The following is a 72,089-nucleotide window of genomic DNA, read 5'->3' as shown; positions in this document are numbered from 1 at the left end:
ATAAATATTATATTTACATTATCTTTTATATTGGAAAATCAACTGGTGAGTCCTTTAATTTTATTAATTTTCTTTAAAATATGATGGCTTAATCCAACTTGTAGCTCATCCCAAGTTTCAATGCAATCTTAAAACATCTCAACCCAATCCATATTTTGTCGATTAAAGATTGTATTTTTCAACCTAATATTAAAAGAGTATAACCCAACTCATATTTGGTGGTTAAAGATAGGCAATTGCATTCTACACCCCTATAATTTGAAACCCACCCTCATATCAATTAAAATTCCAATTTTACCCTTTAAAATTTGTATTTCGAATTATACAATTAAAATAAAATAAAAAAGTATTCTAGAATGTACGTATTCCAAAATAATACATTCTAGTAATCTATTTTTTGGATTTCAAAGTACATTTCAAATTCAGAAATATATTCTAGATTTCACAATCTAGAATTAATTTCACAATGTACAAAAACCATCAAATACGTCTCGATTGTACAATTCAAACACTTTTTGGATCAACCATTCCAGAATGATACAGCAGCAGTGAAAACAAAGAAAAATACACAAACAAACTTGTTCAACGGTAACGGCACTGCAACGAAGTAGACAATGATTCTTAGGAAGGCAATGATGGTCGGACAGGGATTGTCACACACAGCCACAATAAGCAAGGGGGTATTTTTCACAAACAACACCCCCACGATAACGTTGTTGTTGTTACCACCGCTGCTATACTATCCCCATTGCGCGAAAGAAGAGAGGAAAAACACTACAAAGGAAGAAAGAGAAAGATAACTCGTTGTGAAAAAAAAGTTTATTTTGGAAAGCTTGTTCTGGAAAAATTATTCCATACAGTATTACATACGTTCAAAAAGCTTCTTCCAAAAAGTTTGTTCTAAATGTATTTCATGCATTCCAGAAAATTTGTACTGAAAATCCCGTTTTGAAAACCTATTATTCAAATTCTGTTACGGAAACTCCAAAAACCATGTTCCTGAAATTCTGGAAAAACTTCCAAAACAGGCAATCTCCGAAACAAGTAATCTGGAAGTAGCTTTAAACTAAGGTAAAGTGGTTATTTTGAAAATTGTGGGGTGTGTAAAAAATTTATGGGAGTGTAGGTAGAAGAATCCCAAATCAAGTTGTAATAATGTTTGGACCGATTGTTTAGCTTTTAAGCACTTTGTATAACATTCAATTAATTAATCTGAATAAACTTTGATACAACATATTTAAATTGGTGTAAATATTTGAAAAAAACTATTAAAATAAATTATAGTGTTTATAACTTAATGACAACCTATTTTAATAAGCTCTCTATAATAGTTTATGAGAACAATTTACAGCTTATACAAAAATAGTTTAACTACATTTTCTCTTTAATTAATATAAAACAACTTATATATAAATATTTATATGATAAGCAGTACATAATACAAGGGATTGTGATGCCAATCATTTGGCTTTTATTATGATAGGTTTAGAGTAAATCTTTTAAACTGGTAATGTATCAAAAACTCATGCCTTGACTTACTTGGTGAAAGCCTGAATAAGAGTCCAATTACTAGAAATTTAAATTTTAACATAAATTTTTATATGATAAATATTCAAAATTCCAACACATCTACATATCCATAAACAAGAATCTTCGCTAAGCAACGCCTCCAACTTATTTGGTCGTGCTCCCTTTATTCCAGATTTTAGTTTTAATACAAAAAATATATTCAGAAAACTAATTTTCAGAATAAAAAAAAAGTCCTAGGAATGAAAAGAGAAGAAAGATTGCAAACAGAAAGCCCCCATAACAATACTGGGGTAATGACACATGTAGGAAACTAAATCATGGTTCCAAGACCCAAATCAAAATCTTCTGTAGGCACCCTAAATAATCTATCTTTCATATCTAGTTACTAGCTCTCGTGTATTGTCTTGAATAAAGGGCTAACAAGGAATTCTGTATCTGAAAACATAGTAATCTCTCTTGACAAATGATGTTTAAACTATTCATAATATATGCAATTTTTTTTTAAACTGATGCTAAATGAAGAAATATTAAATTATACCAGCTTTAATGATATAGATAATAGCTTCTAACATGCCAAACCAACCAACTGAACCTAAAAAGCTGAGCAATCACTCATAAATACTCATTAGCAGGTAGAGGAGGTAGACAAGTAGAAATAGGAAAAGACTTCGACAATTGGACCTGAATTTGAAATTCAAACAAATTATCAACTAAACAGGCCCTAAATTAAAAGATATATTTGTAATTAATGATCAAAAGTCATAATCTCAATGGGAAGACAGTGCCCAATAAGAACTAAAAATAAATAAAAGGTAGAACAAAAGAGAACAAAAAACAGAGATGAAAGGATAAAACAAATCAACGACATAACACTCAAGTTAGTTTAGTGATATGCAGGCTAGAAAATGACCAGAACGAATGATGGCCAGACAATGTTGGTGCGGACAAATAGTGTTTTTGCACCCAGCGTTGTGACAGCACCCACTACAGCCCCAGAATGTTGCAGTTTTCTGTGCTATCATGACAAGAACAGGCTGCTATTTAAAACTAAAATGCTATTCCGTATTGGTAGGGCCTTAGTGCTTCTCCAGATCACTATCCTTCTAAAGCATCACTATTTTGTGCAATGGACTACTAATACTATGCTTAAAAGATGTCTTGGCTCTATACAATTGCTTTATATTTACTATAGCTTTACACATAGATAAATAGGAAGATAGGCTGTATTGAATTTGATTCCTATTCAAAATATCAGGGTTGTTGCCTAAACGGATGAGGCAACTTTATGAGAAAAAAGATAGAAGATATTTCGGGTATATATGTACTCATTGGTGTAAAATATGGGTATATCATTCATGTTCAAAACATTACCATTCTTGGGAGTAATGACTTTGTATGGGAAGAAAATGATGGATAAAATCAAGGATTGGTAAGGGAGTTAGTAGCAACTTCTGGTCCAAGCTCAACATTACATAGTACCAGTGTCTTTCTCTATTTAACCACTATGCAATGACTAACTTTTGAGCACTTTGCACAATGATCTACAATGTCACCCTCTTAATTATGAATTTATTTATTACTACATTAATTAAATGAGACTTAAGAAGAAGACAGTGCATTCATCTACTAATAGGATATACAATCAAGGTCAATTTCCATCCAGCTAGCCAATAATATCAATTGCAGCTTACTAAACTTTCATTATAACCAATTGGATAAAAATCATGCATGTCAGATTGAAGAGTTAATGAAAACGAGAAAACTTAGATGAATTTATTTAGGTAATTTTAGTGTTTTTCTCCAATTAAGACTGAAGTTTCACCTCAGTAACCTAGACAGATCTTTAATACAAACCTTTATTTTGGATTTTACAAGGCCAATCTCCAATTCTGATAGGACAACAGTATAAACACCTAAGAAATTGCATTTAAGTTTTTTCCTTAATGAAACCCGTAAAAAATAACATTGTTCTTCCAGTAATATATGTAGTTGATCTTACACATTCTTCAGGTGCTGGTATAACATTCCTAGATTACACCTGAAAGGGAACATGTATTTTCAAAAGTAACAACTGCTGCATTAAAATCCAAAATCCAACTACTTCTTTCAATTAGCTTAAAGAACACTATATTAGTCCAGATTTGGCTGAGATCCTCCCATATCATAATATTCAGAGACTTAAAATTCCTTGCAGATACAAAAGTACTTTAACTGTAAAAGCACTTGCACAGCACTAACATTAGGTTCCTGTGTCATAGTTTCACACTGTCCTGAATCTACTTAACATTCAAAGTTCAAACCTTTAAAGCAAAACTACTTCCAATATTTCACCAAAAGGATTATAAATAGCACATTCATCAATTATTGAACTTTAAGCAACAAACTATCTATCTAATTAACGGAAAATGGCTACCTTGAGGATGGCTCCCCGTGGTTGAGGGCCTTTGGTATCTGACCCCAATGCCACTTCATTCGTACTCTTAAATAATATAATCAAACGTTTATGTCAAGATTTATAGCATGTTTGTTTCAACAAAAATTTGTAGAAGTAATTACTTCAATTTAAGCTAAACAAAATATATATTAGCCAACACATGAGTGTCTCCAAACTATTTGCAATGTAATCTTCCAAAATTAATTTGAAATGAAAATTTTATGTTAAGAATCTATCTGGATGTTTCTCTTAACCGCACTTAGGATTTCAATCTACTCTCAAATGTGTGTGTGGGTGTATTGCACTGTTTTTCTCTCGCAAGTCGCAGCTATGATGTCCATACGGTTAGAGTTAATTCGTTTTCCTCACAAGACTGCATAGGGCTAACTATTGTCCCTCTCCCCATTTCATAGGTCTCCACACACTTGCTTGATCAACCACACTCACAATCCATTGCGAACAGACAAAACCCTGAAACCATAATTCTTTCAAGAAAGGAAAATTCTAATTACGCATCTGCAAACTCCACATTTTCCATTTTCATTTTTCTCCGGAATCGGGAAGTTCAGGAGAGGAAGAGAATCAAGCAAAACCACAAAACAACGTCACAAGGGAAAGCAAGACCTTAATGTAATAACAATGCTACTAATCATGGTGATCACAAAACACACGATCACAAACAGTTATTAATAACATGCCAATCACTGGCACTCTAAAACACCCAAAGTACCCAAAATATAAAAACAATAATTGGTTCAACGAGATCTGTTATGCTCTGTTCTCACATTATTGAGAAGGACGGAGAAAACAAAAGGGGGCGAGGTTGGGGAGGGAGGCTTAGGAAGTGTCCCAGGGCCTAGGTTCGGCGAGGGCAACGACCATACCTTGGAGGTCGTGGTCGAGGAGGACCTGGCATCCGAGCCTGGAGTGCTTGTTGAGGATCCTGGCTCGGGAATTCCGAACGAGGACGTATTCCTCGTCGTAGGAGCGAGGGGGAAGCTTGTCGAGCCACTCTTGGGCGATGTTTACCTCGCAGTGGGCGGAGCAGGCGTCGATCTCTTCAAGGCGGTGGGAGTCCGGGTCGATCAGGCCCGTGTTGATTAGGGCCTTCAGGAGGGTATGCCCCGCCAGACCCACCACCTCGTGCTTCTTGCCCTCGAAGTCGATCGCCGAGAACCGCACGATGCGGTCCGAGACCTTCTTCGTGGAGGAGGAGGTGATGGCGGTGGTGGTGGTGGCGGTGGAGCGCGATATTAGAGATTTCGAGAAGAAGGAGAGGGAGGGGAGGCGGTGCACTTGAGAGGACAGCCTCTGCAGATTCGCCACTGCCATCGTTGTTTGTTGGATCGAAGAGTGGAACAAAGGAGCCGAGGGAGGAAGAAAGGAAATGGGGATGTTTCTTCTTCTGGGCCTCTCAATGTAGCTGATTAGGAAAGGGCTTTTACTTACTGCACCTCCCAAATTTATAATTGCACTCACATAATTTTTTAAATGTAAAAGTGACATTTGAAATTACCTATTGTTTTTGCAAGTTGACTTGCTCCCCGGTTGACTCTGATGACAAGTTCTAGCTCCGTCTGTTTGTTCATGAGTCTGTCTTATCTCTTGCTGCTTTGGAATGTAGCTCCGTTGAAATAGAGGGGACCCTACCTGTTGATTGCACTCCAACGATCAAGTCAATACAGGACTTATAAGAATCAAGAAGTAACAAGTTTCCGTCTTAGAAACAACGTACCTTTACCTGGGAGCTCAAGTCCCTTTTATAACCTACCTCTTATGGTAGCTTTCCATCCCGAGAGTCTCTCTCAACGAAAGCCTGCGTAATTAGAGATATTTTGTTTTAGGGCACATTCTCTTAGCGTTGCAACTGAAATAATCTCTCTTTTTTGGAGTGCATTAAATCTTAACAGAATAACCATCAGAGTAGCAACTCATGTATCAGCATCAGAGTCCAATGTTTCACATAGACACCTTCAACGAGGCGCTACATACCACACATGCAACCTACCCCCTCGTGCCCAAGCACACATGGGCTTAAGTTTGGAGAAAGCGTCTTGCTTGAGCTAAACTCATACGCACTAAGCACACCCCTAGGTCCACTACTACCCTTTATTGCCCGCCTAGGCCTTGTGCAAAAGGGTTGTGTTAAGTGTATATAGAAAGGAGTTAATCCATGTCTTGAACCCAACCCCTAGACCATCAACTTGTCTTAGAAGTCGAGCCGAGCTAATTGAGCCTGACTTCCGACCAGCAAGCTCTCTGAGCGATCTGGGCAGTACACCTATGAAAATATTTGGGAAGAAGCTTTCTGAAATATTGAGAACAAAATTTTGAAACAAAATTTTCATAGAATCATTTCTGTATTAGAATTTCCAAATTAAGATGGACCAACTTTTCATAACCGAATTTCTGAAACAAGTTTTTTAGAACATAACTGATGATGATTTTCAGAGCAAGTTTTCAAGAATTTTTAATTTTTTTTTTATCTCAATACAGTGGAGAACGGTGTAATGGACAATGGAGGTGCAACGACGATGACACAGTGACGGTGATGACGGCAGCAGTGTGGTGCAGTGAGGAATGGTATTTCATCCTTATTCTCTTAGTATGGAGATATAGTTAGTAATAATGGGAGTACAGAAAGAAAACGATTTTGGAAGGAATTTATGTTGGGATGCCCTTTGCCTTATGGACCCAATGCAACAGATTTAAGGGTAACAGAAGAAATTTACTTCTTAGTCCTTTCCCAAGTTATTTACATATTTTTTCAATATATTCTAAATTGTCCTTAGAACATTTGCTTTGCTTGTTGAATTTTTAAGCGTGCTCTTCTTTTCGACTACCAAAATATGGCATTTTAAACATTTTTTTCTTAGTACATGGTTTGCTCATTTTATGTTACTGTTTTGCTTTTAATCATCCTTTATTTAATTCAACTAATAAGTTTTCAAAAATATCTCTCTAATTCCTCAACTAAAAATAATTACATCATTTTTCAACTTTTATTTTATAAAATTAATTAGTTGTCCTTATAATTATTCTTGTTTTAACTAAACATTTTAATCTTTTAATAATAAAAGTAAATTTTATTTGAAAAAATAAAATTATACAATTACTCTTCCCAAATATCATAGATATTTATAAAAAAGTAATCATTCTTTTAAAATTAATTTTTTTAAATTGTATTACTTAAATGACGATATACAGGTATGATACATCTGTTTTTTACTAGTATTTACAATTATTAGTATTACTATTATCATAAATTATTATTAAAAATATATTATCATTTATATTATTATTATATTTATTATCATAATTATATTTTCATTTTTATTATTATTATCATAATTATTATTATTATTATTATTGAAAATCCTTAAATTAATATTTCAATTTTAATATGTATTAATATAAAATAAAATTATTAGTATTAGTATTAGTATTATCACAAATTATTAATAATAAAAAAATTATCAATATTTTTATTATAATTATTTTACTATTATTATTATAACTATTATTGTTATTATTATTACATGAAATACTTAAATTAATATTTTTATTTTATTATATATCAATATAAAATAAAATTATTAGTATTATTGTTATCAAATTTTTTTATTAAAATTTAGAAAATTATTAGTATTATTGTTATCAATTTTTTTTATTAAAATTTAGAAAATTATTATGATTATTATTATTGTGATAATTTTTTATTATTATTAATATTATTATGATTAGTCATATTATTATTAATATTTTTATTACTTTAATTAATATCATTTGTAAAAAAAAAGTTTTTACAAATGTCATAGGTAAGTTTCACGAGTTCAGTAAATTTCACAAACAATATTCTAAATCCGTCTTAACTATTTTCATTTTATATATATTAATATAAAATAAAATTATTAGTATTGCTATTCTTATAAATTATTGTTAACAATAAGAAAATTACTAATATTATTAAAATAGTTATTATCATAATTATTTTTAATATTATTATTATTATTATCATCGTAATTATTATTAATGTGATTATTATAATAATAATAATAATTTTTGTTAGTTTTATTATTTCATCAAATTATTAAATTATATTTTTATTTTTATATATATATATATATATTAATATAAAATAAAATTATCAGTATTACTATTATCTATGTGTAATATTAAAAATTCAAATAAATAATGTTATTATTTACACACTTATATTAACAATATAAATTTATAGTATATTATGAATAAAAAATATCATTATCATCATCATTATGTAAAATCATTATACTTTGGTGTCAATTGGCTTAATCAATGCGAGTGTTCGATTTTTTACAAATTTTATTCCTACTAAAGAATGTCAATTATGAATAAATTGCAAAATACACACAGACACACACATATATATATATATGCAATATACATATATTAATAAATATAATGTGTAAATGCTTTGTGTTGATATCTCCATTCAACTGCAACGCCTGTATTCTTCTCATATCCTCTCTTGTATTTTCAATCTTTGGAAAATTCAAGAATGGACATTGCACCCATATGCATAAATAAATTTAAAAAAAAAGAGAGTAAATTCACACATTGCATATCCATCTTCTATTTTATAATTGAAAAACAATACTTACTGGTTGATTTCGTGGTTTTAGAATGATAACATAACTTCTGAAAACGAAAAAGACGTTTGATGGGGATAAAAATGAAGATGAACGGAGAAAAGATGCAATTGTGCAATGCTCCTGAGGAAATCTCACTTTGCAATGTTTAATTTTGAATTTAAAATAGTTTTATCTATTATGTTAGTCTCACTTTAAGATATAAAATTAAAACTACTCACGACAATATTTTCGGTCATATATTTGTAAAATAATAAAATAAAATAAAAATATAAAAATAAAATTGAAATAAAATAAAATATCAGTTAAGTGAGGAATCCCTTTATATATAGGTATAGATAGGTATAGAAGTATAAATAACATATATTAAAGTTACATATACTTTAATATAATAAAAATGTGAGAACATTATTATTAAAGTTATATGTACTTTAATATAATAAAAATACGAAAACATAAAATAATTAAATTTTAAAAATAACATAAGTTATATATTTTTTAATATAATAAAGATATGAAAAGATATGCGAAACATTCCTTAAGCAGATTGGATTTACTTGAAATTTTAATAAAAAAAATTGTATTTACAATTATTTGTTTAAAAAAACAAAATTTTATTTAAATAGTATCATATTTATAAAAAAAATCTTTATTTAAATAAAATTTAATTTATTTATTTAATTTAAAATAAATAATCAAATAATTTTTCATTATTTTAAAATAAATAAATAATTTATTTTGTAAATAAGGTTATATAATATTTTAATACTATTTTTTAATAAAATTACAGTAAAAAAAACGAAGTTAGTTAATAATAAGATAAACTATATTTCTATATTAATTTCAACTGGCAATCTGTTAAAATATAAATAACACTAAAATTAAAATATATTAAAATTAAATAATAAATTGTTATAAATTAAAAGTGCTTAATTTTATAATAATTTTTAAAAAAATATATATTAAAATTGTAAAACTATTAGCTAATTTTAGGATTTTTTTTTTCTTATATATTTTTCATCTTCCATTGTTAAGATTTTGAATGTTTATACCACAATAATCTTTTGAAAATTAAAAATAATTGAATGTAAAATAAATTAATTAGGATTAGTTATATAATATTGCTTTAAATTATTATATATGTGACAATTGTTATCATTCAATTTTTTTCACATTTTTCTATCATAAACTCTTTAATAATTAAATAAATATTAGTCTTTACATAACTAAAGGAGATATAATCTCTTTATATTTTATTGTTATAAAATTAATATAAACAAAAACTGAAAATTGTAGTCGAGAATAAAATAAAATAAAATAAAATATAAAATCCGATGAGACAGAGTTAACCAACAATATTTTTTGCAAACTTTAGAATAACATGGGAATTCAACTTTTTTCCAATATTAACAAAAAAGTATGAGATTCAAAATCATGAGAATTAAAAGAAAAGAATACTATTATTGTGAAATACTTTTATTTCCAAACATTCCACGAATATGAAAATACATTAATCAACAGTGGTTGGTGGTGCCTAATTGTTAACACTACTTTGTGAGGGTCTCAACATTGTTAGAATTTTTTTTTCTCAACATTGTTAGAATGGTCAATCACCGGTTCTTCAGATGCTTCATCATTAGTAGCCAGTGTTTTAGAAGCAGGAAGTTTCCTTGTGAGGCTTTGTTTCCAAATTGTACATCGAATATATAGAAATATCAACCATCATGCCTAACACCTGGAAGACAAAAGATACTAATTAATGGTGAATTACAATCAAATATAATTTTCCAGATATACAATTACCTTACTATAAAAGAAAAAACACTTATGCAAACATTATTAAAAAAACAAATATATGAATAAGTGAAACCCCATGATTGATCTAATACTAAATATAAAATAAGATAATAATGATGATTTAATATGACAACAAAAGTGATTACAGTTTTAATGGAGACATTCTCTCTAAACTCATCCAAAAAATGGCTAAATATCGAAATGTTGCGTACACCGAAAAAAAAAAAATTCTTGCTAAAACTCAAACAAAACACATGAATAAGCAAACAAACAAATCAGTGTTACGTTAATAATCATTTTTCCCCAATTAAAGGGAGTGAAGATGAAGGAATATAGTAGAATGAGTAAAAGAAGAATAAAAGTGAAACCTGCTCCTGGAGGGTTCAAGCCAGTGAGATCAGAATCAACCTGGTTGAGATTAGTGAAAGGGGTCGCAAAAGATTGGGAAGAAGAGTTGATTCTCCTTCACCTAGATTAGCTTCTCCATTTTCTATTTCTTCCATCTCCACTTGCTCTTCCAACAATTAAATAATCAAAATTATATAGACTTCTTTTGTGCTTCTTTTATACTCCCGCGAGAGAGCATTGAGAAAGAGTGGAGGCCGATGAAAAGGCGGAATGGATGTAGTGGACGTAGACGGGTGAGAGTAGGAGAAGAACACGGAGCGTGAAGGAAGAGGGTTCAAGATGTGTCAAAATTTATGAGCATTTTTTTTTGGAGTCAAAATATAAAAGAAAAAATGAAGTGGATGTAACCAGTGAAAACTACTCCTTCCGAAGTGGATGTAACTGGTCCTTTTCAACTACTCCTCTTTCAATTCAAAAGAGTTGCTCGATTTATTTCAAATATTTTTTAAATTTATTTCTCTCTCATAATTTTAATAGACACTCCCCTTCTTAGCAATTCATTTTCAAAAATAAACCATCTCTTTTAATTCAAAACCGCTCCTCCATTTATTTTAAATATTTTTAAAAAGAAGGAAATGACGTAATACCCAAAATAATAAAATAAAACAAAACTAAATATTAATTTAGGATAAAATAGGAAGAAATTTGAGAGCAGTTAAAGAGGGAATCCCTTTATATATAGGTATAGAGGTATAGATTATTATTAATAATAAAAATATTAATATTACTATTATATTTATCATCATAATTATTTTTTTCATTTATTATGATCATAATTATTATTATTATTATTATTATTATTATTATTTCAAATTATTAAATTAATATTTCCATTTATATATATATATATATATTAATATAAAATAAAATTATTAGTATTACTATTATCATAAATTTTTAATACTAGAAAATTATTAATATTGTTATTATAATTATTTTAATATTATTATTATTATGATGATAATTAATATTTTTATTTTATTTTTATTATAATTATTTTAATATTATTATTATTATGATAATTAATATTTTTATTACATAAAAAATTAAATTAATATTTTATTTTATTATAATATAAAATAAAATTATTACTATTATTTTTATAATTCTTTTATTAAAATTAATGAAATTATTATTATTATCATAATTATTTTTTATTATTAACATTAATATTATTAACCTTATTAATATTAATATTATTATTAATACTATCATTATTACCTTAATTAATATTGTTATTACTAAAATACCTATTGTGGAGAGTTACTCACGAATATTGATGACGCCAAATTGATATTGATTGACGAATGTTTAGGTAATTTTTGTAATATAATAATAAATAAATTATATAATAATAATAATTATTATAAATATAATAATATTATATACATTTAATATAAAATTATTTTTTAATTATAATTTTTAAATTTATAAATATTTAAATTATTTATTTCTTTTACAAATTTTAGATATATTCATAATTTTAGATGTAAATTATTTTTCGTGAAGTAACTCGTTTTTCTTTTTCAAAATTAATTATTCAATAATATTATAAATAATTTACATAATTTTAATTCATCAAAATCTTCACAAATATACTTAATAATTGATTATTCTATTTTTTAAAAGATAATGGTAAATTTTAAACTTATATTTTACACATTTAAAAAAAAAACCAAAACACTCTGACCGTCCCATCACTCACAAACTTCAATAATTTTTTTTACAAATTCTACGATACCCGAATTCAAAAATACTCCCTTTATTCACACTTTCCTTTCAAATCTTAATACATTTACTTCTTTAAATCCTCACACAAATCTAAATACACAGGGAAAAAAAAAATCTTGTTTTGACTTTAGATTCATTGGTTTCTTGGTCATCCAAAATTCAGAACAAGCCAACACCGCAATGTTAAGCATTTTAATCTAAGGTGTTAAGAAGCACGTGGATAACTGTCCTCAAGAAAATGTGTGGACTGATAATGATTTTCACCTTCTCTTGACATAAATTTCTATGAAGATCCTAGAAAAAGAAGCTGTAGTCTACAGTGAAACGAGATTGAGAGTGAGTTGATACTTTTGTCCTGTAAAACCTATAGGTGCAAGATATCATTTTAGGCTGTAATTTCAGTTGAAGCTATGAGTCTCCAAATTGTACAGGCCTCTTCTTTATACCTCTTTACTGTAAATAGTAAAACTTAGAAGATTGTTCAAATTTCTGATAATCAGTACACAAAATTAAGATGTAAGAAGAAAAAAATTCAGAACCATCATTTCCTAAGAAAATAGTAGCATTTGAAGAAACTTAATGAGTGTTGGTTTATTGAGAATTGAGCATTGATTTTTAATGTTTAAAACATGACAACATCAAGTTACACTACACACCCGTATCGACCACATTAAATGAGACTCTGAAGTTTGAAAGAATTGTCGTCCATATGATTTTGTACATTTATTGAAGATCTTTTTATTGGAATCTGAAGGCGCATCCAAAAGAGAGAACCCTGGATGCACGTTGGGTAGTTGACATGTTTTTACATTGCTATGGCCATTCCAAATGATTCTTTGCATGGAAACACCAGTTTTGCCTCGGCATAAGGTCAAACCAATCACTATCTTCACTATGGCCAGGTTAACTAGGATATGGGCACTCTTGTAATTCTGGTTGGGTCTAGAATTCCACCATGAGTTAGCCACTGTGGGTAGCATTCTGTACCTCTTGATCATGCTCCTCTGTCTCACTGCACAATTTGGCAGTCTATCTCTTATGGTCATTAATTCACCACAAACACCGTTATCTCTCTCCTTCCCCTCCATCTTTATCTTTACACAAACTCATATTCATTTATCCCTTCATATATATTCACCATCACCACTCATATCCCCTTCATACTTATTACAACACCAAAACTCCACAATGGGAGACACCAAACTACCTCAAGTACTCTTGCTACTCCTCACCTTAATTCTTGCAGCTAAATTTACGCAAGGTCATAGTCATGTCACTCTCTTCTACATCAGTTTTTCATTCCTTATCAGTGTCATAACTGGTTTTTACTTTCCACCATGCTTTCTACTATATTCTCTATAGTTTTATTCTGCTTCTTCTAATTATACTTAAAATTCCCCACTTCGATTCTATTTCATTGTGGAGCATCTTCTACCAATAGTTTTCTTCAGTTGCTAGGTGCTGGCTAGGCTACCATTCTTTTGTGTTTTGTATTCAACTTCGAAGAGTACTAAGCAATCCAGGGTGGCTCAGTTTGTTTATGTCGATGAACTTTATTGCCACTAGTTTCTAGAGAATGTACCTTTTGTGTATCCTAAATTTGTCACTTTTGATGCAGGAATTAAAACAGAAGAATTGTTATCTCAATCCTCTCTACCCCAAAGAGAGCCAAGTTTGGAGGTGAGGCAAACATGGATTACCATTTTGAATTTCTTGTTGATTTCCCATTTGCACCTAAATTTATGCATTGAATATGAGGAATCTTAGGATGGCAATGGGGCATGGAAAATGAGGAATTCAAGGAGACTGATGATTGGATCCACAGCACCAACTTGTACGTATAATGAGTGTAGAGGTTGTAAGTATAAATGCAGAGCTGAGCAAGTGCCTGTAGAGGGAAATGACCCAATTAATAGCCCATACCACTACAGATGTGTTTGCCATAGATGATATATATGATGGTCAATAATGAACACGATGTTACTTGTAGTGGACATGAGTTTTTCTCCTGTAAGTCATTGCTAAGAGAACTTTCCTTATTACTTCCACAATCCTCCTTCCAATGCTAAGACTTGTGAGTGCCTGTGCTGAAAGGTGCAAAAATTTTGCATTTGCTATCTTGTCATTCAATTACTAATGAGAAGCTTATTTGCTTTCACTCTGCTATTTTTACTATTCCCTGAGTTATGGCTTGTGAGTGATTCTCTATATTAACCTGCCATTTTTGTTCCAACTACTGTTTAATTGATTTTTCAGCCAAAGTCATCGTACCAGTATTAGAATCGTTGACGTGTCTCAATTGCCTTATTGTGCATTTAATGAATCACATTTAATTTCACGCGTGCACATCCTTTCTTGCCCCCAGAATTTGTGTTTTGGAGGGAAAGGAGAAAAACTTTTAAGTGTTCGGTGCAGTCCACCTAATTGAGAATCATGTTACAATCTATGTTGTGTGTTTGGACAAGTGTTAATATAATTATTTTTGTTAAAATTAATTTCGGGATGATTTGGTTTATCTTTAATATTTGTATTTTAAAAACAAAAGCAGGTTAAAAGTGAAATTTGGTAAATCAGGACAAAAAAAAGTTACCTAAAATTGTTTCAATTCAAAATTAGTTTTCTACCTACAATCTTTAATCCGAAACTAAATATGTGATTTGTGTTTAAATATTTTTACTTTAGAAGCAAGTTAACAGTAAAACTTGGTGTAAGACTTTTTATCAACCTCAAGCTACCCAATTTTTTTCAACTCAAAATCAATTTTGGTTCAAATCAAATTTTTAAAGTGAAACTAAAACTTAAGGTAAAACATTTTATCTAATGCAAAAAGGTACCTACATTGTTTCAATTCAAAATCAGTTCTGGATTACTTTAACATGATTACGAGAAATTCAACGAGAAACCAAACATCCACGGAAAAGTAAATAATTGTAACTGATAAAAAAAACTAAATGTTTTCTGATTCTGACATGTAACTACTCAAAATTAAAATGTTCATGGACATGACATGTAACAAGCACTAGCATGGTTAAGTATTTGTTATGGGAGAACCATGTTTCCTAGCTTATTTATGGCATGCCATTTAGTTTCCTGTGTAATCTTCTCACAGCTAGCATTTGTAAAGCACTTAAAATGCTCAAGGAAATGCCTATGTAACAAGAACAAGAACAAACATATATAGTTTAGTATTTGGTATGTTAAGAAGCATTGAAGCCAAAATTTGTTGACCACAAGTGACAATTAGAAAACCGTATGTGTAGCCAATTTCAGATTCTAAAGATAGAAAAGGGAGTGAGGCATCGCTGCAAGTTGGCACATGAAAGTGGTCCCAAATATTAAGCATAAGCGACCAAGAACTCACATGGGTAATTTGTTTGAACTCAATTCAATTTCACAAAGTGGCAAAACTAAATTTGAAAAGAGATGAACATGCATATACGCAGGGAGGTCCCATATACTGCGTAAAGCAAGCTAGCCCCTGCACACGTAATATGTTGTCATGTGCTTGGCTTCATCTTAGCAGTTAGTTATACAGAATCACAGGTACTTTGACAATCTTCATAATCAGTGTATTCAATCTAATCATTTCACTGCACATTCCAGACATAGATGCACACGCCTTTTAGTCATTGCAGATATGCTTAAACAAATTGTGCAAATAAAATTGCTACGGCTTTTCCTTTCTCATTATGGTAATAATCAATATTTCTCAGTGTCAGCATTTGACTATATAGCAGGTAATTTGAAGAACTTAGGTACAATTGTTAAGTATGTAGAATAGGATGGAATGTAATAAATGAATTTTTGTTACATGTTTGGTGTATTCTAAAAAAGGAAAATAAAACATAAGACTACAATGATCATACATTTTTATTTCACTGACTAGATAAACTAAAGAAAACACAACATAAGACAAATTTACTCTTTAAGAAAAAAAGCAAAATGGATTAATCTTTTACTAGGAAGTTTAAGTGCAAATTCGGATGCTCTGGGTAAACAATGTGAATGCTAACTGAGAGAAGGAAAAGAACAGTGAATTAGGTGATAGAATTGGATAAGGGATCCTTATCAGCATCTGAAATATGGAAACCATAGCCACGTAAGTTCTACTCATCAGCAAAGTGTGAATCGGTGCAGAATGAAGATGTATGCAAGACAATAATAAAATTTCCATGTACATGTTTGGTGAAATGTTATGCCAGCTACAGTTATAAAACCTCAAATGGTGTCTTGTCACCTAGAAGTAGAATATGCTGAGATTGCCATGTCATTGGAAGACACAAGGACAAGATCCCTCCTATTATTTACACCTGATAGAAGAAGGGTGTTAGCATTTTGGCTCTATATTATTTGTCTCTAGCTACTTCCATCACGAGGACGAGAATGGTGGTTATGTGCAAGGGACAATCCAAAAGGAATGGAATTACTGACTCGGCATGCTGATTAATCTATATGTCAATGAATGGCTTAGTAGCTTAAGTTTCTTATGGACCAAGTAAGGTTTCAAATTGTTTTTCACGTTGGAATTGCAATTGCTGTACGTAGCAATACTCTGTGTTTTTATTTGTAATGATCACATATATATACAAAGTGAGTTCATCCATAACTTTTCAGTATCTTAAATTTTGGAAAGTAACTATTTCATGATATTCATATCAATGTTTCATAACTAATCTTATTCAAGTGTAGTGACTCAGTATTAGAAAACTGCTCAATTAGTTTGGTAAGGTGATAGGTTGAAACCAATGCAATTGAATTTAAATTAACAATGATAGTAAAACTAAGGTTGAAATATTTTTTATATCAACAAGAAAAGAATATATAAATGGAATATATTTAAGGGATATTTCAACCCTTATATAAGAGAACATACACCTTACTAAAAAAACATCTAATTATGAGCAAACCTGCTCTTTCCTAGCTTACCTCATTTCTTTTGAACTCGTCCAAAAGTTTTTGTCCTCGCACTTTTAACTACTTTTGTTTTTAATATATCTCATACACATCAATGGTTTAAGACACCAATCAGAGTAAGAAAAACATGTTATGCATATCTTTGATATGACCCATGACCAAACTTTCAACCGCTCCATCATGAAGATTTCTATGTGGTCTATGCATTCGTTTTTAAAGATCTTCTTGTTCATTTGTTTCCACATTTCGCCTATTACTACTATACACACCTCCAAATCTGATTGACGGTTTCGCTTTCCTTAATCAATATGAAACATACAATTGTAAATCTACTCCACAATTGCTAAAGCATCCTACAAATTACTAAATGTACTCTTCAGTTCCACAATGGGAAGCCTTACACCATTTTATTCACCACCATATATGCAATCTTTCTAGGCGCCTCAAGGATTAATTACACTTAGTAGAAGAAGCTAATAATAGCCAAGCAAAATTACTAACTTTATACAAATTTAGGGACTTTTGTTGAATATGATCTTCAGGATCTTACGTAGTGATGCACGTGGCAATGAGGTCCGGATTTGTGCCATCCTCAGACGGAAACAAAAACATGATGCATGTTGGTGCATAATGGTGGTGAAGCACATACGTGTCGTGGTTGAAGTGGACAAGTTCAACCTTGTTGGTTTAACCTTTCAATAAACTACGAACCAACGGGAAAGCAGGGCCTTCTGTCATAGTGCATGGACCATGCCAAGGAGAAAATAGTCCAGAAAAGCAATGTAGACACCTTGTTTGTCTTTGTATGGCTTTGCATATGATGAAGTTGACTTCAATGGAATCCATAGGAAAACCTTTAAAACATTGAATATCCATAGGAGATCCAACAAAATTTTACATGGAGTAGATTGGCATGTGGAGGTCAGAATTTTTTTTTATTTTTTTTTATGAATTGCTAGCAGGGGTTCTTCCCCTAAAAAATTAGCAAATTTTCCTTTTATCTTCTTTAATTTTTCTCAATACTCAATGAAAACATGTTTCTGTGGTATACATTGTACAACTTGAATGTGTTTCCATCAAGTGTATTTTTGAGAAGGAAAAAGGTAACAAACAAAATAAGGAGTGAAAAAAGTTAGTATTTGGTGGGAATAATGAACTCAAAGATTAGTAAGCACTTGAGAAAAGATGAGGTCCAAACCATGTCCTAATCCTTCATAAGGCTATAGACCTAATTAATACGAGGGTAAGAAACATTAAAAGTGTAGCATACGAAGATTTGAAGGATTGATCTACAAAAGAAAATGCATGTTTAGAAGAATGAGAAGTGAACATTCTTTTTACAAGGTTAACATGCAAGTACGTGTCACTCTTTACATCGCGTAGAAAAAAGTGTCTTGTGTGCAAGAGACAAATTTTAATGGAAGGCACGTCATTATGCAAGAGCAATGATTGGGGAAAACTAGTCTAACCAAGGTGACATGGCTAAAAACTTAGGAAAAGAGGTGCGAATGTAATCATTATAGAAAAAGGTAACTAAATTCAATGGGTAAGATGGATTTTAATTTAGTAGACTTACTGGTTGGCTTCGAATTAAGATTCTCTCTACAAATACCATGCAGAATTCATTTCTTACAGATTGGACAGCTTAATTTAGACCATCTTTTTACATTAATCCAAAAAATAAAAGAGAGTTTAGGGCAAGAAATATGTTCTTTAATGTTTTTACCTAAATTTGAAATGACCGTAGAATGCATGTTAATATATTAGATTATCGTTTTAATCGATTAGAATCATTTAGAACCATGAGTAGTTATGATATTTCTACTTTAATATGTTAAAACGAGATTATTTTAAACTCTGGTGAAGCTTTTAACTTTTCTGTTTTAATACGTTATAATAGTGAATTAATCGATTAATTTCATGAGTAAATAAAATTAATAAATTAAGATGTAATTTAAAACTTATATAACTCTCTTTTTATTCTTCATTTTACAAGAAATTAAAAACTCCTGAGTTTCAGAAAACGTTTTTATTATTGAGATAATTATATTGAACCTAAAAAACATTTCTTCGAGCTTTCTTTTTGTGATTACAAGATCAAAACCATTTGTGATTACAAGATAAAACCATGTTCTGAAGAGAAACATTATTCTTCACCTGGTTAAATCTTTTCCTGTTGTGCTTAATCTGTTCCTAGTGACATTATTTTACTTTTCCGTATCTGTTTTTGTGTTTTGTGGCTATTTCTAGATAGGTTTTCCATATTCAGTGTAGTAATATGGTGTTAATAGGTAAGAGAACCAATCTTGTAGGGTTTAAGATTTGATTTCTTATGTAGTTTTACTTTCATTGTATTTTTTATGTGTTTGTAAAACTATTTTTATTGTTCTAGTTATTGGATGTATCTTTTAGATGGTGAACCAATATAAAATTGAGTATGTCCCTCTCTTTTTGTCCTCTTCTTTCTATCAATCATGAAAATTGTTCTTATTCTTATATTTTGTAAAATCTTTACCAACAACTCAAATATGGAAATTAATTCATCTAATAAAGGTTTCATTCTAGTTTTTAGAAAATTTGAGATAGTTAAATTCATCGCACCCTCTTGAACTCAGCTCTTTTAATCCAACAATCTCATATTTATCCAATCTTGAGATAAAACCCTCACTCATAACTTCTTCAAAACACACATGGAAAATATTTTCCAAAAGAATGAGGAAACCTTCTAGCATACAATAGCTAGCTTACAATAATGATAGTTGGAGGTGAATCAGTGAATCCAAAAGCAATTGCAGGAGTGACCATAGGCTAAGTTTGATATAAACTTGGAGTTCATGGAAGAACAACGTCAAACAGAGTTACAAGCTCATTAATCATAGTTACAAGTTTTGCACAATCAAATTGATATACTTGCTTGGGACTAAGAGATACATAAGACCAAGGACAACTCACGAAGATACAATGCGTAAAGAGGGTTGCTAAGTCTCAACCCCGTTAGGATTGTCCAATGATAAAATCATATCAAGGGTGTAGGGAAACAAATAAATAAAGTCTGATCTTGGAAGAAAATAATCAAGGCACGAACACTCCAACATCACACCAACAGCTATACACAAAGGAACAACATCGAGATTTAAACTCTCAATCATGGTGATGGCTCCTTGTCATAAACGAGGAAACACAATATGAGCAGCAATAACCTTTCAAAGTTGTTCCAAGATCCCGTTGCATGATTTTGATTGAAAAAAGTCTTAATGGTTTCAATCTTTTCACCTTGGAAATCATGAACGTCATGCTTCCCCATAGATAGAAGTATGATTGTTCCTCTAACATAGGTTTACATTTAAAGGCATACATGACTATAGAAAAATTATCCTCCAATGGCCTGTCAGTGCATTTAAAAATTTCGAAACTACCCCCAAAGGACCAACTTTGCAATGGTATTACTCCTTGTTGAGAAATTTGATAGACTATTTTCGGACATTCTGTGCAAGATTCTCAACTCGATTTATGGACAATAAACCAATGGTGGAAAACTCGATTGCCTTCAATGGTGTCACACAAGGAGAGGCTGAACCACTTTGACAATATATGGCTCCCTTTGCAAAAACATCTCTAAATATTCCCAACCTCCACTAGGTAGTGTCACTACATGTGATCCTAATCAGACTTTGACTAGGTTTGTTCCTTGATAGTCTCTTTTCCAACCCATTAGGAAACATGGACAAGCTACGCAGCCGGATAACAAAATACAAAAGCATACAAGAGAACACATAGATAAGGAAGAGATTGATGAAGAGTACTTTATTAAGTCAATAGACAATCTAATACCCATCAGGCAATCTCATGATATGAGTGTCTATGTGTTTTGATGCTAACAAACACTATAAGATGTATTGTGGTAAAACAAAGCTCTCTCATTAGAGAAGATAATCAAGACTAACTGTCTTTAAACGCATCAAACGATACAATAGAAAAGACTATTATGCTCACAATAGAAGACCATCAAACGATTTTGTCATGGTCTTAACATATGAGAAAATGACTAAGAGCTTAAAAATATAACATCTAAAGAAAAGCCGCATCAAACGGTATCAAAAAATGCATCAAACGATATTGAGGAAATATGTCAAACGATACCAATGGAGTGGATCAGACGAAGCAGTATAGAAGATCTTATTAGACAATCCTAGTACTCACGAACTTATTTGAAGATCACGTTAGATTAACTCCTTTGATAACACAAGGCAGATGATATCGAAACACTTGTTTACAAGTCATCAGACGAACCTGAAGATTGCACATTCAGATGATACAAGCATTTTCAACTCATCAAACAAACCACTACGTTAGGGAAGTGTCAATACTTAAATATTTACATTATTGGAATGTTTTATGAAACTGCATTTATGTTTCCACATCTTATTTGACATTTCTAAATCATAGAAAACATTATTTTCAAATATGATTTTAGAAAATTTTCATATTTGAGAACGTAACATAAAGAACTTGAAAAATCTCAAATACATTGTGCTTAAATATTTTGTGAATGAAAACGTTTTCCATATTGGTTTTAAATGTTTTCAAATGCAGTTGTGCAAATATAATTACATTTAAGATTGTATTGGAAAGTTTTTGTATGAACAATATTCTACTGTACAGATTTCAAAAAATAGAGCATGAATTATTTCCATATCAAAAGATTTTTCAAAATATGATTAATAGATTAATATCCATGTTAAAATTAATTGCGTTTCAATGTTCTTAATCAATGTTAACTTGGAAAGTTTTTGAACACAAAATTAACTGTGAAATAACTTAGAATAGAAAGTTTATATACTCAACATATATTCAAGGATATTTTTTCAGGGATACCCAAGATTTAAATTATAAATTATATTGTCTTGAAATAGGAGGAAAATAAGTTCAAGAGGGAGTGAATTAACTTAAAATATTTTCACAACAACTTTTTTAATTCAAATTCAATGACCAATTTTTAACAAATTATTTTGGAAAATAACAGATTAAATTTTAAGCAAGATACACAATTAGAAAGATTTAAATTTGTTTAATAAAAAATCCATTTACCAAAATTAATTTCAACAAATTATTTTGCAGATTAACTAATTAATTTTGTAATTGTTCCTACCAGTTGACCTGAAACGCCTTCGTGCGCCTACGTCACTCTCACGTCCAAAATCTCTGCGTTTGCACGCGCCTTCCCTGTGATGAATGCCTGAAAACACAAAGACAAAGGGCGCCCTAGAGGCCGTTTGCACTCCGACGCTCAAGTCAGTCTTAGGGCTAGAAAACACCAAAATTGTATAACTGTCACTGTGTGTGTGTTAAGCGACGCAAGTGAATAGCGTACCTTGCTATGTTTGTTGCTTTCTTTTTTATAGACTGAAACCAGACTTTCCTCTTTACCCAAAATGGGCTTTCTGATGGGGTGGACCCAACACTGTTGTTACCCTACTCTTAGGATAACCTAGCGCATGGGTTCCCTAACTGGAGTGCAACCTCTGACGGGTGACCACCTGGGTGCCTCCTCGTGCACTTGATCTCTGGGATCACCCGCCTTTGGGAGTGCCCTAGCTGTTCACGTGCCATGCATGCAGCTCATCCCTGGAATGCGACCCTCAAAGGTCATATCTTTCTAGTGGCTTTATACTTGTGTTACGCCTAAACGCGTCATCCACTCTACATGCATGGACTCTCATGACCTAGACTTCTCCCTTACTGATAACTGGTGTGTGGTCTGGGATCCACCTCTCGTGGCCCAGCTGTGCTGTTCGGGTCCTGACGTCCGACCTCTCCACACTGTCTAGTGGCACGTCGGTACGTCCTGGTGACCGATGACTGACCACTTTTTGGTTCCTTGGCGCCATGCCTCGCGGGATACTGGCCCACACCACTCGTGGGACCCTCATTCTGTGGCACCAATATTACCCGTGGTCAACGACGCCCGAGGACTAGTCGGTACAGTAATAAAGAAATATTATTAAAAAAATTTAAACCTATTAAACTAGAAACAACTAATTGAAAAATTTAAAACCTTTTTCAATATACAAAATAACAAGCTCAATCAAATATAACAACAATACAGGAAAATAATTTTACAATTTTTATGGAAAATACAAATTTCAAAAAAATAATCAAGGCTTTAACACTTGTTTATGTTAAATGAGCGGTTATTGACCTGGATGCATCCAACTTTAATATTGGTGTTCCGTCCGGCTGACCGGGATCGTCTTTGTGCGTGGCCTGTCCTCGCGAGCTAGGGCACCTTCGTCTTGCTCCGTCTGTGAATACCTGAAAGAAGTGAACAAAGGGGCGCCCTCGCGGCCGTTTGCACTCCGACGATCAAGTCAGCTAGCGAGAAACATCAAAGTGACACACCCTTGGGAGGTGGTCGAAGAAACTGTGCTAAGTCACTAAAATCTGAGAGCTAGAATGGTGTTGCCCTAATTGCCTTGTGCCCACAGTGAGTGCGCCGCAAAGACAACTAGGGTTTTTCTCCTCTGTGTAACTGTGTTAATCTAGGTTAAAAACTCGGTCCCTTTTCAAATGCCCCAAGGTCCCTTTTTATACACCTCTAATCTTTAAAGCGCGTTAAAGCGCATTGAAAGCGTATAAAAACATTCCTTGGAACATTCGAATCTTAACTGAATTAACGCGTACCTTGGCAAACTTTCACCAAAACCTTTAATGAGCACGTGTGCCTTGCCACGCGTCCCTTTGACTTGATCATTTATTCAATGTGGAGGGTCCCACAGCGCCGTCACCCAACTTAGGGTTATTCTATCGTGTGGGCCCTCTGGCTCGTGGGTTGATGTTCTGGGTGCCAACTCATGTGCCTCAATCACTGGTTACTTGCCCTGGGGTATATCTACCCTTCTCTCGTACCATGCACGTGGTTCTCCCCTGGTTGTGGCCCTCTCACGGGTCGTATCTGTTCCAGGGTCTCCCAGTAGTGGCATGGATACTTCATGACTTAGGGCATCCCCTTCTGGTGCTAGACTTGCGGCCTTGAAGCCGCCTTTCTCTTCTCCTTACTACTGTTCTGGACAGTCGAGGCCCGAAGCCTCTCCGGCGACGCCTCTCTCCCTCGGGCGATGCTTCTCTTTGGGCGACGCCTCACTTTGGGCGACGCCTTACTTGGGCGACGCCTCCTATTGGCGATGACTCGAGCGGTCGACCTGCTAACTTCTCTTCCTTGGGTCCCTCGAAGGGCCCCCATCATGCGTTGACTCTGACCTTCGGTCAACGCCCGATGACGGGACGGTACACAAGCTCCCCAGTCTTGAGCTGAAACTAGTTTCAGCGAAAAGACTAAGGCTAAGGCCTCGCCCCGTTGTCCATGCGATATCTTGACGACGTGTCACTCCCTGATTGGTTGACGTGACATTTTCTGCACCGTCGGCACTACGTACCCTCGAGGACTCTGACGATGTGATATTCTCTGAGCAAGAAAAGTGACTCTCCAGGTCATGCCTTGATCTTATGACATGTGGCTCAATCGCACGGCCCCCGTTTGGCGTCTTTTGGCACCTCAACTGTAATGTTTGGGTCTTTGAAATCCCGTACTTGCACTCATCGTTCCCATATCAGTTCATATTTCCTTATAAAGAGTTCTTCTTGGAAAGAGTTCTTCTTGCGTTCTTTTATCGTCGACTTCTCCCTTCTGTGTTACTGTCGAATCCTTCTTCTTTGATCATTTAGGTCCTTTATTGACATCTTGTCTCAACATGTCTTCTAACCCTTCTTCCGCCAGAGTTAGCCCTAAGGATCTCTACGCGTGGGCTTCGCGCGAACTCCTTGATGAGTGCTCGAGCACCTATGATCACCGCGCCTTCGCGAAGAGGCACGACAATGATATCACCGTGCTTCCCTGCACCCTAGGGGAGCCGGTATGCGGAGACGAGCGGGCCAACGATGGGGTCCCCTTTTTCTACTTTTACAAGGTGGTCTTTAAGCGCGTCGGCGTGCGCCTTCCTTTTTCTAGGTTCGAGAGTGAGCTGCTAACAGAGATGAACGCTGCCCCAGCCCAACTGTATCCTAACAGTTGGGCCTTCGTTAAAGCCTTTGACATTCTGTTTGGTTTCCTAGGATGTGCACCTTCTGTAGACATCTTCCTTCACTTCTTTGAGGTGAAGAGGTAGAGAAATAACCTCTGGGTGACTCTCAACAACGTTCCCGGTAGGATTCTTTTGACCCCTTTCCAGCAAACCTTCTCAGGGTGGAAAGGCAGGTTCTTCAAGGTGTGCTGTTCCGACCTTGTGCCCTCTGCTCTGGACGGCTTTCCATTGTATTGGACGAAGGACGCCAGGGCCTTGAAATCTGAGCCTCTTAAGAAGTTGTTCCCGAGGGATCAGGAGGCTTGCCAGATCCTGGCGGGTGCTGGAGGCTTTGACGCGGCTGCCTTGATAAGCCTAGAATATAATGCCGAGCTTCTGGGAAACTACATATGTGCGGGAGACTTCCCTTATGACCTTCCTATTCCTCGCTTTCGTTGGATTCTTGTATGATTTTGTTTTGAAGTGCTTTGTTTTGTGCCCGTCTTTTACTGTGCTTGTCCCTTTTTTGCATAGGTTCGAAGATAAACGATCAACAAAGGTCGCTGCTGGCCCAGGCGTTGAGATTCGGGGACGGAGCTTCTTCGTCGCACTGCTCAAACTCCGGGGGCCACTGAAGAGTGACCTGTTTTTGCTTCTCGTGCGAACATTAGAAAGTGTACAGGATTATCTTTTCACCTAACTTGCAACTGTTATGAACTCTGTCTGTAACCATAACTCTGGATTTACGCTTTTCTTTATGTTAAACGCTACTCGATTTATTTCTTCTTGCTCGCATCCGCTTTTGTTTTCTTTGTTATACTGCGTTCGTCGCCTTCAACACTCGCCTCTCGTGTATTCGACCTTAACTCTTTAAGTAGCACGTGCCCTTTCTCCTTTGTTCTCTGTTCTTTCCCTTTGAGTCGTGACACATATTCTCTTCCTGATTCCCTTTCTCACGGCCTCGTTTGCTCTTAGTACCTGTGAGGGATGTCCACGCGCTTGAACTTCCTCGCCCGAACCCCCAACAGCTTCAACTGAGTTTACTGGGGAATAGGCGGTGTGCATTTTTGGGCGATGCCTTACGTAGGCGATGCCTGTACGAGGCGATGACCCGAGCTGTCTTCTTGGGCGACGCCTTACTCAGGCGATGGCTGTACGAGGCGATGACCCAAGCTGTCTTCTTGGGCGACGCCTTACTTAGGCGATGCCTGCACGAGGCGATGACTCGAGCAGTCAACCTGTTGACCCTAATCTTTGGTCAACGAAAAGAGGAATGCCTCGCCCCCACTATCTAAGTGGCATTCCCTGCTGACGTGACATTCCTTTGTTCAGTTTGATTTGACACTCTCGGGACATCTGACGCGACGTTCTCCGTGTTCGACGTTTAAGTTATGTTTTAATCTCTTGACACGTGATGCGATCCAACAACTGAGGACGAGCGTCGCTTGCGCTTCCAAGTTAACGTTACATCTTTCGAAAGTGCGCGCTCCAATCCACTGTTTCATTCACCTCTTGCATTTTCTCTACTGTTCATCTTCCCCAAACTCTCTCTGCAATCTTCGTTTTCTCTCTCGCGTTTTCGATCCCGAAACTCCAGATATTAAAAAAGGTATGATCTTTCTCCATCACTGGCTCTCCTTTTAACTTTCGTATTGATACAACTGCCTGGGACTGCTTATTTTCCTCGTATCTCTTGTATTCTCTTTCGTTTTTGTCTGTTCCTTTTCCTCTTCCCCTTTTCTGAGCTTCTTCGTGCGAGTAGGGATTCTCGTAAGGTTTTTGTTTCTTCCCCCTTTCCTATCCTTTTTTGCTAAAACTTTTTCTCATCTTTATTCTTCAGTCTCTTCGCCAATGGATCGTACTAAAACAACAGCCAATCCTCCACCCCTCAACGTTAACTATAGAGGCCTTTACTCGTGGGCTCCAGTCGAACTGCTCGACGAGTGTTCAAGCTTAGTGTCCACTAAAGCCTGGAGGGACCACGTAGGGGAACCATGTACCTACGACCATCGTGCCTTTGGGAAGAGGCATGGTGATGACATTGCAGTGCTCCCTTGCACTCTAGGAGAGCCTGTTTGTGGGGATGAGCGGGCCAATAACGGGGACCCTTTCTTTTATTTCTACCAAGTTGTTTTTAAGCGTATCGGGATGCGTCTGCCCTTCTCTCGATTTGAGAGGGAGCTGTTGACGGAGATTAACATCGCCCCAGCCTAACTGCACCCCAATGGCTGGGCCTTCGTCAAGGCCTTTGGCGTTTTGTGCGGCTTCTTCGGGTGCGCTCCTTCCGTTGACATCTTCCTGCATTTCTTTGAAGTGAAGAAACGGGGGAAAAACCTCTGGGTGAGCCTCAGCAATATCCCTGGAAGGGTTCTCCTATCTCTCTTCCAACAATCCTTCAAGGGGTGGAAGGGGAAGTTTTTCAAGGTCTGCTGCTCTGACTACGACCCTTCTGCCCTTGACGGTTTTCCCCTATATTGGGTGAATGAGGTCAAAACCATGAAGTCCAAGTCTCTGGATGAATTGCCCTCGAACGATCGAGAGGCTTGCAAGATATTGACCAGTGTGGGAGGCTTCGATACCGCCACCCTGATAAGCCTGGAGTTCAACGCCGATGCTTTAGAAAAATACATAAGTATGAACATCTTTTCCTACGACTTTCTGGGCTTTGCTCTTGCTGGATCTTTGCTTAATGCGTGATTTTCCTGCTTCTTTGTGTTTTACTTTCGCCCGATGCCTAACTTATGCTATGTTTGCTTTATTGGTGTAGGTTCAAAAATGGATAGGCAACGCCGGTTGCGTTTAGCCCAGTTACTGAGGCCCAAAGATGGAGCTTTGGCGTCTCCTCCCTCGGCCTCTTCCGCACCTCCATCTTCTCCTATCCCCCAACCTCAACCTGCAACAACACCAACGAACCCAACAACTCCAGCTTCTCCTCGTCCACTTCCAAGCTCTCCACCTCCCATCGCCGCCGTGCCTCTCGCGCTGGTTGAGGCGGGCGCTTCCTCAGCCCCCCTTGACAAGGGCAAGCAGGTGGTGGAGGTTGTTTCTGATGATGAGGACTCTGCTGAGGGGCAAGTCTTCAAACGACAAAGGACCCAACATGCCCCTCAGATGGTCGCCTCCGCCACTTCCTCTTCTCATGGGGCGGAGTCCTTAAGGGAGGATCCACCGAGCGCCACCTCCCCTCCCCAATCAGTGCATCAGGAGAGGGGGTTCGAAACTGAACCCGTGGTCGTTCTTCCCCCTGCCCCAGAAATTCCTCTTCCCATGCAGGAGTCATTGAGGGGGTTCCTGAGCCTGGGATCTGCTAGTAGCCAAGATGAAGAGCCTCAGAGGAAGAGCATGTACTATTACATGGGCCTCTTCATGTCTTGTGCCTACACTTGGCACAAACAGTCCAGGGCCAGGACCGCCCAAGCTTCTACCTTCCAAGCTCTGGAGAAGGAAGTTGCTTCTCTGAAAGAGGGGAAGGAGAAGCTCAAAGAGGAGAAAGAGAGGCAGGCCGCCCACTGGGGGCGTCAAGAGGGTGCCTACAAAGAGTCTCTGAGGATGGCACAAAAGGCCAGGGAAGAGGCCAACAAACGGCTGCACGAGGTGGCCCAGTCCCAAGCAGAGCTTCTGAATGAAGTGGTCCCTCTTCGCACTAAAATTGCTGATCTTGAAGCGGTGGTAGAAACTTCGAAAGCCTACCAGAAGAAACTCGAGGATCAATGCGTGGATCGGGAGCAAAAGCTGGGGAAAACTGAGGCTGCGCTCGAGTCCAAAACTGATGAATGCGCCCGGTTAACCACTGCAAATGCCACTCTCCAGGCCAAGGTTCAGGAGTTGACTTCTGCCTTGGCCTCCAAGGACCAAGAAATGGTAGCTCAAGCCGCTAATTTCAAAGTTGTTGAAGATAAGCTGGTAGGGGAGTCTGCTTCCAGTTTCGCTGAGGGGTTCGCAGAGGCCCTTGTTCAGGCTGCTTGTGTGAACCCAGGAATCGACGTTTCTGGGTGCAGCCCTTTGAACGAGGTAGTCGACGGCAAGCTGGTGCCTTTGGAGGCTTATGAAGAATAGCCCATGTCCCCATGCCTATACAGAATTATCTGATAGTTACCTTTTGCTCAATTTATAATTACCGCGAACCTTGTCTGTAATTATGACTCTGGATTTATTTTAATGCATATTTGAACTTCATCTTTACATTCTTGTCCGCTTCTAGCTTCTTTTGCACTCTTATCCGTTTCTGCTTCCTTTTCTATATCAAAGGCTCAACTGGTACTTGCCTTCGATGCATTTCTCGGTTGTTTCGCCTTTACGCTGTTGTGTAATCATCTGTTATAGCTGACTAACTCTTGCCTCAAAGAAATCAACTTAGCACCCATTGATGCTTAATCTGGGCAGCGGCTTGGGTCAATCTTAATATCTGAAATGTCGTTCGCCTGAACTGCTAAGTGTCATGCACATTTCTATGTTAACGCCTAAAACTTTGCTGGCCTGGTTCTGCACTGAGGACCTTCAATCTTGCCTCCATTTGCTTAAGCAAAGAGGTCTTTTAATCTGTTCTCGCCTGAACTCACTCGAGGGTGAGGAGGGCTTTCTCTAGTGCCTCCACATTGCCCAGGGGTACTCCCCTTTCCCCGGATGCACTGTAGACTTTAAACTGTTCTGAACATCGGACGCTGGAGCTAGCTGTTCCTACTTGAGGAAGGGGCGTCCCGAAGGAATTCCTTCATCCCTGATCAAGGACTAGGCACCCAGATTTAACTTGTATTTATCATCTGACACCGGGGCTAGCTATTCCTACTTGAGGAGGGGGCGTCCCGAAGGAATCCCTTAACCCCTATTCAAGGACTAGGCGCCCGGATTTTAACTCATCTGGTACCGGGGCTAGCTATTCCTTTTTGAGGAGGGGGCGTCCCGAAGGAATCCCTTAACCCCTATTCAAGGACTAGGCGCCCGGATTTTAACTCATCTGGTACCGGGGCTAGCTATTCCTATTTGAGGAGGGGGCGTCCCGAAGGAATCCCTTAACCCCTGTTCAAGGACTAGGCGACCGGATTTTAACTCATCTGGTACCGGGGCTAGCTATTCCTACTTGAGGAGGGGGCGTCCCTAAGGAGTCCCTTAACCCCTACTCAAGGACTAGGCGCCCAGATTTTAACTTATACTGGCATACCTGTTATCTTACCCTGGACTTGACTTCTGCTTGACTGTTTGGTGGCGACGCCTGTTTCTGGCGATGCCTTGTTCCGACGACGCCTCACCTTGGCGACGCTTCATCTTGGCGACACCTTATCTTGGCGACGCCTTCCCTTGGCGACGCCTAAAGAAAAAGCTAGAATAGGAATATCTTTAAACTTTTCTTTTCTTTATTTGGGTGACCTCGTTAAAAAACCCCCGGGAGGGAAAAAGAGTGTCCCCTTTACAAAATTTCAACTAAAATAAAACTTTAAATTCGCCGCATTCCAACTGCGTGGGATGGGGCCCCCTTCTAGGGTTTCTAACTTATACGACCCATTCCCTTTGGCTTTGGTTACTCTGAACGGTCCCGTCCACTTAGGAGACAACTTGTTCTCTAATTCGTAGGGGTGAGCCTTCCTCATGACCAGATCGCCAATCTGGAATTGTCGCAACTTCACTTTGGAGCTGTACTGACGCTCCACTCTTCTCTTCACAGCCTCGACCTTAATTTTCGCTTCTTCCCTAGCCTCGTCTATCAAGTCCAGGTTCACCCTCCTTTCTTCGTTGGATTCTTCCGCCACGAAACCTAGGAAACGGGGCGAGCTCTCGTGTATCTCCACAGGGATCATGGCGTCCGATCCGTACACTAGGCTGAAAGGTGTCTCCATAGTGGAGGATTGAGGCGTGGTGTGGTAAGCCCATATAATCCTTGGCACTTCTTCTGCCCATGCCCCTTTAGCCTTCTCTAGTCTGCGCTTCAATCCTCTCAAAAAAACTCTGTTTGCTGATTCGACCTGCCCGTTTGTCTGGGGGTGTTCGACTGACGCGAACACCTGCTTGATTCCTACTTCTGTACACAACTTTCCCAACTGCTGGCTCGTGAACTGGGTGCCATTGTCTGAAATGAGACGCCTTGGCACCCCAAACCGACACACAATATTCTTCCAAACAAAGTGTTGTACCTTGTGCGCGGTGATCTGTGGTACTGGCTTGGCCTCTATCCACTTGGTGAAGTACTCGATGACAACGATCAAATACTTCATCTGCCTTATCGCTAATGGGAATGGACCTAGGATGTCAATCCCCAATGTATGGAAAGGCCACGGGCTGTATATGGATCTCAGCTCCTCAGGCGGCGCCTTGTGCCAATCAGCGTGCATCTGACACTGCTTGCAATGCTGGGTGTATCGCACGCAATCCTCTCTTACTGTTGGTCAGAAAAACCCTGCGCGTATCACCTTGGATGCCAAGGATCTTCCTCCCACGTGGGTCCCACAAATGCCTTCGTGGAGCTTAGCCATTATCCTGGTGCACTCATCGCCGCTTACACACGTCAAGATAGGGTGCGTAAACCCATGTCTGAACAATATCCCATCTACTAGGGTGTACCTGGTGGCGTTCCTCTTAATCTTCTTGCCCTCTTCTGGCTCCGTTGGGAGGATTCCATCCGCTAGGTATTGCCTGTAAGGGGTCATCCACGTGTCGCCCTCTTCCACAGCACACACCTGTATACCTCTTTCTTCATCTGGCGAGGCTGCGTAAGTACGGATGCAGGGTGCCCTCACCGTATCTTGAATTAACGAGCGATGACTCCTTAGTTTTCCTTTTGTTGTACTAACATGAAGGACGTCCACCCTATTATCTGCAACGAATTTTCGCGGCGTTTTGAGAGTCTCCTGTATTACGGTCCTCTGCCTTCCCCCCTTGCCTGAGCTGGCCAGCTTGGCGAGCAGGTCAGCTCTGGCATTTTGCTCCCTGGGGACATGCACCAGCTCAAACGCAGCGAAGACTCTTTTCAACACCTCGACGTACCTCAGATACACTGCCATCTGGGGGTCCTTTGCTTGGTATCCCCCTGTTACTTGTCCTGTGACCAATTGTGAGTCACTCTTTGCCAAGAGGCTCTGAGCACCCATTTCTTTAGCCAAAAGCATCCCCGCAGTCAACGCCTCGTACTCCGCCTGATTGTTGCTTGCCTTGAAGGCGAAGCGTAAAGCTTGCTCGATTAAGACCCCATTAGGCCCCTCGAGAATTATTCCAGCGCCACTCCCTTGCTGGTTGGAGGATCCATCCACTGAGAGCACCCACTGTGCCCCTAATTCTAACTCTTGAGGATCTCCTCCCGGTGAAAGTTCCGCTACAAAGTCAGCATAGACCTGGCCTTTGATGGATCCCCGGGGCTCATACTGAATGTCAAATTCTGACAACTCCACTGCCCAACGTACCATCCTTCCGGCCACGTCTGACTTTTGGAGTACCTTCTGGATGGGAAGGTTCGTCATTACTACCACCGTAAAACTGTGGAAATAGTGGCGAAGCCTTCGTGCTGAGAATACCACCGCTAGTGCTGCCTTCTCTAGCGATTGGTACCTTGACTCTGGGCCTTGCAAGACCTTGCTTACGATGTATATGGGCTTCTGTACCTGGTCTTGTTCCTGGACCAGTACAGAGCTAATGGCCCACTCTGTTACTGCAAAGTATAGGCGGAGGGGGACGCCTACCCGTGGCTTGCAGAGCACGGGTGTTGTCGCCAAGTACTCCTTCAGTTTGATAAACGCTGTCTCGCACTCATCTGTCCACGTAAAACGACTATTCCTCTTGAGGCATTGGAAGTAGTGGTGGCCCTTTTCCCCACCAGCTGATACGAATCTCGATAATGCTGCCATTCGCCCTGTCAGTTGTTGAACTTCCTTCACTGAGGTTGGGCTCCTCATGGCGATGATGGCTGCACATTTGTCAGGATTCGCTTCTATCCCTCTTTCTGTGAGCATGAATCCTAGGAACTTTCCCGCCTCTACTCCGAAGACGCACTTCTTTGGGTTTAACTTCAGGTGGTATTTTGATATGGTGGCAAACAATTCTTCCAGATCAGCAGCGTGTCTCCCTCTCTCGCTCAAGGTTACCACCATGTCATCTACGTAGGCCTGCACGTTTCTTCCTAGCATTGGTGCAAGGATTTTGTCCATCAATCTCTGGTAGGTGGCGCCTGCATTTTTCAAACCAAACGGCATTACCTTGTAACAGTAGCTACATGTGTCTGTCATAAATGCCATTTTGCTCTCGTCCCGGGGATGCATCTTGATCTGATTGTAGCCTGAGAACGCATCCAGGAAACTCATCATCTTACAGCCCAAGGCACTGTCTACTAATGTGTCAATGTTGGGGAGTGGGTACGAATCCTTCGGGCATGCCTTGTTTAGATTCGTGAAGTCTACGCACATTCTCCACTTCCCATTTGCTTTCTTGACTAGGACTACGTTGGCTAGCCACTCAGGGTATTGTATCTCCCTGATGTGCCCCGCGTTCAATATCTTCTGAGTTTCTTGCTTCACGACGAGGCATCGCTTCTCATTGAACTTCCTCCGTCTCTGTCGCACAGGGCGGACCTTAGTGTCCATGGTAAGGCGATGGCACAAGAAATCTGGGTCGATGCCAGGCATGTCTGCCGCGGTCCATGCAAACGCGTCGAGGTGTCGTGAGATCACTGCCGTTACCTCTCTTCATTCTTCCCGGTTCAAGTGGCGTCCTAATTTGAACGCCTTTCCTCCTATTTGGTTTTCCACCACGTTGTCCTCTGGTTGGGGCTGTTCACGTTGCGCGTTTACCGGGCGAGACTCGTTCATGGGGTCCTCTTCCATAGGCGTCGCATCGTCGGGCATCGCCTCCTCCGACTCTTCTTCCATAGACGAGGCGTCAAGGCGTCTTCCCTTTGTGCCTGCGTCATCCCCAGGCATCCTTTTTTCCATGGATTCTGGTTCTGCTGATGAACATGAGGCGGGTGGTCGTTCAATTACCATGACCACGCCTCTCTTTGTTTTTAAGCTGTTCTCATAGCACTTCCGGGCTTCTTCCTGGTCCGATTTGATGACTTTCACTTTGCCGCTAAGGGCTGACAGCTTCATCTTCATGTGGCGAGTGGAAGGTACTGCCCTCAACCTGTTTAGGGCGGGCCTGCCCAACAAAATGTTATAGGCCGAGTTAGCGTTAACCACCAGGTATCAGATGCTTTCGGTACGCGACGCCGTTCCATCAGTGAACGTCGTCCTCAGCTCTAAGTACCCACGTACCTCCACTGGGTTATCTGCAAATCCATACAAGCATCCGGTGTAGGGTCTCAAGAGGTCCGGGGACAACTGTAGCTTGTTAAAGGTCGTCCAGAACATGACATCAACGGAACTGCCCTGGTCGACGAGAACCCTATGGACCTCCTTCCTGCTGTAACTACTAAGATGACCACGGGGTCATTGTCGTGCGGGACGACATCCCGTAGGTCAGCCCTTGTGAACACGAGGTCTGATTCCCAAGGATCGTCCGAGAATTCTTCTGCAACTGAACTTACTGACCTCACATACTTTTTACGTTGAGAGGTCGTGGGCCCCCCTCCAGAAAATCCACCAGAAATGGTGTGAACCTCCCCATGGACTGGCATCTCGTGTGCCTGGCCCTCCTCTTGTACTACCGTGGCTGCCGTTGTAGGGGATCCTACGAGGTAATCCTTTAGGAAGCCACTCTTCACAAGTTCATCCAGCTGATAGCCCAGCGCCAAACAGTTGTTAATATAATGTCCAAATGCTTCGTGGAATTCGCACCACGACTCCTTGTGGGGCCCCAGAATTTTGTCAGACTTCGCTGGTGGCCTCAACCTGTCTGCTATGTTGGGCACAACAATGAGATCTTTGAGCTCCACCACAAAGTTGTGCCTCAGCGGTCTACCCCCCTCTCTCCTTCCTTCAGTTCGGGTCCTTGGCGGGGCCCTCCTCGCCTCGTAGGTGCGCTTTCTGTCTGGGTTCCGTCTCTCGGTGGCAGCTTCGTGGACCCTAGCGGGTTGCGTGCGTATCTGCACCCTCGGTCGTGCAGGTGCAGCAGGTATGCACTTCTCGTATGTCTCGCCCTCTGAGGTAATGTGCTCCAACGCTCGTCGCCTTACTTCAGCAAAAGTCTTGGGAAGCCTGCAGTTAAGCGACTTACCAAAAGACCTAGGTCGCACTCCCTTCCTGAATGCGTATACAATCATGGGTTCATCGGTAGTACCCACCTTCACCACTTGTGCTCCAAAGCGGCTTATGTACTCCTTCAGGGTCTCCCCTTGGAATTGTTTCACGTCGAAAAGGTCGTACGAGACCGGGGCTGGGGCCCTATTGGCTAAGTACTGCTCTCTAAATAGTCGTGAGAGTTGAGCAAAGGACGTGATGTGACCCTCTAGAAGGCTGACGAACCAATCCAGGGCCATTTCGGTTAAAGTGCTCATAAAGAGCTTGCATTTTACGGCGTCAGAGCCTCCGACCAACATCATCTGTGTGTGGAACGCCGCGAGGTGTGCCTCAGAATCCTCCTTTCCTGTAAAGGTCACCTTGGGCCCTGTGAACGTGTTGGGGATTGCTGCTCCTAAGATCGCTTGTGAGAACGGTGTGGTGAATTCCCTAAGTGGGGAGGCAGTCTCAGGCTCGTCTACATCGTGCCGATCGCGACGTAGCTCCTCGTTGGTACGGTGGAGCTCCTCCTTTCTCGACAGAGAGGCTGTGAGATCCGTCTGCATGCGTTCCTGATCTGCTCTTGAGGCTGCCATTGCTTCTTGCAGCCCTTGCACCATGCCCACAAGTTGTTGCATGGTCATCTCTTCGCTCCTGGAGCGCGGAGGTCTGGTGGTCATGGCTTTTTGGAAACTTTCTCAACTTATCCGGGTTTTGGGAACTGGAACTAAAAAACGTGTGTGGTGGGGCTGATGTTTTATATCGGCCCCACGGTGGACGCCAAATGTTCCGTCCGGCTGACCGGGATCGTCTTTGCGCGTGGCCTGTCCTCGCGAGCTAGGGCACCTTCGTCTTGCTCCGTCTGTGAGTACCTGAAAGAAGTGAACAAAGGGGCGCCCTCGCGGCCGTTTTCACTCCGACGATCAAGTCAGCTAGCGAGAAACATCAAAGTGACACACCCTTGGGAGGTGGTCGAAGAAACTGTGCTAAGTCACTAAAATCTGAGAGCTAGAATGGTGTTGCCCTAATTGCCTTGTGCCCACAGTGAGTGTGCCGCAAAGACAACTAGGGTTTTTCTCCTCTGTGTAACTGTGTTAATCTAGGTTAAAAACTCGGTCCCTTTTCAAATGCCCCAAGGTCCCTTTTTATACACCTATAATCTTTAAAGCGCATTGAAAGCGTATAAAAACATTCCTTGGAACATTCGAATCTTAACTGAATTAACGCGTACCTTGGCAAACTTTCACCGAAACCTTTAATGAGCACGTGTGCCTTGCCACGCATCCCTTTTACTTGATCGTTTATTCAATGTGGAGGGTCCCACAGCGCCGTCACCCAACTTAGGGTTATTCTATCGTGTGGGCCCTATTTCCTGCGAAGTGCTTCTGGCTCGTGGGTTGATGTTCTGGGTGCCAACTCATGTGCCTCAATCACTGGTTACTTGCCCTGGGGTATATCTACCCTTCTCTCGTACCATGCACGTGGTTCTCCCCTGGTTGTGGCCCTCTCACGGGTCGTATCTGTTCCAGGGTCTCCCAGCAGTGGCGTAGATACTTCATGAGTTAGGGCATCCCCTTCTGGTGCTAGACTTGCGGCCTTGAAGCCGCCTTTCTCTTCTCCTTACTACTGTTCTGGACATTTGAGGCCCGAAGCCTCTTCGGCGACGCCTCTCTCCCTCGGGCGATGCTTCTCTTTGGGCGACGCCTCACTTTGGGCGACGCCTCACTTGGGCGATGCCTCCTATTGGCGATGACTCGAGAGGTCGACCTACTAACTTCTCTTCCTTGGGTCCCTCGAAGGGCCCCCATCATGCGTTGACTCTGACCTTCGGTCAACGCCCGATGACGGGACGGTACAATTGGATATGTGCAAATCAAGATAATAATGCAGAAACAAATATGTCTAATGCAATTAACGAGGATCCCACAAATTTTGATTAATTCCCGAAAATCTTGTTGGAAATGAATGTGGACCTTTATGAAGATTTTCCAACCGAGCCTTTCATCCCACTAAGAAACATGCCCTAAAGCCGACTCGGAACAAAACACCTCACAACCCCCCAACCTTGAGCCTAAAAGAGTAACAAGGTTTATCGAGACATACAAAGAAAATTGTCTTTCTTCCAAGACTAGGCACGCCTTAAAACCGACTAGGGTGAGGATGGCTCACAACCCCAACATTGAGCCTAATAGAGTGAAAAGACTTATTTGTGACATACTTAAGAAAATCGTCTTTCTTCTAAGATTGGCCACACCTTAAATCGGACTAGGACCAGGAGGCTCACAACCCCAACCTTGAGCATAAAAGAGCGACGAAGCTTACCAAGACACATTTAAAAGAATCGTCCACTACAAGAAAATGATTAAATGACAACTAATTTAGAAATTTTTTTTTCTATAGTAACTAATTTAGATACCATTTTATAAACTAAAAATTATTAGTTACTAAAATGGTATCTATTATTAATAAAAATTATAATAAAATTAGATACTATATTTTTGGTAGCTAATAATAGATAAATAAAATAAAATAAAATTATAGACCATTTTTTAGTCTCTTTGTTAAGATGTAATTGGAAACCAATTTTTAAGTCACTTTTAATCTATTTTAGAAACTATTTTTTTGTTTATGAAAATAATAAAATTAAAAACTAATTTTTTAGTTTCTAATCATCACATAATTAGATACTTAAATTTTTAGTCACTACTATTTAAATTTAGATACTAATTTTAGAGTAATTAAATTTTATAAAATTAATTATTTTTTTAATTTTTTTAATTTTAGCAAATTGGTTGCAGGTAGGTAAATTTTTTTTTTTAATTTGGGCAAATTGGTTGCAGGGAGATAAAATTAATCTATCTTTCTCTTTAGCCTTTTCTTCTCATCTCTCAATCTCCACAACACACTCTCCAACCGCCGCCGGCGACGCTCCCCGGCGGCGACTCACCCGCGACAACAAAGCACCCGTGACGGCAGCACATCCTGCGACAGCAACGCGCGACGGTAGCGCATCCTGCGACAACAACGTGCAACGGAATCGCATCCTGCGACAGCAACACGAGACTGCAGCGCATCCCGCGACAGCAACGCACAACGACAACATAGTAGTATGCTTCTCCTTTTCTCATTTCATGCTTTATTCTTACTCTGTTTTTTATTTTTTGTGCTTGCTCATCCTTATAGATTTTAGGTCATTGCAGTAGAGTAGAGTAGGATGCTTCTCCTTGTCTCAAATTTAACAATTATATTCCAATGTGGAGTTTCAACATTTGATTTTCAATCCCATAGACTCTTTGAATGGTCCTCCTACACATTTTTTTAATTATTACCATTTCAGAAATCCAAAACTTGGCAATTCTTTTTAATCTTCTCATCCAGTGATCGCGTAAATACTTAATTTATAACTTCTCAACTATCAACTGATAACACAGTTGATAGTTTTTTTAATCTATTTATAGATTCCTTATAAGATAATAGTGTTAGTTTTATATCAGTTGATAGTTTTTTTAATCTATGTATAGATTCCTTATAAGATAATAGTGTTAGTTTTTTTTTTTGGAATAGAGTATTCTTTGTTGTGTGGTATAAAATGCAAATCAATCCATTAATTTATTCACAAAAGCAACGCGCGACGGCAGTGCATCCTGCGACAGCAACACGCGACAGCAGCGCATCCCGCAACAACAATGCACGACGACAATAAAGTAGTATGCTTCTCCTTGTCTCATTTCGTGCTTTATTCTTACTCTGTTTTTTATTTTTTGGGCTTGCTCATCCTTATAGATTTTAGGTCATTGCAGTAGAGTAGAGTAAAGTAGGATGCTTCTCCTTGTCTCAAATTTAACAATTATATTCCAATGTGGAGTTTCAACATTTGATTTTCAATCCCAAAGACTCTTTGAATGATCCTCCTACACATTTTTTAATTGTTACCATTTCAGAAATCCAAAACTTGGAAATTCTTTTTAATCTTCTCATCTAGTGATTGCGTAAATACTTAATTTATAACTTCTCAACTATCAACTGATAACACATTTGATAGTTTTTTTAATCTATGTATAGATTCCTTATAAGATAATAGTGTTAGTTTTTTTTTTTTTTGGAATAGAGTATTCCCTGTTGTGTGGTATAAAATGCAAATCAATCCATTAATTTATTCACAAAAGTCTCCATCACTCTTAAATTTATGCATCTTGAACACATTAATAAGATATCCATTTGTATGAAATTGGCCTTATAATCTTGCACACACTTTTTGATTTTATAAACAATACATATGATGTTTCTATTCCAATCTTTGACGCCACATAATGAGTATCTTCTAGCATTATTTAATTTGCGAGATCGAATGTGGTCTAGTTCCAGACCTATAACATTGTTACATATAATATTGAATGACTGAGTATTAAAAGTCATAAGATTAGAACGTTTTATGACTTGGGATAACCTATTTTTTTTTATGAGTTTCCTTTCTACTTATTGGATTTAGGATTTTAATTGGATATCCTCTTTGTTATCAATCCTTTTGAAGAATAGGATTTGTTTAGCACTACCATCTGCATGAAGCTGAAAATTAAACAAGAACCACTCAAGATAACCTAATTTCTTCTATGTGTTGAGATGGATTTGTTTAGAAGTCTTATATTTATTCATAGGCTTTATATATGAAACTTTTTTGTTGAATGTCTACGTAGCTAATATGTGTATTAATATGTGTGTGGTAGGTGAGTAAATAGGTTGAATTCTTTTAGTTCAAGACTAGTACTTGTGGGGCTGCAAGTTTCTCCTGTTCTTCCGACGAAAAAAAGGTTAGACATTTTTTATTTTAGTCATTGTATGTTCATAGTTTAGGGAATATTTTATTGTTCTCAAATAAATTAAATAATGATAGATTATAAGACTTTGTTTTATAGTTGAATGATGCATTGTGTTATACGACATATTCTGGATATTCGTCAAAATTGAAGTTGGATGTATGATAGATTTATGTCTGATAGAAGGGGATATAAATATTCATTTTGAAAAGGAGTAGATGAATTTGTGTCCTATGCATGTGAAAAAACAAATTTGTCAAATGGAAAAATAAGATGTCCTTGTTCTAAGTGCAAAAATCTAAGGTTCTTCCACTTTGAAGAAGTTAAAGTTCATCTTTATAAGAAAGGATTCATTTCTGAATATTGGTATTGGACATGTCATGGAGAAAGTGACCCAAACATATACATAGATACTAGTCTTGAGATTTTCAGTACATAGGAAGAAATGGTTTATGATGTTGCTGGTCTAGAGTATGAAATAGATCATGATCAAGAAATGGATGACTCTCCAAGTATGAATGAGACTCCAAACATAGAAGCCCAAAGGTTTTACGAACTATTAAATGCAGCCCAAAAACCATTATGGCCCGGATGTAATAATCACACCGAATTATCTTTTGCTTTTAGATTTTTGACAATTAAATCAGAGGGGAACATGTCTCAAAGATCTTGTGATCAAACATTAGCCCTTATGAAAGAGACACATCCTATTGGTAATCTTATTCCTAAAGATTTCTATAGGGCCAAAAAGTTAGTCTCAAAACTTGGTTTAACTGCAAAAAAAATTGATTGTTGTGTTGATGGTTGTATGTTATTTTACACTGATGAATAAATGAAGTTAAAAGAATATAGATTTTGTCACAAACCACGTTTTCAGATACGAGGTGTTGGTAGAGATAAATACATAGAGGTTCCTGTTAAAAGAATGCATTATTTACCTCTCATTCCTAGGCTTAAGAGATTATATGCCTCCATGAGTTCTGCTCCACATATGAGGTGGCATCATGAAAATAGACGAGAACCTGGGGTGTTGTGTCATCCATCTGATGGTGAAGCTTGGAAACATTTTGATAAAATGGATCCTGAATTTGCATCTGAACCAAGAAATGTAAGGTTAGCTTTATGTTCTGATGGTTTTTCACCTTTTAATAATTCGACTCCACCTTATTCTTGTTGGCCAGTAATTATCACCCCCTTACAATCTTCCTCCAGAATTATGCATGACTACTCCTTTTATGTTTTTGACATTAATTATCCCTGGGCCACATAGTCCAAAAGGTAAAATTGATGTGTATTTGCAACCATTGATTGATGAGTTAAAACAATTATGGAATGGAGTGTTGACATATGATATTTCAAGAAAACAAAATTTTATGATGAAAGCTACATTAATATGGACTATTAATGATTTTCCTGCATATGCAATGTTGTCGGGTTAGAGTATATAAGGGAGATTAGCATGTCCATACTGTATGAACCAATCAAAGGCTTTTAGATTGAAAAGAGGTGGGAAAATTTCTTGGTTTGATTCTCATCGTCAATTTTTGCCTATGGACCATTCATTAAGAAAAAATGAGGATGCATTTTATAAAAATCGAATTGAAAAGTCTCAACCTCCAAAATTTTTGACTGGGAATGAATTGTGGGAACAAGTTTGTTTTTTCCCAAAAACAACTTAAGTTAGTCCTTGTATTTGTGATGAACATGGTGGGTCTCATAATTGGACAAAACAAAGCATCTTTTGGGAGTTGCCTTATTGGAAAACCAATTTGATAAGACATAATCTTGATGTAATGCATGTAGAGAAAAATGTGTTTGATAATGTCTTCAACACAGTGATGGATATAAAAAATAAGACCAAAGATAATGTTAAGGCGAGAATGGACTTGAACTAGAACTACAAGTTCAACCTAGTGGAAAAGTCTTAAAGCCTAAAGAAAAGTTTGTTTTGTCCAATGAACAAAAAAATATTGTTTACAAATGGATTAGTGAGTTGAAAATGCCAGATGGGTATGCCTCAAATTTGCATAGATGTGTAAACCTAAATCAGAGGAAGTTGTTTGGAATGAAAAGTCATGATTGTCATGTGTTAATGGAGATGTTATTACCTATTGCTTTTCGTGCACTTCCCCATCAGGTGTGGAATCCTATAGCTAAATTAAGTAAGTTTTTTAAGGATTTGTGCTCAACAATTTTGAGAGTGGATGGTTTGTTATTAATGGAAAAAAATCATCATTACGGCATGTAAGTTGGAACAAATATTTCCTCTTGGATTTTTCAATTCCATGGAGCATCTACCTATTCATCTACCTTATGAAGCTAGAGTGGGAGGTCCTGTTCAATACCGCTGGATGTATCCATTTGAGAGGTAATTGTTTAGTTCATTTAATGTACACAATTGTATATGTTACTTATAAGTTTAGTAGTTAACAATATGCTTTTGTATAGGTACTTGAATATGTTGAAACGAATGGTTAAAAACAAATCCCATGTAGAGGGTTCTATTTGTGAGGCGTACTTAAGCTTGGAGACTTCTCATTTTTGTTCATATTATTTTGAGTCACATGTCCAATCAATGAGAACTAAAGTTGGTCGAAATGATTTTGGAGGTCAAAATGACACGAGCCAAAGAACTTTATCAATTTTCAATCATGTTGGTCGTCCAGGAGGAACTTGTAAGAGTCATTATTTGAATGAGAAAGAATTAGCTACTGTGCATTTGCATGTCCTGCTTAATTGTGAGGAAGTTCAACCATATATTGAGTAAGTATTTTAATTTTATATCTCATTTATTTATTTTTTAATAGTTTTAATGTATATAAGAATGTATACAATTACAGACACTTTGTGCAATATTTGGAGGCATCTATTCCAAATATAAGTAGACCTGATATTGATGGGAGAATTGCATCCGAATTTCCATTTTGGTTTCGAACATATGTAAGTATTATACACTTTTCTTCTGAATAGTTTTATTAATTATGAAAAATAATGATTTTGGGATTGTTATTTATAGGTTCATGATAGAAATAACTTAGTACAAAATCAACATTTGCATCACTTGGCATGGGGTCCCCAAAAAAAGGTTCATACTTGGCCCATATAATTTGTCAATGGTTTCCAGTTTCACACGAAAGAATGGAGTATTAGTAAGAAAATAATCAATTGTGGAGTTTGTGTGAAGGATGATAATGAAAAATACTATTATGGTATTATCAAAGAGATTATGCAAGTAGAATACTCAGGAGAACTAACCAAACAATTAGTGGTATTTAACTGTGAGTGGTTTGATAATACCATTAATCATGGTATAAAAGTTCAACCCCAATATGACATTGTGGAGGTTCATTGTCAAAGAAGATATTCAAATTTTGATCCTTCCATATTTGCAACAAATGTAATTCAAGTATATTATGTACCTTATCCAAAAAAAATAAAAGAAAAGGTCGATTGGTGGGTGGTTATTAAAACCAAACCAAGATGTACAGTGGATGATCGATATACATTAGAGGTTGCTTATCAAGAGTCAACAACTAACGTTAATATCACAACAAATGAGGAGCTACTTGGTCATTTGATGGATGAAGACGAGTATGAGGAAATAGATGAACTAGACATGAGAGTTGTTGAGAATTCGAAAGAAAGTAAGCAAATAGAAGAGGAAGAAGAGGAAGAAGAAGGTTTTTTGAAAGTGAATTTTAGTATGATTCTAAAGATGATGAAATCTTAAATCAATATAGACTTGATGATTACTTTAATGGTAATAGTGATGAGTAAATCACTTTCTTTATGATACTGTAAAGGTGAGGTTTCATTTGTATTTGTGTTCTATTTTTTTCTATTATTTTTTATTGATTTCAACAATTTTCTAATTTGTTTTATTATTATAGCAGATGTCAAACAAAAATCATGGTAAAGAAGTTACTTTTTCTTAACATTCGACCAAACAACATTCAAGACGTCCTTCACAAATCACTTGTGCTTCTCGACCAATTGCTTTCTCATCCATTGATTCATCATTCAGAACATCTCAGCCTGCAGCTCAACCTTTGGCACTAGGAGCTTTTAGTTCAAATTCAAAACCAAATGTTAATCAATCATTCAAAACACCTTAGTTTGCAACTCAACCTTTGGCACTAGGAGCTTCTAATTCAAATTCAAAACCAAATGTTAATCAATCATTCAGAACATCTCAGTTTGCAGCTAATTCAACATCAAATGAAATTAATTCAACACCAGATGAAACTAATTCTACATCAAATGAAACTTTTGCTGCATCAGAGTCACATGGCAATTATGTCAAGTCAGTTTTAAAACTTGATGGGCAAGGGTATGTATATTAATGTAATCATTACTCTTAGAACAACCAAATTAATAATAAATTGTGGAATTATGATAATTTACATGTCATTTTGCAGATTCTTACCTTCACGCCCTGCAACTAATGGGATTGGAAATATCTTCAAAAGTCATTATATCAATCCATGGCCATCTTGGAAGAAGATACCAATTAGAACAAGAGACTTGTGGTTTGGAGAGTTTTTGGTTGATTTCATATAATTAACTTTGTTTAATTATCTAGTTTAATTTTATTATCTATGTTAGTCTTACATATAATTAACTTTGTTTCTTTATTAATGTAGAAGAAGTTTTTGATTTGTCCACCGGATCATAGGTGGACAAGAAAGAATTTTGAAATGCGAGGTGCTGTAATCATGAAAAATAATCTAAATAAGACTCGACATAGAAAGATTAAGCCAAACTGGATTGGAGATAGTACATGGGATATAATATGTCAGCAATGAGCATCAGAAGAATTGCAAAAGAAAAGCACGATTGGGAAAATAAATAAAGTCTCTGGATGTGGAGGTTTTGGAGGGTCTCGTCACACATGTGGCTCTATTAGCACATCTTAGCATAAATATAATATGGTAATTTGTTTTCTAACTATTTTCTTTTTATAACATCTCAATATATATATATATATATATATATATAATATGGGAAATGTGTGAATTTTATTTTTTTAGAGAAAGATGAATGGAATTCCTCCCACTATATTAGAATTGTTTTTTCGCACGCACCAACGACGTAAGGACAACTCTTGGGTGGATAAAAAATCAGGACAAGTAAATGTAATGAACTATTACCTTTTAGTTTAGTTGTTTTGTTATAATTTTTGTTTTTTCATTTTCAATGTTAAAGTTATTGTTAGTTTATTGTTGCTGTGTGTTTAAATACATATCTGTCTAGAAACCACTGCCGCTGCCACGAGACCAATTGCTATCTCTCTAGAAGTTCCCATCACAGCATATACAAATTTAAGTACAAAAACAAAGCAGAAAAAGAACATGAATATTTCTGGCTGAGTCACTGTGAGAGTGTGTGTAATAGAAAGAAAGATAGAAAGAGAGAGAAAGATGATCAACAAACAACATCCACCTGCCACGTTGTCCCTTACTCAAGGAATTTCCAACTTTAAAACCAATAAAACTGTGAAATCAATTAGTAAGCAGCTACAAGATCTAGTGTGACTTTGAGAACAGATAAGACTTTAGATAGACACATGAAAATTTGATGATTGTATTCTCAAATCACCAATTGAATTTTGAGGAGAAATATAACACTGTAAATAAAAATTGGAGAGAAAACAAAAATATTGTCTTCCAAGATGCCAAAGAAGTCTTTAGAAAGTCTGAAGTAAACTTTTGTTTTGCAGATTTCAGCTACCTTTTCTCAGATATATGCACTATGAGCATTTGAACCTCATGTTAACACCCAAATAAGTAGATGGAATCTTCAATTCTTTTTAGTTGAAGTAGCAAAATCAATTCAATATACCAGTAACTTTTTACAAGCTTAAAATTAAACTATGTGAGAGCATAAACAACGTTATTTTTTGAAACATTGCTTAAGAGTGAGTTTTCTTACTCTGAGTGCATTATCTAACAATCAATAGAAAGGTAATTGCATGATAGTACCATAAAATCAAAATCTAAACCCACTACAAGTAGTTTTCTAATACTGCTACAGGTTGAGAAAAATGTTGTGTTATTTTTCACAAACATCTCTTTCATGCACCAATTAGTGAAGTAGGAAACAATTACTGAACATTTCAACCTTTTATTTTAATAGTTAAGTAAGTTGGAGTTTGAAATTGCATTTGTATGGCATCCACTTTATTTGAAAGTGAAAACTAGGCAACACTGGCAATTGCTTCTTTGGTGCCAAAGAGAAAGAGGGGAATTGCTGACACACACATAAAACCTTACCAAATCCACCTCAAAGTACACTGTTATGGTAGGGATTGCATTGAAGCTCATTTGTTCCATACAAAAGTTTTGTATTGTAAGAGTAACTTAAAATCAATTTTAGTATCAACTTTAGAATGTCTTAGATATTCAATAAAGCATAACACAAGGAAAACATTCAAGTACCTAAATTACAAACATTTTTATTTTATTTTTATAGAGTTTAATAGCCTGAAAGCAATGACAACTTATTAAAAATCTAATTTGATTTTCTTAGAAGGAGAATTTGTTTGTGTGTGTGTGAGAGAGAGAATAAAAGAAAGATAGTTCAGTGATTGCAGGATCTACTCCAACAGCAGCAAAACTCCTTAAAATAGAATTCACTTGTGAGACTAATTTCTATTTTACAAATTTAAAATAGAAAAATAATATTGAATAAGGTTCTATTAGAAATCTGATTTCAGTATCAATCCATGTCTGAATAGGTTTCAAGTAAAATTTATGTTACTAATTTCACATATCCTTTCAGTATATTAAATTCTTATATATTAAATGTGAAACACATGGCTTCAAGCTTTGAGTATCGTATATTATAGTAACTTTTTCAGACAATTTTACCTAATAAGTATCCCTATTATATATAATACACACACATGTATGAATATTTTTCAATACCTTCACCTGAAGGATGTCAAATGTGAGTATATATTGCATAGTAGCCCTACATCTACATGCCTGTTTTGTTAGTTTACATTTACTCAAACACTTAGGAACTGAATTAACTTCTAAGACTCTGTGTAGTTTGGTGTTAAATTAATCAAATTAATAGTTCAAAGTGCAACTTCTATAGAGACATCGAGTTTGGATAAAAAAAAACATGTATTTCAGGGCTAAATGTAGGTGGTTTGCACATTATAGAATAATTACAGGTCATTGTTATTGTTTACCTGCATATTAATGAAAATTTTCCAACTAATTTCTTTTTAATTACTTCAAATAGACTGAGAAATCATTCATGAAATAATATCTGTTTGTTTTCTTGATCAATATTCTATTGGTATGAATATTCTATTGATGTTAATAGGCAGAATTTACATGTAAACTTGAAGACTTAACACAAAGTGCATCTGCACAAAGAATTCCCCCTCCAAATGAGTTAGATGTTTGGTGTGATGTAGCTGGAACCAAGAATGGGAGGATATATGGTCTTGGAATGGAATCTACTGTTATTGGAGGTAGGCCTTACTACCTTGGCTCATTTTCTTCCTCAAATGGGTGGATACAAAGTCAAGAGCTTGATGAACTTAAAAGAGATATGGAAGTAGTTAAGAAAGAAAGAGATGAGCTTCGAATCAAAATTTTAAATATTGAGCAACTTTTTGAGAAAAGCAATGCAATGATTCGACAATTGATGGATAACATTAATAGTCAATCAATGCTACCAAGTTTTGAGGAAACTCAAGATGAGGATGAAGCACAACCACCCAGTCAACCACTCAGTCCTTATCAAGGTAATTTTGTTACACTATTCTATATATATTTTTAAATTTCAATCTTGCTAATAAAATTTATTTTATATTTTTTGACAGGTAGATGATTATTGTTATAGCTAGCATTAAAAGCTCACATAGTACACCACTAAGCACTAGCTCTTCATGGAATAAAGTTCACACAAAAAAAGATAGATTAAGCTTTTTACTTTTCAAGCGCCTTGTTTGAATCATTTGTAATGATTAGCAGCAACTCTTAGCTTCTACATTGCATAGAATTACTTCTAACAATAGAAATAACTGTTATAAGTTGTTAATGACATCATAGTTGGTGCTGCAGAATTATAATATGTGTCACTCTCATATGCTTTGAAGTCCTTTTGTTCTGTTTTTTATGCAGTTTTATCCCACCTATGCCAATCTTTTTTGCCTCACTGTGAGGAACTAAAACCATAGATGGTAGATGGTAGATAAAGTAAGAGTGGGTATGATAGTAGGTGTAGCTGTGTAATTTTTTTATCTTAGCTGTAGGTTCGGTGGTGTTGAGGAGCATGGAAGGAAGCATATGAAGGAGAGTTAGAATAGCTATTTGAAAAGTTATTTTCACCAAACCTTGTTATCTATATGATGTACATACGATCTTAAAATATGTCAAATGTATTGATTTTTATACTTGATAAATAAATAAATAATAATAAAATAAATAAATAAATAAATAATAAAATAATAAAAATAATAAAATTATATTTTATAATAAATTATATTATTTAGAGATCAATATAGTGACCATTTTTTGGTATTTATATATTTGGTCACTAAATGAGTTTCTATATATTTTGGTCACTAAATTGGTTTAAATAAAATTGGTTGTTAATTTGGTTTTTATATAATTGGTCACTAAATTAGTTTCGATATATTTGGTCACTAAATTAGTTTCTACATATTTGGTCACTAAATTAGTTTCTACACATTTGGTCACTAAATTAGTTTTTATATATTTGGTTACTAAATTGGTTTTTATTTAATGTTACTAAATTGGTATCTAAAATTAGCGACCATGATTTTAGCCATTTAAGACTGTTAGTTTCTAAATTAGTTTCTAATCAAGTTAGTGACTAATTTTATCATTTTAGAAACCAAAAAATTAGTTTCTAAAAGCATTTTTTCTTGTAGTGGTCTTTCTTCCAAGACCAATTACATCTTAAAATCGACCAGGGTCAAAACTACTAAAATGCATATCAAATAATCTTATTGTACCGCCCAAGTAGTCGGAAGTGATAACGTGGCAGCAAGCTATAATATAGGCGTGTTGAACGGGACACCTGGCTGGCAGAAGGGAAGGAAGTCGGGGGGCTCGTGTAGTCGCCAGTCGTTAAGTTGGCGTGCTCCGATCTCTAGCATACCTAAACCGACGGTCACCAGGTTTGTGATGTAGTCGCCGGATGCGAACCCAGACGACCAAGTGATCAGAGATCGCCGAAAGGAGGACATCGCCGAAGGATCAGGAAAGCTTGTTCCAGGCTTTCGAAGCAGAGGATGAAGTCGTCAGATGGTCATTCCCTAGCTAGCCAGAGGTTGAGGTCGGGGAACAGCTTACCCGAGCATGCACGATGAAGCAAGTGAAGTAGATCATGATGGCGGCCGGCGAGACCACAGGGAAGGTGTGTATGATGACACCCGTACTCGCCACACAGAAGAGATCGCGCTCCAAGGCAGCTATACACTGAGTTACTCCTTGCATGGATAACTTAGTCGAATAAGCCTGAAGAGTAAGAAGTGACGCTCAAGCAGAGGATGCTCCAGATGATGACACGTGTACATCTGGATGCGAGCCACATGTTCAGATGTGTAACCATCAGGAGAGAGAAAGTGCACAGGTATATAAGAGATTCTAACGAACTTCTGAGGTACGCGCGTTTTAGAATACTTCTTTTACGCTTGCGAGAACTTGAGTACGCTGAGAGAGAACATTGCACGGTTCCTGAAGTTCTTAGCTTTCCTCTTAGTACTTTGGTGGTTCAGTCGCTGACTTGAGCGTCGGAGCGCGATCGGCTGCAGCGGCGCCGTTCTGTCTTTTGCAGGTTCTTGAGGTGAATCAAGGTGAAGGACGGAAGCTAACACGGTGCAAAGCCGATCTAGAGGAAGCTACCTTTGACGAGGCAAGGCTCTTGCGTTCTGGTCAACAGGCAGGATCACTTATCAATAGAGATGAACTCATTTGAACTAATAGCTCATGAACTTAGTACTTAATCTAAATAGATGACACGTTCCATTTTGAAAACAAAGAGTGTTAAACCAAATTATCTATATGTATTTTGATGATAATAAAGATTATTAAAATTTAAAACTTTAACCTTTTCTTATGTTTTTTAGTCTCGTCCAACGTATAAAGGTTACACCATTTTTATCTCCTATAAAAAAAATCTTTTTCAAGAATCAAGAACCAAAGCTTTTGAAAATAAATTTGTATAGTTGATGAAAAGTATAGACTATCAAAGTGTCCATTTATTGATTTTCTTAAAGTCCAGCTTTTCACATGTCCTTCAAGATAAAGTGGACCAAACTCACTCACCATACAAATAGAGTTTTTCAAAACAAACGCCAATGATCTTTGAATCCATGAAACAAATCCTCCTCATGTTTATACGATGTTTAAATTTCTTTGCATTTATTATACGGAGAAAACTTATGGTTTGTATAAGTAGGACTTTCTGAACCCTTTAAGTCAATGTATATATCAAGCTTTGTAAAGAAAAATATGTTTTAAAAGCAGCAAGAAAGTGGGAACAAAAAAACTATATAGCCTTTCCTTGTACTCACCGAACACGTTTTTCTCACTCTTCAAGTTGTATGAACCACATTGCTTCTAGATATGAGGAACTTTGTTATGCAATTAAAGTCTATGATAATGGATATCTACAAAGATTAAACGGATGGTTAAAGAAGGAGCATTTATAGTCTCATGAAGACATTTAAAGACTTTTGTGAAGAAATCTTTTCAATCTCTAATCTTTAACCTTCAGTGGGAGATACCATATTTCAAACTTCCTTAGCTTATGCTTTTGTTGCGGAAAGTGCTTTGTTTTTCTACTAAACTTATATATTAATCTTACTTTATGAGCTCTATCTTTAACACAAATTTAATTTGGTTATTGGAAGAATGAAGATAATCAATGAACAATCAATACTTTCATAAATAAGTTTAGATTAAGATTACGAAAAGATATAGACAACACTACTTATCTAATCATACTTCCTTTCAACAAATTTTTTAATTAACACTATTACTACGCGCACTTGCTGTAGTCCAAGGTTTTTCTTTAAAAAAATTATTACTTTTTAACTTCTACCGAATCATTGCGAGCTTGTCACATTTATATATTTTACATATAAAGATTGAAAATAAAATGTTAGAAAGTAGTTAATATTTCTTTTTTTTTTCAATCATATTCTTTGAAAATAGTTTAAGCATAAGTCAACTTCAGAAAATTAGAAAATTAGTTTGATAAGATGAAGTTTACAAAATAAAAATAATAATAATAATAATAATAATAATAATAATAATAATAATAATAATAAAAGCATTACCTTTAGTTGATATGATAATTTCAAGATACTCTTTCACCTTAAGGATTGAGCATTTCATTCATGAGATTAAGGGAAAACTAATAGAGAGTTGACACATTCACATAACAAATTTGACTATGATAAGTTTTTAATGACTTTATACTATTTTAAGAAAGTAAAAGTTAAGTCTAACTCAATTTCACAAAATTGAGTTATAATATGAGATTTACACTCATTTATATATTATAATTTTTATATATATATATATAACAAATACTTTCTTATTTTACTGGATTGAAATACTTAAAAAAAAATATTTTTAAAATTAGACTGAATATTAACCTAGTGAAGATGTTGACTTATTGATTGAATAGCACTTAAAATATTGATTAAATATATTTTTAATATCATATAATTTTTCTCAATAGATTGACATAAAACTATAACATAATTTGAAAAAGTATTCTGAAAATTCGACTAAGTATGAAACTAGTAAAAATATTGTTAATTGTTTTTGAAATAATTGTATAAAGACTCATTACAAGAAAATTATTAAATATAAATTAATTTTAAAGATAAAAAATAATTAGTTACTATATTTACTAAATTATATACTACTTTATAAACTATAAAATTGTTGGTATCTAAAATAGTTTATATTATTAATAAAATTTTATAAACTAGTTTCTAAATTGATATCTAATTAGTTAATTGATATCTAATTAGCTACAAGGTTTTAGCTACCAATTTTAGAATCCAAAGTAGTTGGTAGTTAAAACCTTGGTAATTGATTAAATATCAATTCAGAAACTAGTTTATAAGTTTTTATTAATAATAGAAACTACTTTAGATACCAATAAGATTTTTAGTTTATAAAATAATATATAATTTAGTTAATATACTTACTAATTATTTTTTGTCTCTAAAATTAATTTATATTTAATTATTTTTCTTACAGTGACTAATGATGATTGAATTGTTTGTAATATTTGATGGTAGTTTTAATTAGCATATTATCAGATAAAATATTAGAGTAGATTTTTAAATAATTTAATAAGATTATATTACACGTCCCATTAGGAAAAAATATATTTAAAAGATATTAATTAATTTATATGCAGATTTCATTTATAAATATTTGTTTATTTTTAAAATAGTTGGTTCAATACAACAAGTATACACATATTTCATTTTTATTACAATAAGAAAAAAAAGTATAGACTAAAAATATTAATTTCGATAATTTTATTGAATTTTGTTTTTTATAGACAAAGAATAAAATGAATAAATTGAGACATTTTAGGAATCTCTCAACCCTTTTACAAAACTGACTTGATGACAAAGGGCAACAACAAGCCATACTCCAACACAAAAGTCCTAATGTCAGATCTCATTTGTGGTTACTGTTTGCTAAGGCTATTTTATTCCTAATGATCGAGATTACCATCTCAAACATGTTAAACATGATTTACGTACTAGTCAATCACACATTCCTAAAAATTTGTTCAAAATAGATATGTTATTAATTGCAGAATATCTAACTTCCTACAACAAAAAGTATTCATCAGTGTGGCCTTACTCTGTTGTCACCATTATTTCTATCACCTTTCCAGAATTACACAACCATACGAAGGATTCCATGGCAAGGGGTAAGTCTTATTATGATCCTTTTTTTTATGTGTCACTGCCATCAAATCCTCCATCTTCACTTCCATCAAAGATATAACTTGGATAGAGAGAATGACCTACAACCACAACAAACTTTAAGCAACATCTGTTGACCAAGGTAGAATGTTATGGAGAGTAGATATTATAATATGTCAGCACAATAAACCTATGTTACCCCTAATGAGCCCCAATAACAATGCATGTTGCTAAAATTTCTATTCAGGCCACATAAAACCTAGTTAACAACTCCCTTTCTGATATGACTCCAATAACATGAAGGAGATATGATATGAACATGTTATGGATTCAACAAGAGTTGGAATATGATTAGGCACTTTTTAAGAATTGGATCAATGTTCTTATCATTCAAGAACTCATCAAAACACAAGTAACCAAGCCAAACTCACATAGAAACCCATATTTTGTCATATGAACCGATTAAAACAAGAAACAACACAAATGAACCGATTAAAACTCAAGGAAACACAATTAAAACCACTAGAACAACAAGTACAATGAAACTACCGAATATAAACACAAGACAAACAAGTTCTACCAATTGAAACATCAAGAAACAATAAAGACATGTTTTAGAGTTTGTTTTGGAATGGAAATGGAAGAAGGAGATGAAAGAACAAGGAAACTTATGTGGTTGGAGCTCTTGGAAATGTGCACGCCACTTGAAGGATGAAAGGCTTCAAGATGAGTGTGTTGCCGCCACTTGAGAGACCAAGGATTCACTCAAGATAAGACTAGAAAAGAAGAAGACACAAGTCTCTCTCAATTCACTCACCAATTTGGGAGAGGTTTTTTACTCACAAAATCAATTCTATTATTTCAAAGACCCAAGCCTTCCTTTTATATGGAGGAGGATCGGTCACTTATTACAAAGGAAGCTTACAAAAGAAGTTTTGCAAGGTAGCCTTCTAACTCTTCCAATTCTAGCGCCTAAATGGAGAGTGAAGAGGCACCTTCTAGATTTTTCCTAAAACTAACGTCTATAGGTGCTATACAAAGGAGGTGTCTTAGGTTTCCCTCTTTCGCACCTTCCTAAACACTACTCTATGTGTTTTAAATTTTATACAAAAGAAACTATAAAAAGAGAAAACATTTGAAGCCTACTACCTAACTCTTTAGCTTTGTTCCTTGTAATCCTTTGAGGTAAAAAGGATGATGAGCCAATGTGTCTTTGAGCATCTTGAACTTCAACCTCATTCTCTTCTTCTTGATCTCCATCACTTTCAAACATCACAAACTTTTCAGACACATAATAGGGCATTGGACCCAGTCCGAAAAGGAGAAATTCACATATGTATGCTTATGTTTTATCCATAGCTAGACTTTTAATTGAGCCAAACTACATACCTCTTCCATGTGAACCTTTCCTTTCTATAGGGGTGGCAATGTGGGCTGGCCCGCAGCCCACTACTAAAAAGTGCGAGATAGACTCACTAATCTAACTCGCATAACCCGTAGCTCGTGCGGGCCAACAGTGAGGCAGGACGGGTTGGCCAGTTGGCTCGCATAAATAAATAAATAATCATTTTATTTTTCTGCAAAAAGAAATCTTTTCTTACTCACTCATTATTGTGGTGTGATCTTTATTTTATTTTATTTTAAAAAAATGAATTTAATGTACTTAAAAAATGAATGTTTTATTTTAATCGTCTAAAGAAAGTTAATATTAAGAGTGACAATGGATTTAGTTTTAAGTAAAGTCTTATATTTAAATTTTTTTAATAAAAAATAATATAGAGAAGAGATTTAAATAAGATACTCGTTAAAAAATTAGTCATCTTCATTAAAACATTTTGTAGCAAAACTTTGATAAGAAGCTTTGATACATTTACACACATATAGGGGGAAAATATATGCAAAACAAAACTTTAATTATTTTTAATCAAGTCTTCTAACAACCCTCATACTTGAATTCCTTTATATTTTTATCTCAATTCATTGAATTGAAAGATGAACAAAATTTTAAGTTTTCACCAGCAAAAATAGGTTTTTTTTTTATAATTAATGAAATTTTAATTTTAAAAAAAATTCCTTACACAAGCTACCTCTTATGTGGGGTAGGCTAGTTCGCTTTGCCACCCTTACTTACCTAAATATTATGTTGTTCCTATGTGTCCACACCTCCCATACTATTGCAATCCACATCCCTTTCCAGACTAGGTTCTGTTCCAATTTAAATCCATAAGGTGGAAATATTGATAGTTAGAAGTAGACTATGGTGCACTGCGTGAATATTGATCCACCTATTACATCCACCACATCATATTTGTCTGCTTACCATTTAAGAGTAAGTGTTCAACAATCTCATCCTTCTCATTGCATAACACACACCTAACATCACTGAGCTCGATACCCCTATTGATAAGGTTCACTTTGAAGGGACTTTATTCAAAAGCACTCTCCACCCTAGATGTTGTGCAACTAGGGCAATTTTAAGCTTCCATAGAGACTTAAACAACTCGTTTAAGTCCTCATTAATGTGATTCGTAAGTAATAGATATGCCAATTTGATTGTAAATAGGTCATCCTCATCTTCCGTCCATATTCACATATTAGTATTCTCAATTTTAAGATTTTTACCTTCCAAGAAATGGATTAGTTCTTGCTCCTATAAATCCTCTCAGGTCCATTTATTCCTTCTCCAGTTGAAATTTTAAACCCATCTATCATTTATCCATTCACCCATATCATTCATCTTCTGTAGAAGATATTCAAATCAAAATAATGAACATGCAAGACCATATTGCATCAACTACTATTAGAAAAAGGAAAGTAGCCATAAGGTCACCTTGTCTAAGACCCTGTGTTGGTTTTATTTCCTTTGTGGGGCTACCATTAACTAAAACTGAGATGGTGGATGATTTCATACAAGCCCTTACCTATATAACCCATTCACTACAGAGCCCTAAACGACTCATCATATAGTACAAGAATTCCAAGTTTACATAGTCGTAAGCCTTTTTGAAGTCCACCTTAACTAGTGACATTGTTTCCTTTTTCCATATACACTCATGTTAATGAAATCAGGTCTTGTGGAGTTTGAAATGTGTGGATCCAATGTAGGCAATGTGGAAGTTGGATGAAAGTATAATTTAGATTAAAAAGATGAATTTGATTTGTGGAAGTAGAGGTGAGACCAACTTCTAAAGAGTCATAAGCTGGACACATAAATTAGTGCTAATATAGAGTGAACTTGAGTCAAGTGAGACAATATTTTGACATAAATTTCTTACTCAATTGAAGTTGAATTTACAAGAGGCCTAACACGCTTATTTATAGTTCTAAGGATAACTAAGGTGCAAATTTTAACCCTAAAAACTCTTCACTCCCATGGTGACAAATGGCTTCCTCTCATTGGAGCAAATCCTCTCAAATTAGAGGTTGACAAGTGACCCTTCTTCCTTCGTGGAAAATCCTCTCCATTGAGGAGATGACATGTGGACCTTCATGCCTTCCTTGCCTATGCTTAGGTGGACTCCTCATGCTTCCTATGTGATGTGAGTTGATTTTATGATTGATCATTTTTATGGTGACACTTTACTTAGATTTGGATTTTAGATAATTAGAGGTGAAAACCTAAGGAAAATCCCCACTGGACATTAACTTAACCAAGTGGTTAAGTAGATGTGAATGTTCATTTCACAAAGGCAAAAGGAAAAACAATTATATGGTGAATATGATGACAATTATGGTGCAGAATTGAACAAGAAACATAAGAACAAAAGAAAAGACCGAAAGTAATTCAAGGAAGCAAAACTAAGAACATGTTTATGATAGAATGAAATGGAAATGGATAAATGGAAGAGATGATGAAAGAAGAACTTATGGATGGTGGGGTAATGGTGTATCACGCCACTTGATGGGGTGGAACCATCGAGATAAGTGGGATGAGGCCGCCACTTGAGAGCATCATGAATCCTAGATAAGACCAATCGGGAGAAGACTCACTCACTCACAAAATTTCTTTATTATAATTTCAACTTGTGTTTACAAAGAGGGAGGCCTCCTATTTATAGATTTAGGAGCCTTGAAAAAAAAAGGAATGAGGGTAGAAGTGAAAAGAGAAAAGTGGTGTGGTTTCTAAGGTAGACTTTGGTCAAAGCCGAACCATGTACCACATTCTAGAAGCTAGAGTTTCCTTCCTACCCTAATGGACTTCTCATAGGCTCATTCTTATGTCTTCTCCTCCTATTTATGCTATATAAACCTACTCTATGGAAATTACAAAAAGAGAGACCAATTGATGCTCAACACCCAGAGTCTGTGGTCTGGTCCTAGTAATCCTCTAAGGTATGGTGGGTGCTGAGGTCATGGGTTGGGCTTGGTCATCATCATGGGTAGGCGCCCTCTCTCCTTGGGCCTCATCACTATGCCATACTCACTATTTACACTCTTTTTTCCTATTTACATCCTACTCTAGTAGGCCTAATACATGGCCCATGAAAATTAGCCAAAAAAACAAGCCCAAATAAAACCTACATTATTTTGTACAAATTTTCAATGCTAGAGAAAAATAAAAAGACTCTTCCAAAATGTCGTGGCTAGATGGTCCTCTATCACATGTACTACTTTATTAGCAACTAGGACACTATCTAATAAGCCATTGTCTTTTAGGAAAGCTTAGTGAGTAACATCTATAATCCTAGGTAGCACCCTTTTAAGTCTATTTGTTAGAATCTTAAATATAATTTTATAAAAACATCCAACAAGAGAAATAAGCCTAAAGTCATCCAAACCTAAACAGTTTCTTATTTAGGCACTTAAGTTACGAATGAGGCATTACACCCTTTTGGTGTACAACTAGAGAGTTGAAAATGCTTGATAACCTGAATTATTTCATGCTTCATCATCCCCCGTTTATTCTTAATGAACTCAAAGTTTAACCCATCTGGCCTCGGGCTCTTATCATTCCCACAGTGAATAACGACCTCATTGATTTCCTTTTCTTCAATAGCCCTTATAATTTATCTGATTATCCTCATGTGACAAAGAAGGGAATTCTATATTGTCTAAGTTTATAGCGTAAGAATCAGGAGTTATGAACCTATTGGCAAAGAATTCTTGCACCTCATTTTTTACTCTATTTGGTTCTTCACATCAAGAACCTTGTATTAGTGTTGGCACCCCCTACTTCAACCCCTTTCAACTCATTTTTCATTCTCCCCTTTCTTATCTTAGAATGGTAAAATTTAGTGTTGGCACCCCTACTTCAACCACTTAGTACTAGCTTTTTTATTTCAGATTGAGAGTTCTTTAGTCCACAACTCTTTTAAGTCACTCGACAATTTGATGCACTCCTCTCTCATTCCATCACCTAAATTATTATCATTATAAGGTTATCAAACTCTAGGGTTAACTCGTAAACCCTTAAGAGTTTAAGAGTCAGGTGAAGGTTGGCGAGTCAACTCGGGAGTAAACTCGTTTTTGAGTAAACCCGATGTTGACTCGGTCAAACTCGCGAGTTTAAGCCCGAGTCACCGAGTTGCGTAAAATGGACCCAAAACGGTGCCTTTCCTTGTGATTAGGTCATCACGGCAGCCTCTTGTCGTGTCGCTCGTCGCACCGCACCGCGCCATGCCACTCGTCGCATCGCACTGCACCGCGCCGCTCGTCACATCGTATCGCTGGTCGTCGCACCTCGCCTCGCCGCGATCCTCGTCGCACTGCGCCGTTCGCAACTGCTGTTGCGGTGAGGACAAATTGGGTTAGGGTGGTGACGACAGATTGGGACAAATTAGGTTAGGGTTTTTAAAATTAGGTTTGAGCTTTTAAAAATGGGTTGGGGCTTTTTTGTTCATTGGATTTGGGTTAGATTTTTGGGCATCCTGCAGTTTTTTTACTGCTTTGGTATATAGTAAGAAGTATGGAAATAGTTTAAATTCATCATTTTCACTGCCACTTACAAGTAAGAATGCCACCTAGAAGTTATTTTATTGGTGTATGAACTTGTTTATTTTAATATTATGGAATTGGTATCATGAATTAATTTTTTTTTGTTAAATTTTTTATGTGAAGTAGACTCTTACGAGTCTACGAGTCGGGTTTACAAGTCGAGTTTACTGGGCTCCCACGAGTCACAGTAGACTTTTAAGTTTGATAACCTTGATCATTATCCAACTGATCAAATTATTCTAGTTTTCTCACCAAAGACTATTTTGTCGTACTCAAGCTCCCAAATACCTCTTTATTCCATGTTTTCAAGTCAAATTTCAGTCTTTGAAGCTTTTGTTTAACCACTACTAAAGCATTACCCTTACATTGTACGAATTTCCTTTATCCTTTATCATGTCATTAAATCATGGTTCTTTATTCCATACATTGAAAGTCTTGAATAGTTTAGGCTTCCAATCTATGTTTGATTGTTTTAGTATAGCACAATGATAAGATATTTGTCTAACTTTAATATAGTATTTATTGTGCAACCACATAGTATTTGAATTTCGTGAATGATTGAGGTAAAGTGTTTGATCTTTTGTTAATGGTCATGTATGTTTATTTAGAAGATGATTAATGTCAATAAGCAATTAACCGATAAAAGAAGCCTTATATCATTTGTTTTTTGTTTTGTAAATTTAACATTCTTCCTAGTTCCTTTAACATTGATTACACATATTAACACTTAAACACACATAACAATTATTAAAGACCAAAATCATGCTCAATTATATTAAAATCATTAATAAAATTTAAACAAAACTAACAATTAAAATCATTGTTCTTATATGGTAATTTTTTTTATTATTATACTACAAATTAAATATATCAATACTTATTGTACTAACCACTTATTTATCCTATTTATTTTAACTAAAATTTTGACAAAGAATAGATGTTTTGAAAAGATAGGTTTTTCTATGGTTTTACCCTCATTTTATTCAATTATTTAGTCTAATTTATCTAATTTCTAACTGACTCAAGAGTGGAAAAAATGTAGGATTTGATTGTATCAGTCTCTTGATTTATTTTTAATTAAATCATTCGAAATTTCGAATATCAATTCAATCGCCGATAATCCATTTTTTTGGGTCAAATATTGTGCGCTTCTGCTTGACATATGTATATTTATAGTTCACCAGATATGCAAAAGTATATTAAAAGAGAAAAAAGACACAAAATTAAATTAACAGACTTTACGTCAAAATGTGAAATTTATATACTATTATTAATCGATATCTTTCTTTCATATTTTGGTATTGTCATGTTAGTTGATATACTTAAGACCCAATTCTTCTTTTAAACATGCTTGTTTGGCAAAGATTTCTTTACGTAAGCATAAAAGATTTGCTCAAAGTTGCGATCTGTATTAATCAACTATGATCATTAGTTCTAATCGTTTCTAAATGATTATTTGAGTTAAATAATAACCCACTCTAGCTTCGTGTAGCATAGTTTATATCTTCTAACTACCAACTTTAAGAGTTAAATAATATCGTGGTGTGGTGAATTAGATAACATATTTTATAATATAGTGGAGAAAGCACAATTATTCTTTATATTCCTCTTATATATCAACGACAATTTGATTCCAAATTGATCCTGCCTGTTGACCGGAGCGTTGGAGAATGCCTCGTCAAAGGATCGACGTGCGCACCGCTTCTCACCTCCGTTCCTCTTCGGGATCTATCTCAAGAACCTGCAAAGAAACGATACGGCGCCGCTGCGGCCGATCGCGCTCCGACACTCAAGTCAGTGACGGTATCACCAAATACTAAGAACGAGAACCGTGCAAATCCTCTCTCACTCGCAAGCGTAAAGTGTATGAACTGAACGTGCGTACCTCAGAAAGTCTGTTAAGAACTCTTATATACCTGGTGGTTTTCTCTCTCCTGGCAGTTACAGACTTGGACACGTGGCTCGTATCCAACTGTACACGTGCCATCATCTGGAGGCTCCCTGACTTGGCGCTGCTTCTACTCTCATTTTGGCTAAGTTACGTATGCATGGTACTGCCCAGTGCATAGCAAACTTAGGAGTGCGATCTCTACTGAAACTGGCGAGTTAGGGCCTTCATACACCTTCCCTGTGGTCTCGCCGGCCGCCTTCATAATCTGCTTCTCCTTCGTCTTCGGCGATGTGCTTGTTCTGGCGATCTCCGACTGCTTGGTCGCCTGAGTCTACATCTGGCGACTTCATCTTCAACCTGGCGATCGCCTATTCTGGTAAACTGGAAATCGGAACACGCCAACTTAACAATCGGCGACTACACGTGCCTCCCGACTTCCTTCCTATCTGCCAACCTGGCGCCTTGTCAACACGCCTACACTGTAGCAGGGTGCCACGTCATCACACCCGACCACCAGGGCGGTACACAAGCCCCCCAGTCTTAAGCGAAGACTTGTCTAGCGAAAAGACTGAAAGAGCCTTCGTTAACACCGATCTACGTGGCACTGACGCAGAATTCCAAGCGATTGTACTTTCTGCTGCTCTGACGCTCCACCAAACCCTTCACCCATCGTTTGACACGTGGCTTCATCAACGGCTCTCTTCATCTGCCGTTAGCGCTTCCTAACTTATTTCGAAAACCCTTAAACCCATTACGCTCCACTGTTCCATCACCTTCTTCGTGCTTGCAAACGCTCTCACTTCCCTCTGCGAAAACTCTCGACGCTCTTCAACGCCCTAGATCACCACCTTCCTTCACCGTCTTCCTGATCATCGAAAGGTAACTACTTTCCTTCATCTGCTGGGTTTCCTTGCATTTTCACCGATTTGCATCATCCTGTAACTGCCTGGTGCATACGCTGTGGGTTGTTTTTCCATTTCTCCTTCTGCGTAACTTAGGGCTTTGCCGATCGTCGCGACGAACATACATTCGTTCGTTTTTTCACCTTCCTCTGTGATCGAGTCAGGCTCTGTAATCCCCTGATCGTTTTTTTCTTTCTTCTTCCTTTGCAGCTGCTATCATGACTCGCACAAAGATCACCCCGAACCCCCCTCCTTCAGCACGAAACCCTTCTTCACAAGCACACGACCCAACACAAGTTCGTGGTGCTTCCTCTTCGCAGGCTGAGAGGCCTGCATCTTCCCAAACTGCCCTGGCTCAGGCGACTCCATCTAACGCTGGAGGAGCCCCCGCCCCTCTGCCAGACTTCAAAACTCTATACCCCTGGGCTAACCCAACCCTTCTAAAGGAGACCTCGTCGGTGAACACTGCGGGAGCAGTTCTGCGGTTGACTAAGGGGGACGAGGCCTATCAATCGTTTATATCAAATAATAACCCACTCTAGCTTCGTGTAGCATAGTTTATATCTTCTAACTACCAACTTTAAGAGTTAAATAATATCGTGGTGTGGTGAATTAGATAACATATTTTATAATATAGTGGAGAAAGCACAATTATTCTTTATATTCCTCTTATATATCAACGACAATTTGATTCCAAATATTCAATCTATATATATTTACTATGCTTTTCGATCTTAGGCATTAAAGTCTAATCCAATATAATTTTTTAATACAAAGCTGGAAATTCTGATGTCAATGTTTGATCCTGATTAATATTGTGAGTGTGTTTAATACTCTTATGGTTAGGGCGTGGTTAATTGTACATTAAACTGATATATGTGACAAATTTCACTTTAAATAGCGATATGAAATCATAATTTAGAAAAAAAAAACTTTTTATATGAAGTTATTAATATATAGTGTAATGTTTAATAAAAGTTATATCAGTATTAATTTTGATTTCTTTCTCATACAAATATGTGTATGTGTAAAACAAATAAAACACAATAAGAGTTGAATTATAATTTTAATGGTTTTCTTAAAAAACACTTGAAAGTTGAGATGTATATGTAGTATGCTGTTTCATTATAACCAAAAGCTATCATACTCAATTTGAAGAAACTACTTATAAAAGAACCAATATATGATAATATAGTAAAATTATTATTTTTACAAATACTAAAATCATAATTCAAGGTTAGGTGTAAAGATCAAAATAAAATATAAGAAAAAGAACTTTAAAAATATTTTCTTACTGAATTTATATTTATATTTTTATGAATTTTAAAACATAAACATGAAACTTAAATATGTTTACCATCGAATATGAATTTAATCCGTAATAACTGTATAAGTATGAAAATTTACATAAGTGAAAAAAAAACAAAAATACAAGAAAACAAGAACATAATAATGCATCGTTCTTTCACGGATCATCCCATTTTTTTGGGTTTCGATATCTTGTATTCGCCTAGTTGACAAGTGTTTTAGGTCATAAAAAATAATATTAGTTTTAAGTTTTTGTGGGCCCAACACGATTTAAAGAAATTGGAGAATTTACTCCGTTTGAGTTTCTCTCCGTCATTCATATAGTTTGTGCGTGGTTTTGCGCTTCTTCTATTTGAGTTTGCTTTACTTATCCAGTTCTTCTAGTTGTGCGTTGTTGGTCAACATTATCGACGGTAATATAAGTAATATGTTTATCTGTAAATATATCAATAAAATTATTTTTTTTGGTAATTACAACACAAATTTGTCAAATTTATAGATAGATAGGATAATTTAGTGATCATATTATAATTATTATTATTTTATTATTAATAATATTATTATTACTATCATTACTATTATTAATAATAATATTATTATTACTATTATTACTGCTATTAATTTATTAAACTAATATTTTCATTTTATACAAAATAATATTATTAGTATTAATATTATCATAAATTATTATTAACAATAACAAAATTATTAATATTATTATTATAATTATTACTATTATTATTAAAAGATATTAAATTAATATTTTTATTTTAATATATATTAACATAAAATAAAATTATTAACATTAAAATCATTATAAATTATTATTATGATAATTATTTTTAATATTATTATTGTTGTTATTATCTTTATTATTATTACATCAAATTATTAAATTAATTTTTATTTTGTTATGTATCTATGAAAAATAAAATTATTAATGTCATTATTATAAAAAAGTATAATTAAGATTAAGAATTTTTTTTATTACTATTAATATTAATATTATATTTTTATTTAATTTTTGTATGTAGAATCTTTCGGTAATTACTTTCAGACACATATCTTATTTTTGTAGTGAGTTTTTTTAGGACATAAAATATTTTGAAAAAGTTTCAACAATACATGACTTCACATTTTTTCTTTTACTTCGTCTTTTTATGAATGAATTTAAATAGGAATTTAAATTTGTAGTGTTCTTTTACTTCGTCTTTTTAGGACACATACTTTCTCTCCGTCATTCATATAGTTGTTGCATGTCTCTCTCTGATTGTTGAACAATTTTAGCTTACTTAAGTGTCGTTCTTATATCTGATGAGCTTCTTTGGGAAAGATGCCTTAAATGCACTTCATGTAGCATTACTTATTCTTTTTTTCTTCATGCAATATCTTTCATAGCTAACAACACTCACTACAAGAAAATCATGAAATAGAAACTAATTTTAGAGAAAAAAAATAACTAGTTGCTATAGTGACTAAATTAGAGACCATTTTAGGGACTAAATAAATTTTTGGTTTCTAAATTAGTTTCTATTATTGTTAAATTGTTTCTAAATTGGTATTTAATTAACAATCAATGTTTTTGCTACCAAATTTAAAATCTAAATAATTGGTAGTTAAAACCTTGGTAGCTAATTAGATACCAATTTAGAAACTATTTAACAATAATAGAAACTAATTTAGAAACCAATTTTTTTTAGTTTCTAAAATGGTCTCTAATTTAGTTATTATTGCAACTAATTATTTTGGTCTCTAAAAATTGGTTTCTATTTCATGATTTTCTTGTAGTCACTTATCTCCCTAGGTTCCATAGTCTTTTACACTAAAACATGATAAAAGTGCACATCGTAGTGGGTTGATTACTAGGCCATAGTTCACATAAAGAAACAATTTTAGATTTTCATCCAAGAAATCATTAATGTGAATTGTGCTTTAACATATTTTCTTGGCCAACGAAAGTAACGGACATTCTTTGTAGCATAAAATAAACATATATATGTTCATGTAGTACAAGAGTAGCTTAAATCTATGTGTGTAACGTTTGAGCATGTCCATGCTTTATTAGACAAAAAGAAAGATAACATAGTGTTGTATCGTCAGACAAATGAAAGACTTGTGTCTTACATGATTTTTGTTGAACTAAAAACTATCATCTTACCGACAAAGCATGACCATGTTTTACACTTAGTTGTTATTAGCACTTAATCAAAATTCTGGGTGTTGGACTTTTCCCTAACAAAGATTTTATGACTTATGTGAGAGTCACTTAACTTATTAATTAAAGATACCAATGAGTAAATAAATTAATAATGAAGGATAAAATAGTAATTGGGAAAATGATTGGTTTCCTTATAATGACTACTATTTGTTGGGTATAATAGAATAATATGGTTTATATCTATATAAACCACTAATATATAAATAAGGCTCCCCTTGACAAGTATGTTGGTTTCTTTTGTTAAACATGATGTTGAACATGGAAGCTTTGATGTTTCAAATCCATGATGAAGCTTGAAGCTGTGCTGTTTTTGGTTTGGGTTTAGTTTAGTGTGTTTAGAATCTTTGTAAGATCTTTCTTAGTCCCTTGCACAAAGCTTGCTCAATCTGTTTTGACAAAGAAAACTGTTTTTCTAGCAAAGAGAAAAACAACCGGTTGAATTATCAAAATAATTGGTCTTTTGTCACTTGGCTTGTTTGGAGGTTTTAAAACTGTTTTTGACTTGGTTAAGTAACTGCCTAACCAATTCAACCGGTTAAAACGACTTTTCACCGGTTGATTGTGACATTTCATAATAGCTTTTTAAAAACCTGTTAATCTGTTTTGGATGTGATTCAAAACTATTTTGACAATAAATGCTGCCTAGAACGACTAGTTTTATGTGCTTTAAATATAGTATTTCTTTCAAAACAAAAGACACAAGTTTTATATCAAACATAGTGAGATTGAGATTGATTTGAAAGAAGATTTTCAAAAGTTTTGCAAGATTATTGTTTAGCTGTGCACTAGTTTAAGGTATGATCATAGAAGCTTTTTGATTCTTGTAAACTCAAGTGTATTCTGTTCCTTTCATGATTCTTGTATTTGATCTTTCATAAACTTGTAAGTGTGTGTGAAATCCTGTAAAGACAGAGGGTGTTCTGACTAGAGATGTGTGTTTGTAAAGAGGGTGAGTGGTTCTTGTGGTTTCAAGAGCACCTCTTTGTGGCTGTGTTGTTGTAATCTGTGAGTGATTACTAGTGGAACCCAGTGGTTGTTTTGGAAACTGGATGTAGGTCAAGGTTGAGTGAACCAGTATAAAATTGTCTGTCTGAATCTCTCTCTCTCTCTCTCTCTCTCTCACTCCTTATAACTGTCTGTTTTAATTATGTTTTTGTTGTTGCTATAAACAACCGGTTAAAACGAAGTTTCTACCGATTGAAATTCTGCAAACAGTGTCTGTATCATTATTTGATTGCTTTCCTTGATTGCTCTATTTGTGAATTGTGTTAAAGCTTTATTCCTAATCAATCTTTGCGAAAATCTTTGATAAACAATTCACCCCGTTCTTGTTTAAGCCATTAATTCTTACAATTGGCATCAAGAGCTAGGTTCTTGAAAAATATTCAAGTTCTGTTTTTCTAAAAACTGTTTTACATGGCTGACAAGTTGCCTTTTGGGGAAGGTGCTTCCATAAACAGACCACCACTATTTTGTGGTGTAAATTACCAGTTTTGAAAGGTAAGGATGAAGATCTTTATGCATTCCACTGATAAGGGTATTTGGAAAACAATTGAAAATGGTCCCTTTATACCTCAAGTTAAAAGAGATGAGGTTTTAATTTATAAACCTTCATCTGAATGGACCGAGGCTAAAAGCAAGAAAGTAAAGTTTGTCTGGATTGCTAAAAAGATAATAACCTCTGCTTTGAGTTGTGATGAATTTTTCAGGGTATCACAATGTAGTTCAGCAAAGGAGATGTGTAACATTCTTGAAGTCACACATGAAGGGACAAATGATGTCAAGAGGGCCAGAAAGCATGCTTTTATCCAAGAGTATGAGCTCTTTAGAATGCAGAAAGGGGAGACCATATGTGATGTGCAGAAAAGGTTCTCTCACATAGTAAATCATTTGATGAGCCTTGGGAAGTCATTTGATAAAAAGGAGCTAAACATCAAGATCTTGAAGTGTCTTGATAGAACATGGCAGCCGAAGGTCACTTTCATTTCAGAATCAAAAGATTTGACATCAATGATAGTTGCTTCCTTGTTTGGTAAGCTAAGGGAGCATGAGCTTGAGATGAATAGGCTGGTTGTCCAAGAGAGTGAGGACAAATACAACAAAGAGATTGCACTCAAAGCTTGCAATCATAAATAACAACAAGACTCAAGTGAGAGTGAAGAAGACACCATGAGTTTACTGTCAAGAAAGTTCAACAAGTTCTTGAAGAAGAAAAGTCAAGCTTAAAAAAGGTACAACTCTAAAAAGCCTAATGATTTTAATCCTAACAAGTACACTTGCTATGGTTGTGGTGAACAACGTCATATCAAAGCAGAATGCCCCAACAATGAAAGCAAAGATAGAGCAGATTTCAAAAGTGAGAAAAGGGGAAAAGCCAAGAAGGCATATGTTGCATGGTATCCTCCTCTAACTCTTCTGATGATGAAGAAGCAAACCCATGCCTGAAAGCATCTGTATCCAACAGCATGAGTTCATCTTCTTCAATTAAAGGTAACAATTATTATCAATTGCTTGAAGCTTTCAATGAAACTCATGAAGAAGCTAACCGATTGGCTCTTTCTCACAACCGGTTGAAAGGTCTAAACAACTGGCTTGAAAATAAAGTCAAGTCACTGGAAGAAGATTTGTAAAGAACAAAGGAAGATTTTGAAGCCTTGATTTGATTTACAAGAACTCAACCTACAGTTGAGACTCAAAGTTTTGTGAAAATTGTGAAAATATTGAAAGAAAGATTCATTATCTTTTGAAAACCACGGATAAACTTACAACTGGAAAATCCATCTTTGAAGATGTTCTTGTATCTCAAAATTGTGTTTTTGGAAAAGTTGGTTTGGGTTTTTTTCACAAAGCAAAGGAAATGGAATTTCAAAACCTTTTTCATCTGTACCAGAAAAACAATTGGTTAAAAGGTCGATTCAACCAGTTGTTACATGTTTCTATTGCATGAAGAAAGATCATTCGGTTAGGTTCTGCAAGTTTCAAAAGTCTCTTGTTCCTAAAGGAATCTTTAAATTGATTCCAAGATGTTTTGATGGTTCCAAAGATAAGTCTAACACAAAGGGTCCCAAGTTCTTTAAGGGATCAAATCTTGTGATTTAACAAGTTTTGTTTTGCAGATTTTTGACTCTCTTAAAGGGTCAGTAAGATCAGGATCTCAAGAAGATTTATTTGCAAGTCAAAGCCTTGTCCTGATTCTATGTACTGCTTACATTTGTGTACCTTAAATCTGAAGGATAAATTCTTTGTTCTTCTAATTATTGAACATTAGTTTTTAAATTCAATTATGAAATTTTCACAATGTCTGTACTTGGATTATGATTAGCTTGTATTCCTTCTGTTTTTATATAAATCTGTGTGCCTTATAAACCTGGATGTTTGTATATAGCATGGCTGTTAAAAAATCTGATTTTCTCAAATGTTTTCATCAGTGCAGAAATTGAACCGATTGTTTCTTCGAAACAACCAATTGTTTTCACTCTGTCAGCACTGGGCAAATCTATTTTTAATTTCTGAGCTCTGATTTTTAATTTTGTTCAAACCCATTGATGTTTGTGGTCAACAATGTCTTAATTACATCTTTGAATACAAAATATCTCTGCAATAACTGCTCTTTATGAATTGGATTCCTCTTAATCTTGGAAATTAAAACTGCTTTTAAAGTTTGGTCAAATCAGCATGTGATTTTCTGTACTTTCTGTTATGACTCCCAAACTGCTTTATGGTTCAAATTAGATTCTCTTTTCTATTTTGAAAACAACCCACTTAATGCCAACTTTGACCAAAGGTTATGTTTATATATGTGAAGCTATTAGGTGTTGTTTTCACACAAAACAATCTCTTGTTCTTCAGTTTTCTTCTACTATAAGTTTTCTATGCAGTGTGCTAAGTTCTTCTCTAATCTGAGCTATGGATGCTTCCTCCATCTGCTAAAAGGATGAAAACAAGAGCTGTGAGGAGTGGTGGGAAGTTGGAAGGATGGTTCTCAGGAGAACCTGAACTCATCAACAAATACCTACATGAAACAAGTAGGAAAATTGTCAACACACCCAAGCTTGTCTCCTTCACTTGGATGAAGCAACAAAATTTGACTGCTGTGAGAAACCTCCTCAAGGAGCAAAGATTGAAGAGATTTCTTGAGCTCACAGGAAACATTTATCCAGACTTGGTGAAGATATTTTATACTAACCTTATTCAATGGCGACTCTCTTGTCTCTCATGTGAAGGGTGTAGACATGGTTATCACCAATGATGTATGGATTGCTGTGACTGGATTGAAGTTCTTTGGGGGTAAGAATCAACAAAGGCAATCTAAGAGTAGTTGAAGAGTTCAACAAGATGCAATTCTACAAGAATTGTCTCAAGAATCCCCTCTCCAAAGTAAGAAATTTTTCAGTTGGAGGGCTAAAACTTGATGAAAGGCTCATAGCCTTCTGTTCCATCCGGTTGACTGGGACGTCTTCGTGCGCGACCTCAACCGTCTGCTAGGGACTCCTTCCCACTGGTTACCTGTGGATTCCTACAAAAAAAAAGAGGACAAAGGGGCGCCCTAGCAGCCGTTTGCACTCCGACGCTCAAGTCAGCCAGCAAGAAACACCAAAACTGTGCACCTCCGTCTCTGAGCACCGCGTATGGCACTCTGGAGGTGGTAAAAAGAACTGTGTATTGTGTGTGTGTTTTCTCCCTCAGGAAAAGATCTTTCCCAGTCCCTTGTACGTAACCTCAAGGCACGAGCAAGCAACTAGAGAGTTCTGGTAAATTTGCCAAAGGTTCCAATCCCCTACCCCAGCATCCTCCGCGCTATTTAAACTACCCAAGCATTTAAAACGCCTTAAAGCGCCTTTAATTACAAATGTAACGCACTCAATCAGCGTATCTAATTAGAAAACGTAGCACATTTAAGACGTTGAAACGCTTGGGAGCCATTATAGTACCTGAACGCTCGAAACGGAAACTGTATTGAATGACTTTAATTACCTGGCACCTGACTAAAGGGTGTTTCTATTCTGACCTGGCTGTCGTACACGTGGAGGGCCTCACGACGCCGTGACCCCATCTGGGGGCGTTTCTGCCCATCTGGGGACGTTTCTACGTGTGAGTCCTCCTGCTTGGGAGTGCTACTGCGCTAGGGGTGACTTTTTGGGTGCCAACTCATGCCCCCAATCATCTAGTCACTCACTTTGAGAGCGTATCTGCCTTCCTCTTGTACCCTGCACCCGGCTACCCTGGGCGTGACCTTCCTCTTGAGTCGTATCTGTCCCAAAGGCGTCTCTGGGGCGGCAGGGGTACTTCACGAGTCAGGCTGCCCTACACTGGTGTTGTTACTATGGCCTTGAAGCCACCTTTCTCTCCTCTCTATTACTGTTCCCTGGTTATCCAGGGTTTGGGGCCTTCCCACGGCGTCGCCCCCTCCATGGTCTTTCCTACCCATTGGTATCGGGGAGCAGCGCTGTGGTCACCTTGCCCTTGTGTTATTCCATCTTGGCGACACCCAGTTGGGCGGCGCCCTATCTCGGCAATGCCCTGCTAGGTGACGCCTTACCCGGGCGACGCCTTACCTTGGCGACGCTTTACGTTGACTTTGACCTTTACTTCGTCAACGCCCGGGTACGGGACGGTACACCTTCATTGTGTCATGGATCATCACACCAAGGGGGAACAATCACTCCACTCTCTCTAAGGAAGACCTGCTGCTGAGACTCATGAGGTTGGTCCTACTAATGGTTACATGGGAGAAAGGATGACTTCAATGTCTTCTTTTGAAAGGTTAATGATCAACCGCATGGACACATCTGCTAAAAATAAAAGGAATCTCCATGATTTGTGTGAATCAAGATTCAACCACATGGATTCACGTTTTTCAAACCTGGATGAACAAATAGAAGAGGTTCAGAATCAGCTTCTGGAGCTACAATTTGAAAGGGAGAATAGTCCTTCATTCTAAATTTTTGGTTTAAACTTCTGAACAATTTCTCTTTTTTTTAATGCTGATTTTAATCCTTCCTTTTGTCTATTTGTGAAGACAAATAGGGGGAGAAGTGTTGGGATATGTAATGTTCTTATTATCTGCACTATTACTACTTTTGAACATTGGTATAAACTCCTATAACTGGTTTAAGTTTGAAATTTAAAACTCTGATAAAACTCTGATACAAAATTTCAACCGGTTATTCCTGGGAAATAACCGATTATTTATCTGTGTTGCACCTTTGTATGTTGATTGGTTTCTCACATTGATTTGGTTGATGTTCCTCTTTCGAAATCCCCTAGTGGAAACTGGTTTTTGGTGCCTGTTTGATTGGAATAGATTATCCTGTATGTCTCTGTTTGCTCATGAATGCAGGTTATACAGATTCTAAACAAGAACATTCCAAAACACATCCCAAGGATTTGTCTCCATTAAATAGGGGGAGATTGTTGAACATGGGAGCTTTGATGTTT

At 36.1% G+C, this 72,089-nt stretch overlaps 3 protein-coding genes and 1 pseudogene across 3 annotated transcripts; 3 read left to right on the top strand and 1 right to left on the bottom strand.

Moving 5' to 3' along the window:
* Positions 1-4,589: 4,589 nt before the first annotated feature.
* On the bottom strand, positions 4,590-5,398 carry LOC137823563 (2Fe-2S ferredoxin-like superfamily protein). Its single transcript, XM_068628749.2, has one exon. The coding sequence runs from the start codon at positions 5,294-5,296 to the stop codon at positions 4,802-4,804; it is 495 nt and encodes a 164-aa protein (XP_068484850.1). The 5' UTR covers positions 5,297-5,398; the 3' UTR covers positions 4,590-4,801.
* An 8,200-nt stretch (positions 5,399-13,598) lies between these two features.
* On the top strand, positions 13,599-14,686 carry LOC137826841 (EPIDERMAL PATTERNING FACTOR-like protein 9). The gene is made up of 3 exons (XM_090294303.1): positions 13,599-13,789; positions 14,147-14,208; positions 14,296-14,686. Exons 1-3 carry the CDS (start codon positions 13,717-13,719, stop codon positions 14,476-14,478), a joined length of 318 nt encoding a protein of 105 aa, XP_090150429.1. The 5' UTR covers positions 13,599-13,716; the 3' UTR covers positions 14,479-14,686.
* A 21,624-nt stretch (positions 14,687-36,310) lies between these two features.
* Positions 36,311-43,213, top strand: LOC150025521 (uncharacterized; annotated as a pseudogene).
* Positions 43,214-67,157: 23,944 nt separating this feature from the next.
* On the top strand, positions 67,158-67,787 carry LOC137824914 (uncharacterized). The gene has a single exon (XM_068630593.2). The coding sequence runs from the start codon at positions 67,158-67,160 to the stop codon at positions 67,785-67,787; it is 630 nt and encodes a 209-aa protein (XP_068486694.2).
* Positions 67,788-72,089: the final 4,302 nt, after the last annotated feature.

Source organism: Phaseolus vulgaris, chromosome 8 (genome assembly GCF_051622355.1).
Source record: "Phaseolus vulgaris cultivar YP4 chromosome 8, ASM5162235v1, whole genome shotgun sequence".
NCBI lineage: Eukaryota > Viridiplantae > Streptophyta > Magnoliopsida > Fabales > Fabaceae > Phaseolus > Phaseolus vulgaris.
The sequence above is the reverse complement of the archived record's forward strand: the minus strand, read 5'-3'. Positions and strand labels throughout refer to the sequence as shown.

What these genes read in the sequence shown, in the direction of transcription:
- LOC137823563 (XM_068628749.2), bottom strand. Translation starts at nt 5,296, where the DNA reads ATGGCAGTGGCGAATCTGCAGAGGCTGTCCTCTCAAGTGCACCGCCTC.
- LOC137826841 (XM_090294303.1), top strand. Translation starts at nt 13,717, where the DNA reads ATGGGAGACACCAAACTACCTCAAGTACTCTTGCTACTCCTCACCTTA. An exon ending in TGCAGCTAAATTTACGCAAG is followed by an intron (nt 13,790 to 14,146) that starts GTCATAGTCATG and finishes CTTTTGATGCAG; the next exon opens with GAATTAAAACAGAAGAATTG. An exon ending in AAAGAGAGCCAAGTTTGGAG is followed by an intron (nt 14,209 to 14,295) that starts GTGAGGCAAACA and finishes GAGGAATCTTAG; the next exon opens with GATGGCAATGGGGCATGGAA.
- LOC137824914 (XM_068630593.2), top strand. Translation starts at nt 67,158, where the DNA reads ATGAAGATCTTTATGCATTCCACTGATAAGGGTATTTGGAAAACAATT.